The following is a 72,089-nucleotide window of genomic DNA, read 5'->3' as shown; positions in this document are numbered from 1 at the left end:
TTTATTATCCTGTTATTGTATGTTGATGACATGCTTATTGTTGGGAAAAATATTTTCATGATTGACAGGTTGAAGAAGCAATTGGGTGAGTCATTTGCCATGAAAGACATGGGAGTTGCTAAGCAGATTCTTGGTATAAGAATCATGCGTGACAGGAACAAGAAGAAACTTTGGCTGTCACAAGAACACTATGTTGAAAGAGTGTTATAGAGGTTCCAGATGGAAAATGCTAAGGCTGTAAGTACTCTTCTTGCTACTCATTTTAAATTGAGTACTAGTCAGAGTCCTTCCAATGAAGCTGAAAAATCAGATATGCAACGGGTTCCTTATGCATCTGTTGTGGGTAGTTTAATGTATGCAATGGTGTGTACAAGGCCTGATATTGCACATGTTGTTGGTACAGTTAGTAGATTTCTGTCTAATCCAGGTAGAGAGCATTGGAATGCTGTGAAATGGATTTTGAGGTATCTTCGTGGTACTACCAGTTTGAGGCTTTGTTTTGGAGGTGATAAGCCTACTCTTGTGGGATATACTGATTCTGATATGGTTGGAGACATTGATTCCAGAAAGTCTACTTCAGGCTACTTTATTAAGTTTGCAGGGGGAGCTGTGGCATGGCAATCCAGATTGCAGAGGTGTGTTGCATTGTCCACTACTGAGGCAGGAGTTCATTGCCATTATAGAAGCATGCAAGAAATTGTTATGGTTGAAGAAATTCTTGCAGGAGTTTGGTTTTGTTCAAGATAAGTACTTGCTATTTTGTGATAGTCAAGGTGCAATTCATCTTGGTAAGAATTCAACTTTTCATTCTAGGTCCAAGCACATTGATGTTAGGTATCATTGGAGACGTGATGCTTTGGATGCTGGGATGTTGGAATTGGCCAAGGTTCATACAGATGATAATGGTGTTGATATGATGACCAAGGCATTATCGAGAAACAAGTTTGAAACTTGCTGTGAGATCGCCGGTTTGGCGGTCACCTCCACATAGTTGTGAGGGGGAGATATGTTGGGTTTTGGGCTCCCTTCCTATGTGGAGAAAGGTCCAATATGTGCAAGCCCATGTGTCTCACTTAACCAAGTGGAGAGAGGTCAGATTAGGGTAAGTGAGAGAGCTGAATTCAAATAGTGAGGCAAGAGAAAAGTGAGAGAGGAAGAGCAAAACCCATTTTCGCATAAAACAGAGCAGCTGCACTAGATTCGCGATTTCTCCTTCGTTCACCGTCGGATCGGGCTGAAATTTGGACAGCAGGTTCGTGACTCGTGGTACTTCAATCTGACCGGTTGGATCGTCGATCAGAGGTCTGAGGTGGGAGAAATCGAGCTCGGACAGTAGCAGTATTTTCTGGTTTTTCTGCTGAACTTTGTTCTCAATTTCATGTTTGTTTTCTCATTGTTTTGGCTGATTGTTATGCTGGTTACCTTGCTGTTTTTGGCTGGTTACTGAGCACGAATTTGTGCCATATTTAAAACTCTCTTGTACCCATATTTTGATCATAGTGGAGCTCTATTACTGGCTTGGTCCCGTGGTTGTTTACTTCTCACATTGAGAAGGTTTTTCCACGTTAAAAATTATTGTGTCCCTTGTGGTGGTGATTTTAGTTGCCGTGATTATTTGGTGTTGTTCCTCACAGATTCTTGCAAGTTTGGGAAATTGATTATCCGCTGCATATTGCTCTGTTAGAGTTGTTATTGTTATTTGTTGTTGAATTTTCCATTCATTAAAGTCATAAACACGCTACATAATTTTTTTTCTGTGTCTAATTTCTATTGTTATATTAATTTTTTTTGGTTATAGTGATGTTTCTTTTTAATCTTTCTATCTTAGTTCTATTTAATATATGCATGATGATAAGCAACAAGTAAAGTTTTATTGCACGGATTTTGACAATGATCTTCAATACAAAAAGAAACAAGATTATACTTTCCCAATAAATATAGAAACACTCATTTTTTAAGTAAAGAGATGATACTACAAGTTTACACTTGTTTTAGGAAGAAAAAAAAACTTTTAATACACCAAAAAAACAAGATTAAATTTTTTGCTTGCATTATAGAATTTATCTTTTATCTTGTTATTTCTAACTTGAATTATATAATTTGTCTTTTATCTTTACAATTTTTATTTGAAAATATCAATATAAAAAATAATCGTTAATGTTTTTATATATTAAATTTTATTTAAATTCTATATTTCTTTTTGTCTCTTCCAGCGATATGGTTCCCAAGATGACCAAACGCATTATGCTTCAGATATTTTTACTGTATCATCATTGACAGAGTAAATTATGCTTAACCTTGCAATCATTTTTAGGTAATAATTAATTAAAATAAATTGATATAATAAATAATCAATTAAATGACCCAACTAACAATGGCTATGGGGAAAAGTTATACGTTGGCACTGTTATTGGGTCATTGTTGATAGCGTGTGGGGTTTATGGTGTGCTATGGGGAAAGAGCCAAGAAACTGATAACAATGCTGCTGATCAAGAAGATGAAGGTATTAGAAGAGATGACATGGAAGCTAATGTGATAGAATGATATGTATCATGCATGTTGTTATAGTTAATTAAATATAATATTTATATTTGATTCTTTGCCATTTAATCATAAAAACCAAAAGTTCATCTACATTTTGCACTCTTAACAGTAACTGATTTAGTTCGAATGGAAGTCTCCCTTAATTGTGATTAGTAGTTTGCATCATGACTCTACAAAATACTAACTATTAATATGTTTCACCTGTCTTTGTTAAATAAACTAAAAACGAAAACAGTACAGAAAGAAGTATTGATAAAAAATGTTTCACTTCCAAACACGAGGGGATCAATTTAGCTTCACAACATTGTTGATGGTAATCTAACTTGTCTTTGAAAAGAATTATCGTTATTTTTACATTTATAATGATGTTAATTAGTTTTTTTTATGGAAACTGAAGCTTGTAATGCAGGTACAGTACTCATGCAAGAGGGTCATCCCATTGCATTTTTTAACAAGAAATTGGGCCCTAAACTACATGATGCTTAAATGTACATTAAAAGGAAAAAGTAACTCTTAGGTCACTTCTTTGTTATCCGGACTGACCATAAGAGCATTAGGGAATTGTTGCAGCAGGTTATTTAAACACCCGGCCAGCAAGCATACATGTAAAAATTGTTGGGGTTCTAATTCTGTATTGAGCATAAGTATAGTGTTTCTAAAAAAGTCGTTGACGCCTTATCATAAGTCCCCGCATGCCAAATTCTACCACTAATGAACCAGCTATTGTTATGGCTTTGGTCTCTTCCCCCGCCTTTGGTATTGTGCACCAGTTACGGCAAGACAACTCTATTGATCCTTTCTTGCTTGCATTTCATCAATAATATTTACAAGGTACTCTCACTCCACCTAATCGCATTGTCAATGGCTTGGTCCTATGTCAGGGTCGATATGTTCCTAATCCGGCTTCACCTAATTGTCAAAAGATTATTAGGGAATTTCATGACAAGTCTAGTGGGAGACATACTAGTGTTAAGCGTACCTTGGTTAGAGTGGCTGCCAATTTTTATTAGCAAAACATATATGTGGATTTATTTGTGACTTCGTGTCTTATTTGTCAACAGATTAAATATTCTACTCAAGTTCTAGCAGGTCTCTTGCAACCATTGCCTCTTCGAGAGGAGGCGTGGGAAGATGTTACCATGGATTACATTATTGGTTTACCGCCCTCTCACTGTTCTTCTGTCATTTTGGTTGTTGTGAATAGATTTAAAGGTGGACACTCGGTCGGTCGGTGTGGGTTAAACTCAGGCCTAAAATGTCAAATTGTTAGGCCCAATTTCAACTAAGTTGTATTTCAGTTTTATCGAGTTCGGTTTTATCGGTTTAACGGTTAAGATGAATCGGTTTTTTCGGTTTAACGGTTAAGATGAATCGGTTTTTTCGGTTAGTTGAACCTTATTTTTATTATAAAAAAATAGTACATAAAAGTTAGTTTCCTACATTTTAAATTTTTTTAAATGTTTCAAACTAAATAAAAATAAACAAATGGTCATAATGCAAAGCCACAATACAACCATGTAAATATTACAACATAAATGGTCTTATAGTGCAAAGCCTGGACACAAAGGGCTTAGGAATCATTTCCACCAACTTAATAATAACACAAAGCCACCTCCATCTAACAAAATTTTATCTCATACCCCATCAATTATATCTATACACCTACGATATAACTTTTTGGACCAAAATGCCCTCATATAAATAGGTTATATTTCTGAAAATTTCCTTTTTTTACTTCACTTTCGCTTTAAGACTTCTGAAACATCACTTTTGCCGTTGTAAACCGGAACTCATAGAGTAAGTTTTCCGGTTCACAATAAACATACCAGAACTCTTAGTAAAAGACTTTTGGTTCGCTTCAGATTTGAAATGCTGAACCGGAACTCTTGTTAAAAGACTTTCGATTTTCAAACTGTTTACCGGAACTCTTCTTAAAAGACTTCCAATTTTCAAACTGTTTATCGAAACTCTTAAAAGACTTTCGGTTTTCATGTAATTCACTGAAAGTTTTATTAAAAGTGTTCCGTTGTTCAGGGTGTACCCACTGTTCAGACTCCTCCGGTTGATGCTGCCAATCCCGAGGACAACCAAAGTCAGGTCCCCATTGAAACTCCTAACGCTGAAGGTGAATACCGAGGCCCACGCCTCCACTTTCATATTCCTACCCAAGTTGCTCAACCTACGAGCACCAATCAGGCTGCTCCATTCAGTTACCCTGGGGAAACATCTGTGCCCATGTTGACCTATGCACCCACCAATCATGCACTCTAGTATGTGCAAACAGGGGCACCTCAAGTCCCCAATGCTCAGGCTGGAGGGCAGTATCCTCATGTGGTGTATGCTGCTCAAACAGTACCCCCTGGTTTCTCCTATCCACCGTAAATGTTGTTCGCTCCACAGAATGTGTCTATTCAGGCAATAGCTCCTGAAACCTCTCGACCAGCCAGTCAGGTCGCTCTTCCCGCTGTTGATCCGGCCAGACCTGCGGATTATCAGCTATTAGACGACAGAATAAGGGCTATTGAGGGTTTCTCAGCCTTTGGTATCGACACTCGAGATCTTTGCTTAGTTCCAAATGCGGTGCTCCCGCAAAAATTCAAGGTGCCAGACCTCCCAAAATACAAAGGTCTAAGCTGCCCTCGTAGTTATATCACGATGTATTGCAGGAAGATGGTGTTGTACATCGATAATGATGACTTGCTGATCCATTTCTTCCAAGATAGTCTGTTTGGAGCTTCTCTGGATTGGTACATGGGTTTGGAACGTACTAAGATCCGATCATGGAGGGACCTATCTAAGGCTTTTTTGAAACAATATAAGTATAATCTTGACATGGCTCCGACAAGGCTTCAGTTACAGAACCAAGCGCAAAGATCTAATGAAACCTTTAAAGAGTATGCTCAGCGTTGGCGCGAGATGGCGTCCAGGGTCAGACCAGCATTGTCTGATAATGAACTTGTGGATATCTTCATGGGTACGCTTCAAGGGTTGTACTATGAGAAGATGATTGGAAGTTCGTCTACAAACTTCACAGATATGGTAACTATCGATGAACGATTAGAAAATGGGGTGAAATCAAGGAAGATCACTGATACAACCGCTCCACAGACAACGAATAAGAGGTCGCATGGGGGCTTCGCAAAGAAGAAAGAGGGGGAAGCAAATGATGTGACGGCAGGTGCCCACCCCCAATATCAGTTTCCGATGGCCCCTATGTCGTACTATCCCTATCTGTATGTCGCTGCAACTCAGTATCAACAACCGTCATGTCAGTATCAATCGTAGAAAGGTAATCAACAATCAGCACCTGCTCAGAGAAATCAGAACCAGCAGTACAATCGTGGCAACAAAGGACAAGGTCGAGGTCAGAATAACAGGAATAGTTTTGGTAATTGTCCCCATATTGACAAGATTCCGGTACCATATGCAGAACTTGTGTCATATTTGATCCACATAGGGGCTATCGTACCAAAGGAAATACCTGCAGCCTCTCCTCTGTTCCGCCCTAAGCATGATCCTAATGCTTTGTGCGCTTACCACGCCGGATTTATAGGGCACTCTATAGAGGACTATTGGGCCCTCAAATACAAGGTCTAAGATTTGATTAATCAGGAGATCATGTCCTTCTCCGAGGAAAAATCCAATGTGAAGACGAATCACCTGCCCAATCATGGTAGTTCAGCAGTCAGCGCCGTAGTCGAAGAGGAAACGACTGAATCCATACTAAGAGCCGACGATGTAAAGACTCTGTTGTCAGTTGTATTGAAGAAACTTGAGCAGTTTGGGTTTCTAACAGGTATACATGATGATTGCGCAGTATGTGAGTATGATCCAGACAATTGCGATGAGTTAAAAGGTTGTGTGTAAAAGCTGATGGATCAGGGTTTGATACAGTTCTCCAAGCCCAAGGCAGTAGAAGAAGTTGCAGTAATTGAACCAATAACTATTGTGTATAGGAAGAAAAAGGTCGAAGCTCCTCCCAAGAGGATTCAGCCAATTCATTTTCGGGTTCCCAGTTCGTTTCCGTATCAGAATACCAAGGCAATGCCTTGGAATTATGCGACAACCGCGTATTTGGGTGGAAAAGAAATTCATATTCCTAACATTGAAATCGTCAACATCGCTGGAACGGGAGGCATGACTCGCAGTGGCCGTGTATTCTCTCCAAAATACACTCCTAGGGTGTCTCCATCACCCACAATTATCCCGCCTAAGGAGAAGGTCATCCCTACTCCGACTCCGCAGGCAGGGGCAACTGTAGCTGCCACTCCGAACATGACAACTGTTCCAGTGCCGACGAATGTTATTGATAACAAAGGTGCAGAATTAGAAGTGTCTAAAGGTAAATGGCCGAGGTTGAGAATGAGCAAGTTGAAGATCACAAGAAGAGCATCACTTTTGAGGAAAGCCAGGAATTTCTCAAATTGATCAAGAAGAGTGACTTCAAAATCGTCAACCAGTTGAACCAGACTCCCTCCAAAATATCCATTTTGTCTTTGATATTGAGTTCTGAGGCCCACCGCAAAGTATTACTAAAAGTTCTGAATGTCGCTCATGTGATGCAAGATATCACGGTCGATCAATTTCACGACGTGGTTGCGAACATCACAGCCAGTAGGTATTTAGGATTTAATGAAGCAGAATTACCTCATGAAGGGAATGCCCATAATAAAGCACTACACATTTCAGTTATGTGCACAAACTCTCTTCTAACTCGAGTCCTCATCGACATTGGTTCTTCACTTAATGTATTTCCAAAATCCATATCAAGTCAATTACAGTTCAAAGGGCCCGAGATGAGGACCGTCACACTGATTGTCCGAGCTTTTGATGGTTCCCGAAGATAGGTTATTGGAGAAGTTGATCTGCCCATCTGTGTTGGGTCTCACCAGTTCAGCATTACCTTCCAAGTCATGGATATTAACCCGGCTTATAGTTGTTTGGTGGGCAGGCCATGGATTCACGCCGCTGGGGCAGTCACCTCTACGTTGCACCAAAGGCTGAAGTTCTTGATTGATGATAAACGGGTAATCATGTGTGGTGAAGAGGATCTACTGGTTAGTGAACTCTCATCATTCAGATATGTTGAGACAGATGAAGGGATTGTTGAGATTCCTCTCCACTGTTTAGAATTTGAAGAAGTCAGTTCTGCTACTGTCAATCATGGCCAATCATCCGCCGCCGTTCTATCTTCAGTAAGAAGCGCCAAGCAGACATTGGAGAAAGGTCTGCTTCCCGTTTGGGGTAAAGTTGTTGACGTGGCACATAAGCGTGACAGATTTGGCATCGGTTATCACCCAACAGCATGCAAGGCAATCCCAAAGAAGAAGTAGTTCAACCCGGTCAAATTCAGCAGCGCCGGCTTTCAAAACGATCATATTGTGGCAGTCATTGGAGAATCTAGTGGAAGCAAACCAGATACGCCTAACCTCATACGCAGATGTCCTCCAGGGTTCAAGCTCCCCAACTGGACAGCTACCGTGATTCCCATAATATATTCAGAAAAAACGTAATGCATTTTGTTTTCTCGATCCCTCGTCCTCGCCCGAGAGGATAGCTTGTCAGGGCCTCCATGTTTAAAAGTATTATATGAATAAATAAAAAGTACTTTTTTGCATGCAAAACTTGTGTTCCCTTTTCTTTCAGTTATTTTCACTTTTTCACTAAAACAACGAAATGGCAAAAGATTTCTTTTCCTTTTTTTCACTTTATCAAAAAGCATACTAAAAATAAGCTCATCATATGCAGAGCAAACAAAACTGTTGATTACAATATGGCAAGAATCAACTGTAAATCTGGATTTCCAATAAACCAAGCTGAAGATGACAATGAGGAGAATTGTGAATTAACAGCTGAACTAGCACGGCTCCTTGAGCACGAAGAAAAAGAGATTCAGCCATACAAAGAACTAGTGGATGTCATTAATTTGGGTTCTGAAATCGATAAAAAAGAAATAAAAGTTGGGGCATCTCTTGCCAAGCATGTACACTCTGAGTTGGTAGAGTTATTGCACGAGTATGTTGACGTATTCGCCTGGTCGTACCAAGATATGCCAGGGTTAGACACCAGCATCGTTGAACATCACCTATCACTCAAACCTGAATGTTCTTCCGTCAAGCAAAAGCTCAGAAGGACTAGACCCGACATGGCACTCAAGATCAAGGAAGAGGTTAAGAAGCAGTTTGATGTTGGCTTTTTGGCCATTTCTGAGTATCCACAGTGGGTTGCCAACATCGTCCCAGTTCCGAAGAAGGATGGTAAAGTCAGAATGTGTGTAGATTACTGAGACCTCAATAGAGCAAGTCCGAAGGATGACTTCCCTTTGCCTCATATTGATGTTTTGGTTGATAATACAGCTCAGTTTTCCATCTTTTCTTTCATGGATGGGTTCTCCGGGTATAATCAGATAAAGATGTCACCAGAAGATATGGAGAACACAACTTTCATCACACCTTGGGGAACTTACTGTTACAAAGTAATGTCGTTCGGCCTGAAGAATGCAGGGGCAACATATCAACGTGCCATGGTAACCCTCTTTCACGATATGATTCATGAAGAGATTGAGGTTTACGTGGATGACATGATTGTCAAATCCAGAACTGAGGAAGATCATTTGGTGAACCTGAGGAAATTTTTTGTCAGACTCCGAAAGTTTAAATTGCGCCTGAATCCAGCTAAATGCACTTTTGGAGTCCGATCCGGTAAACTCTTGGGTTTCATAGTCAGTTAGAAGGGTATTGAGGTTGATCCCGACAAAGTTCGAGACATTCAAGAAATGTCATCTCCCCGAACAGAAAAAGAAGTCTGAGGTTTCCTTGGTCGACTCAACTACATCTCCAGATTCATATCACACTTAACGGCTACCTGCGAACCGATATTCAAATTGTTAAGAAAGAATCAATCGATTGTGTGGAACGATGATTGCCAAGCGGCATTCGACAAAATAAAAAAGTACTTGTAAGAACCACCAATCCTGATACCACCGATTCCTGGTAGGCCTCTCATTATGTACCTCACAGTACTCGATGAATATATGGGTTGCGTTTTGGGATAACATGATGACACAGGCAAGAAGGAACATACTATTTACTATCTCAGTAAGAAATTCACTAAATGTGAGACCAAATACTCACTTTTAGAGAAGAATTGTTATGCATTGACTTGGGTTGCTAGACGCCTGAGACAATATATGATTTGCCATACCACTTTATTGATATCCAAATGGATCCGATAAAGTATATCTTCGAAAATCTTGCTGTTACTGGTAGAATTTCCCGGTGGAAAATGTTGTTGATCGAGTATGATATTCAGTATGTGACCCAGAAAGCGATAAAGGGGAGTGTTCTGTCTGACTACCTTGCTCACCTGCCTGTCGAAGGTCACCAGCCGTTGAGGTTTGACTTTCCAGACGAAGACGTTATGTTTATCAGAGACTTCACTATGCCAGGCTCCGAGATAAGCCCTGAGGAAGGCCTCGAACCAGGATCGCGATGGACGCTCGTGTTCGACGGTGCTTCTAATGCTCGTGGTCATGGCATAGGCGCTGTTATCACTTCTCCAACCGGTTTCCACCTTCCATTTACTGCTAGATTATGTTTTAACTACACCAACAATATGGCAGAATATAAAGCATGTATCTACGGTTTGGAGGCGGCCATCGACTTAAGGATCAAGATTCTTGAGGTATACGGTGATTCAGATCTGGTAATAAGTTAGGTAAAAGGTGATTGGGAGACTCAGGATAGCAAATTGATACCTTATAAAGAGCATATCAGAAAACTAGTACCCTACTTTGATGAAATCTCCTTCCATCATATTCCTAGGGAGGAAAATCAATTAGTGAATGCTCTAGCTACGTTAGCATCCATGTTCAAAGTCAAATGGAAGAATGAAGCATCAGCCATCCATATTGACCACTTAGATGAACCTGTGCATTGTCTAGCAATCGAGGCCGATCCCGACGATAAGCCCTGGTTCTATGACATAAAGACATTCCTGGAGAAACAACAATATCCCGAGGGTATATCCATTACTGATAAGAAGGATTTAAGAAGACTCTATTCCAAATTCTTCCTAAAAGGTGATGTGTTATACAAGCGAAATTATGATTATGTACTGCTCAGATGCGTGGATAGACACGAAGCTAGTACGATCATAAAATCCATACATGAAGGTTGCGATGGTGTACATGCACAAGGTCCTGTTATGGCCAAGAATATCCTTCGGGCTGGGTATTACTGGACGACAATGGAGGTTGACTGTTACAACTTTGTTAGAAGATGTCACAAATGTCAGATATATAGTGACAAGATCTTTGTGCCACCGACTCCGTTGAATGTTTTGACTTCTCCATGGCCTTTTTCTATGTGGGGTATTCATATGATTGGGATGATAGAGCCTAAAGCTTTCAACGGTCATCGATTCATCTCGGTCATCATCGACTACTTCACGAAATGGGTCGAAGCTGTTTCATATGCCAACGTCACTCGACAAGTGGTTACCCGGTTTATCAAGAAAGAGATAATTTGCCGTTATGGGATACCTAGCAAAATCATCATTGGCAATGCCAGTAATCTCAACAACAACATTATGAAGGAGTTGCGTGAAGAATTCAAGATCGAGCACCACAACTCTTCACCATACCGGCCCAAGATGAACGGTGTCGTAGGAGCAACTAATAAGAATATCAAGAGAATCGTCCAGAAAATGGTCAAGACGTACAAGGACTGGCATGAGATGTTGCCTTTTGTTATGCACGGTTACAGAATCACGGTCCGTACATCCATTGGGGCCACGCCATACTCGTCGATATATGGGATGAAGGTTGTCCTACCAATTGAAGTAGAGATCCCTTCACTCAGAGTCATCATGGAGGCTGACCTCGATGAAGCTGAATGGATTCAATCACGGTATGACCAGCTGAATCTGATAGAAGAAAAGAGTTTGACGGTCGTTTGTCATGGTCAGTTGTACCAAAGACGTCTCAAACAAGCTTTTGATAAGAAAGTTCTTCCTCGTGAGTACCGCGCAGGAGAGCTTGTGCTCAAAAGGTATTCTGCTATTCACTCAGACCCTCGAGGCAAATGGACTCCCAACTATGAGGGATCTTTCGTCATCAAGAAGGCCTTCTCAGGTGGGGCTCTAATCCTCACAATAATGGACGGGGAAGACTTGCCATCGCCAGTGAATGCAGACATAGTCAAAAAATATTATGCCTAAAAAGAAATGGCGAAAGCCCGCTAGATTAATCTTCACGAGATTGATCTAGGCAAAAATGGTTATCTCGATGGACCAAAAAATGAATTGTCCATGCAAAAGTTAGGGAACAAATATAAAGCTCGCTAAGTCGAAAACCCGAAAGGGCGACTTAGGCAAAAAGGAGCATCCCGGTGGACAAAAAGAATAAAAAAATGTCCAGGAAAAAGTTAGGGATAAAGGCATTGACTATGATCCACGAGCCCATTATGCTACAAGCTAGATATCAGATGGTCAAAGATCAATCCAATCATCATCAGTCGAAGCAAGGTCTCGGGATTCAGATTCTACAGGAGACTAAGGCCAATGTTGTAATCAATGAAAAAGTATTGTTTCCCATTGCCATTTCATTTATTTTTCAATTTTTGGCAACACCTTCATCAAGGGTGTTTGCATCTTTGTAAGCACTATATGTACAGTTCCATATCAATAAAATTCGGTTCATTTCATCAAGTACTTTTTTCTTCTTATACGTTTTGTATGCAAATAACTAATTTCTCTTATTCACATAATGCCTTAAAATTTCGGAGAATAATTAAGGCTACACTAAAAGAAAACATTATGCATTACTGTAAAACCCCGACGCACTTAAAAGATGACTAGTAGTTCGAAAATTGTCTTACTTGAACACCTGTGACATCTAAATGACTGCCCTGTTGGTTGTTATGCACGGTGTTCTCCAGCAGATAGGTGAATCCTGGACAGTAGTGTCACTACCTGGATCCCACAATATTAACCTTCTGATCATCAATGACGAGTCGGAATTCCCACCATAATAAAGAACCATATTCCCCACAAATGACATATGTCTAACCAAACAAACATGCATGCATCATGGAAAAAAGCATACATCATGCACCACGCATATCATACTCTCTACCATGACGCCCTACATATAAAGAAGACATGTTCAACCACAGTGTGACCACCCATTCAAGCAAATTTTTGGATACGTTAGTATTTAATCCTCTTCTACCTTGAATACCTAAAAAGCTCCCGCAATTCCCGTGTTCCGGTTCAAGAAGATTAAATAGGGGCAGCTGTTGTACCCCAAAATTTGCCTCCCCACTTTTTGTCATATCTTCATCCAATCACTTAACTAGGGTTTAGTTGCATACATTAATAACTCGTGCATCAGCTAATCATACTGTGCTATCTCCATCTTGATGAGATTAGTCGAGTATCTGTTTATACTGTGCTATCAGTCTAACTCTCTTTGTGCTTGTTTTTTCAGCATAATCACACGCATGTGCATAGCATCATGATGTTTGTTTATGCATTTTGCATTTCTCAATGCTTTTCCCCGCTCTCTGGAACTTTTTTCCCCACAGAGTGTGTGCGTCCTCTCTTCAATAGAGTGTCGACCTTAAGCAAAAAAAGTTTATCCTTTCTAATTCCCCACTGAGTCTGATCCTCGTGGAAGATTTTTGCTTCAGTTTCCCTCTCCAGTTCATTATCTGAATGGAATTAATCCCCGATTCAGTTTATTTCCTCAATGATGGAAGTCCTCTTTGACCGTTTCTCTCCAGTTCATTCTTGGGTTGAACTTTGGTCCCCTTGGTTGCTTACCTTTGTTAAGCTATCACTTGGTTGATAGTAGGTAATACTTCTTTTACCTTTGGTTGGTTGTCTTTGTTAAGTTACCACTTGACTGGTAGTTGGTAATCATTCCATTTTGAGCTTATTACCTTTTGTTAAGCTATCACTTTGCTGATAGTAGGTAATACTTCTTTTACATTTGGTTGATTGCCTTTGTTAAGTTACCACTTGGTTGGTAGTTGGTAATCACTCTTTTTTTGAGCTTATTACCTTTTGTTAAGCTATCACTCAGTCGATAATAGGTAATAACCCCTCTTACCTTTGATTGGTTACCTTTGTTAAGTTACCACTTGGCTGGTAGTTGGTAATCATTCCTTTTTAGCTTATTACCTTTTGTTAAGCTATCACTTTGCTGATAGTTAGGTAATATTCCTCTGTTGTTGGAGTTTGGGTTTCCCCTTTTGATGATTTCTTTTCCCCGGCGAGGTCTTGTTTTGATGAGTCTTCCCCGTTGGATCTTTAGTTCGTTTGTTTTCTAACTGTGTATTGGTTATTCTCGAGTCTTTTCTTTTTTCCCTACAGGACTTTGTTTGTCCCCATTCGGGTCCCCCTGTGGAAATTGTTATTCCCCACAGAGATCCTGGTTTACATTCATATCATATCATAAGCATTTTGCGGTATCTTAGGGCCAAAAATTGGGTCTTTGATATTTAAGTCTCTTCAATCTTGTCGAGACAAAGATTTCAACCTTCATATCTCCAAATTGAAGAAACTTAAATATGGGCATCTGTCATACCCTAATTTTTAACCCTAAGATCCCACATATCATTTTCATCTTTTGCACACAAAAAAGGTCACATCTTGGTCCCCCCTCCCTTTATCCATCTTTGGGTTTGCTTCTTGCAAGGATCACCAAACACATATTTGTTGTTTCGTTTTTACTTTTATGTTTACATGATTAATTGTTTATCTAAACACTAATCAAAATACCAAAAATATGTTCTATTTCCTTAAGTTTATTGTGCAAGGTAGGGCTTTTCGGTCAAGAGCATCTCAAAGTTTTGTTGCTTACTTCTCAAGGAAAGTCAAAGGTTCATGTGTTTATTTCCATGCCTTCTTCAATAAGAAACTTCAATCTTTGAGCAATTTAATCAAGGGGGACTCAAGGGCACCTTATTTTGAGTTCATATGATCACCCATGTGCTTTGAAATGCTAGGAAAGTCCAAGTACACAAGCTTGTTCCAAGAGGTTTGACCAAAAAGTCAACATTTTAAAATCAAAGTTCGAAGGATCACAACTCATATAATTCTCAACATTCTTGAATGCTTCTTTCTGAATATGACTCTTCTCAACATATTCTACAACTTATCTTTACATGACAAGAGCCAATTATGCTTGGAGGATCATCAAAAGTTTGGAGATATTATAGGTCATTTGTGAACTTAGTGAAATTTGACCTATTTTCAAGTGACTTTTCCCCAACTTTCAAGATTCATAACTTCTTCAATTTTCAACATATAAGGCTGATTCTTTTTGCACACTGTCATTTTTGATGCCCTCTACAAGTTTGCTTCAAGGACCAAGGTCATAATATGCTTGGAAGGCCATGGAATTCATTGAGACATTACAGGTCATTTTCAGCCATGAAGCACTCGAAATTTTCTAAGTTATATGATCAGTTTTTCATGCCAGCTTCAACATGACATAACTTTGTGCTCAAACATGAAAATGTAACCTTTCTTGGCACATTATAATCCTTGCCATGATGTTAACACATTGCAAAAAGAATGAGCTTAAAAAGCTTCTTGAGTAGAGTGCCTCATTGGGTTAAACATGGTGACTTGTAACTAAAAAAATTGCGATTGCCGGAGTTTTGAACTTCACTAATCTCAATTCGAAGGCAAATTAACATGTGTTTTGGGCCTAAACATGTTTAACCAAGTCTCCAGAAGTTAATTGACCCTTAAAAAATATCATTTGGCTGAGTTTTGATGAGTTTCAAGTCACATTTTTCACACACTCGGATCAAATTCATTTTGCACGAATTCTGCATCATTTCACACGTATTTGGATCCAATCACATTCCCTATAAATAAAGGAAGCTATTGCATTCATTTCCAAGCTTTGGAGAGCCAAGAAATCCCTGCCGCAACTTGAAATTTTTCCAGAAAATTCAATTATCGTGTTCTGAGTTTCAGCTTATTTCGATCCAATTTCTTAATTCCATTAGCACCTTCGACATCCTCTAGAACTTTTACAACAATTCCCAAGCTCTAAGACCTTTTGAAGTGCTCTAACCAGATCGAGCTTCGTCAACTTCTGATCACCATCTGGACAAGGTAGTTTTGAGCATCATTTGAACTCAAATAAGTTACCATAATGTAGTCCTTCACTCTCTGATGCTTTCGCCTAACTTATCTGGTGTTGATTGATCGTGTTTATCATTTAATTTTATTTTTCGTGGCTTGTTTGTTTCTAAAACTTCTCTAAAATTCCCTTTGTTTAGTTCACATAAATGAATTTGGAGCATAAGGTTGAATTCAGGATGAGAAGATGATCACAATGATGGTGGTCTCGTGTCTGGAATTTACCAAACGATGAAACTCTGGTGAGAGCTCACCAGAGAAGACGATCGAGGCTTTCTTAGGTTGTTTGAGTTTGATCAGACACGTTGGCAAAATGAAATATTTTGATTGGTTGGATTTGAACTAGATCTTGTGTTTGGCTTGCAGCGTATTCCATCGTGTTCTCTAACCTTTGGAGTGTTGGATCTGCCACGTCAATTAATGAGTCGTGATCCAACGCTCCGCGTTTTTTCTGATTTTAATTATTTTTATTTTATTATTTTTAATTTCTTTTTCTTTAAAAATTCATAGTAATTTCATTTTATATCCAAAAAATCCCAAAATAATTTCTAAAATTTTCTTTTATTTTTCTTCATCTGATTTTTATTTTTTCACATTTTATTTCACTAATTTTTTATTTTTTATGAATTTCCTCTTTTCCATTTCATTTCTCTTTTAAAATTCATTTAAAAATACCTTTGATGCATATTTTATTTCATTTAATTGTATTTTTATTTGTGTGACCCTTGTGAACTTTTGTTGGTCTTGGATCATGATGGTTTGGACTTCAAATCTCATCAAACTCAATAAATCTTGGGTGTTGATGGGGTGAAAACCCTAATCCACCAAAATGGATGATTAATTTTGATGATGACTTGATCAAACTTTTGATCCAATTTGGGTGTGACTTCTCTTGTCTCCTTCTTCTTCTTCATCTCTTTCTTTTCCCTTTGATCAATTGGATGGCTTGTGTCCATCTTGTTCATGATGTGTGGATTGGTACTTGATGAACTTTCATCATTTCAAATCTACCTCCTAATTGATAATGGATCATTTAAGATACTTTGGATTGATGCATAAGTTTTTCCTAAGTGTCATGAAGTGTGGATTGAAGTAATGGACCATCCTCCTAGCATTTGTGCTTGATCATCCATTTTCTTTTTTGTGTGGCATGTATTTAGGAGAATGATTTACATTTCATCTCTCTAACATGTATTAACAAAAACATTATTATTGACCGGCCTCAGATAGTTGTGACTTCTACATAAGTTCAATTACGATTGCTTAACATAGTGTTAAATTTGTCCCAAAGAAAAGAAAGACATTTTTATAAGTCAGGTTGTAGGTCTCATATTCCTCATGGTATTGTGTGAAGATGTTGCTCCTTTTCCATTTATGAGAGCTAGTGGTATACTTGTTGATTTTATCCAAGTTGGAGCCCTTATCATAAATGATGTATAGGTTCATATTTTTATGCTTGTGAGTGGATAGTTGAGTGTTCTCCAAAAAGTGACCAAACCATCTTTCATATTTGATTACTAACATCCTTTACTAACCCTTTACTTGTATTAACTCTTATTTCAAAGTCATTTACTTTATGCTCCTTTATTTTATGCCATTTACTTTATACTTTATATTTAGCATTCCATATCATATTATTTGTGTTTTTTTCCTATTGTTCTTTGTCCATTTGGATCTTTATTTTATATCATTGTAAAAAAGACATTAATAAAGAAAACAACCTAAAAAGAAAGTTAATTATCCTGATTCATGGACTTGTGGTTACTATCCTTGGCATCATTGCGAAGTTATGGACTTAGAATTAGGATCTTGACCTTTGCTTTGAGACTTATGATTTGGGACCCTAGAATTCATCTGGTACCTTTGACTTGGGATTTCCTTTTGAAGACTTGGTTGAGTTACTCTGGTTTCATCTGATACATGGGTTATTATTTGCTTATTCTGGCTTGCTTGAAGCTTAATCCAAAATAGGGAATTCTTGCTTGATTTATGTCAAAAGGCTTGCTATTTCTTTGTTAGATCTTTCCTCCCTAGCTTTTACTTTATGCTTTAGTACAGTCTCTTCTTTTCCTCCACCTTTCTTTAATTTTCAAAATCTTCTCTCTCTTTTTAAAACCTTCTTGTTTTTTAAACTTGAACTAATTTCTCAATAAACCTTGACTTTTGTCAAGTGATTTTCAAAACCTTTTTTCTTAAATAAATGTTAATCCATCTTAATCATATACAAACCAATTTCAAAAGACTAAAAAATGCATAACTCATTTAAATCATTTTGTGCCCTTGTGCACTTTTCCTCTTAAGAACATTTCTCAAGGCATTAGACATGAGCCATTTACATAGTTGAGTTATAATTCTCTTATCTCCATAGTATTGATGATAATTCATTTTTCATCTGTGAGAGCTAGTGGCATACTTGTTGATCCTTATCCAAATTGGAGTCATTCTCATGATGGTACAAAGTTCTCATATTTGTGGGTGACTAGTTAAGTATTCTCCTTAAAATGACAAAATGTCTTTTCCCCTAAAAATGAATCAAAACAAATTCCCTTTGTTATTTTTACTACGAACTACGAGGTTTTGATCCTCCATTGCACTTTGTTGGTACGTAGGCATGAGGCTTCAAAAGTCTTGGCAAACACAAAAATAAGAAAAATATATTTCTGTTCCCATCTCTCCAATCTTTTTACAAACAACACCTGTTTTTCAAACCAAAATGCACATATTTTCAAAGAGGTTCCCATGGAGTACCATGGATGTTTACGATGCTAATACCTTCCCTTTGTATAACTAACCCCCAAACCCTTATCTCTTTTTATCAGTTTTGTTTTAAAAACTTCTTCGGGTTTTGTTCGTACTTTTACCTTTTCCTTTGGAAACAATAAAAGCGCGGTGGCGACTCTTGCTTTGCGAGTTAGGTTAATTGATAGCTTAATCTCAAAATTTTTACCGCTACAGATGCCCTATGGAAGAAAATTGATTTGATTGGTTAGAGTTGGTTTTACACTTGGAGACAAGCATCTAACCCTTGATAAAGTATGGCCAACAATATGAATACTTGGGAGTTGAGAGGACACTTGCATCATAACCACTCTTTTCATTGAAAACAAGTTTTGATTTGTGAAAGGATTTGGCAAGTTCAAACATTGGTACTTAGAGGGAGACAAGTATCTAACCATTGGCTAAGTACGACCAACAATCAGAATACTCGGGAGTTGAGAGGATATTGGCATCTTAATCATTCTTTTTCTCTCTCAGAGCATCAAATTGAACATATTTTATTGTTAGGTGTTTTGAATAGAAGTCAAGCATCAAGCCACAAGCTAGGAACGACCGACAATCCAAGTACTCGAATATTGTGTACAAGTATGTACACCCTAATTTTGTATTCTAGTTTATTGAAAAAAGATTTTGAAAAGGCACTTGATGTTGGATCAAGTGTTTGGAATTTGTTATGAAAAAAATGGGTGTGAAGAAATGAGATAGAGACAGAGATAGGTTGAGAAGAGATTGAGAATGGATGATGATGATGAGGTACTTTACGTTGAATCAAGCACTCGCGTTGCTATGAAGTGAGTTTATTTGGAAAACACTTGACGTTGGATCAAGTGTGCTTTTTGTCTTTCGAAAATTGTTTTTTATGGTTTGATTTTATCTCTTTTAGTTAGCATGCATGGAAAGCAAATAAAGAATGTAAACCCTACGCTATTACACTTGCATGTGGTGGGGGGACATGTGACCCACAATGGGGGATGGTACCAAACAATACAAGGGATAAGAATGGAAGCCATACAAGTTACAATCCAAGTACCATGCCTAAAACAATCAAGTGACATGGTATCCTCAAATAATACAAGGCATATGATGAGTAACAATGATAATAGGAAAGTAGTTTGGATTGAACTTGAAGTCACAATGGTCATGTAAACACACAAGCAAGTAGGGTTAGTATGGAATCAAGGCAAATAAAAATAATGTATCAAAGTAAACGTGTTCAATGGCATTTATCAATTCAAATGAAAAATGAATCAATATGGATAATTAATCAAAGACTAATCACATAATCATGGCAAATGAAATGACATACACAAGGCGTACATCATACAAATTGAAATTTCATTTTCAGTTTTCATAAGATGATCATAAACCAATGAATCAATTAAGTGGACCATTGAAATGGACATTAAATCGAATGATCAAAAATCATTAACATGGATTATGAACTCGAGTTAACCAAAGGAAAATTAATAATCTAAATCACATTTTAACCTAGCCTAGACATGAACATGATAATCACAATGCAATAGTCAAATTGAATGAAAATTAAACTAAAGAACAAATCATGATAAAATCAATATCTAAACATATTATCCAATCTTGAACAAAATGAAAAAAATGGATCAACAAAACCTAATGGCAAATTATACTAATCATGGCAAGATTAATCAATAATGGAATTAACTTCTGAAAAATCCAAAAGATCTAATTAAAATTATTAAACCTAAATCAAACTAATTAAACCTACTTCCTAATTTTCAATTAAACCTAACTCTCAAAAATCAACAATTACCATATAATCCACATATCTAAAATTACCTAATTCTAACAAGATTAAAAAAGGTCAGCAGCAAGATTAATAAAAAAAATATTTAAATAAATAAATAAATAAGAGGATTAAGAAATGGATTAGGTAAGAACATGATCATGAACACTGATCTAGGGGTGTGAATTAATGGAAGGGTGGATAAAGAACACAAAAAAAAGCTTGGGCCATGAAATTGCTTGGGCAACAAGCCCAATCTCAGAACACACATCCGGATCCCAGCCATATACCCAGGAACACGCTGAACCCTCAATAGTGAAATATGTGGTTATCTCATGAAGAGTACACAACCATATTCTCCCTCCGTGTAGCATAATATCAATCACGAAGTTACAAACCATCTATCCTATTTAAACAAGAAAACGCGTCAATTTTCAAGTATCAATCATTCCCATTCAAATTCCATTGGAATATTAATCTTAGAGATCAACTCTCTGTCCTCCGCATGAGAGTCCTAAACCACCGCAACAAATTATGAATTCTTCTCCAATCATAAACCAGTTTTAGTATAGAACAAAATTAATATCTTTTGTTAATAAATAATAGATTTATATTATCTTTAAAAAAACTATATCCTATAATTTGATGTCCAAGAATCTATAAAAACAATATTCAAAATATAGGTCAAATGAAAATATTAACTAAGCATAATGTTGTTAGCATTCAGTTTTATATAAGAATTACGAGTAGTACTTTTTTAAATGATAAGTAGTACAATACTCCTTATCATATAAGTTTGTTTTCTGGGACTGTGCAAGCTAAAGGTGTAATCGGTAGATAAATTTGGAAATCAAGTGTGGCTGTTAGTGCTAATGTGTGATATTAGATAATTCTGAGGTTTTTCAGTGGTCGTTTTTTAGTTGTGATGGCAACATGTGTGAAGATACTGCTTTAATATGAATTAGATGAATAGGGACTCGATCACATGATTCCCTTTGTATTGGGCAAAGGCGGAAATACGTGGTCAATCCTCAGTACAGTCAGACACAGGTTTCCACCCATAAGTGCGGGGAAAGTGTGAGTTGATCCATCTTGAAAATGGTTCAAATAAAATATTAGTAACAAATGTAATAAAAAAGTTCTGAAAATATTAGTAACAATAAATTACCGTAAGCAACATGCAACTTCCTGTCAACTTCTTTGTCTTTCAAAGATAACCTTCACCCAATTTAGAGTACAGGTAGACCAAACAGGCGGCTCTACAGTTGTACTCATGAATCTCCAATAAGTTTATGAAGTTTTAAGGTAGATCACATTGACGTAGGTTTCACTTTTGTCCATAAAAATTAACGTGTCAACCAGGAACAAGAGGTTACACCTCAATGCACACAGTCGATGATACTTAACTTGTATATCATCACCATCGCCATCCTCAGCTATCTACAAGTGGTCTTTATAAAGATCTTCCAAAAATTTAAATCTAGCATTAACACATCTGGTGTCAGCTATCTTATTTGCGACAACAGTTGGGTCAACTCCCAAATGGGTGACCATCACATCCATAACTTCTTCTCGATTGAGCCTTCTCTGGTCAAGTAATTTTCCATTGAGGGGAAGATATAGGAGATATTATACATCATCAAGGGTGATGGACATCTCACCAAGAGGAATGTAAAAATATGATGTCTCTAAATGGCATCTCTCTACAAAAGCCGCCCACATGCCATGGTTTACGGTCTTGTATGCAACACATAAATTAGCAAGTCCATAGTAGAGGATAATATTTTGGAACAAGTCTTCTTAGGGTTGTTCCCAATCCAAAATCCTCCTTATGTGGTTTACAAATTTTAAACATTGTATCTCCTGTAAAATTAAATATATCACCATCAGTCGAGATTAAATTAGGTTAAAACAAATGTAATGCAAAAGTAAATAAATATATTTTTCCTTCCCAAACAGGCCTAACAGCATGGCCTACAAAGAGATAAAGTAATGAGGTGTCATGTGGGCCTCATGGATAACTATCTACAAGGGCCTTCACATCAGCAACAGTTTCCTCCTGATTGGCTTCATAAGCTTCAAAGGCTTTGAGTGCTTCAGGGGCCCCTTCGTAAGAGGGATACACGTGACCCCGTGCAATAGATGCCTTAGAGAGGAGACTGCGAAAAGTAGATGGAGATGGTTGTGAAACTGTAGCGTCAACTCGTGTCCCTCCCACGTCGTACAAATGCGTGTTGAGATACACGACCGAGCCTAATTCAGTTAGGGTTGTTCTTAACCATTGTACCTCTAATAAAATTTAAAAATCACATCAAAATACGGTCAGGCCAAATCCATATATACATCTCCGAAAACAGTTCAAACAAAATTCAGAGATGCATCTCCAGATAAACTCGTGAGTTGTAGAAAATATCAAAAACCCCATTGCAACCCTAAACTCCAGCCAAATGGTAATGCATGTAAAAATCAACTATGTATTTCGATTGTACTACTACCTAATGCATTTTAAACGACATATGTTATCAAAAACATCATTGAGATCTCAAAAACATGAATGAAATGAGAAACTTGCCAAGTTAGAGTTATGTATGAATAAGCTTGATTGGAATGAGTGACTTTGCCATAAATGAAGTATAATGGACGGGATGACCTTGAATAAACTTGCTTAAATGGGGGTTGGAAATGAATTTGTAGCAAAAGAGCTCAAATGAAGGTTTTTGTGAGTTTGAAGCAAATGAAGAATGAAGGGTCTGACGCGGGTATATGAATAAAACACACTCAAAGATGCATCTCTGTAAACCTCTCTGAATTTTAAATTAAGAGTTTTTACGGAGCTGTATCTCCATAATCACCCTCATATGCATACGGAGATGTATCTCCATATTAAATTTTGGCAAAATAAGAGTGACTCATTAATTTGCACTCAAGAGTGTGTAAAAAATGTGTGTCCAAAATTATGTCTCCAGATTATAGGGACAATTGTGACTTTTCATCTTGGTGGAGGAGTAGAATATTGAAGAAAAAAAACTCAAATTTCAAATTGACTAAAGATTGAACCCACATAGAATTTATATAAAATGACATTTCTCATCTTACAAGCCGATTTTAAAGGATGAGTTATGGCAAACTCAAATTCTAACATGGTATCAAATGAAGGTGAGAAAAACAAGAAAGGGGGGTTTGAATTGTTTTGGAAATAAAAGTTCTTCAAATATAAGAACACACATAATTTTATACTGGTTCGCTTAGAAAAAAAAGCTACTCCAATCCACCCGGCCAATGGGATTTCGCCTTCAAAAAGGACTTAATCCACTAACCTTGAAAGATTACACAACCAATCGTCTAAGAGAATAATCTCTTAGCCCTCTCAAGTATACAGACTGTGCAGAGTCACTTGAGGAACAAAAACAATTTAAGCAAAATAAAGTTGTAATGTAAAGCGCTTCTAAGAGTAAGCGGGTATTATAGAAAAGTATTAGAACAAGAGTTTTTCACGTAAGAGCGGCAGCTCGTAAAAAAATGAGAGAATATGAATGAAGTTTCTGTGCGTCGTAGATGTGTGTCTCTCTAGTGAGGTAAACTGCCCTTTATATAGTAGTTGAGAAGGACCGTTGGAGTGATGACAAAATCTTGGTCTTTGATGAGTATTCAATGTCATTACTTTTGTGTTTCTTTCTATAACCATTTTGTCTGTCGTTTAAATTCTTTCTTAAAATACTTTCTTTCCATAGTGACAATTATTTCCGTTATGCTTGCGGTTTTCATGAACGGTCGGCCAAGAATAAGCTGAGCATCGTCATCCTCTTCCATATCAATCAAAATGAAATCAACCGGGAAGAAGAATTTGTCAACTTTGACCAATACATCTTGGGCTAACCCATGAGGATGGGTAGTCGACTTATCGGCCAATTGCAAAGTCATCCGGATGGCCTTTATTTCAATGTTGCCAAGCCTCTTCACAATAGACAATGGTATTAGATTAATGCTTGACCCCAAATCAATTAGCCCTTTTCCGACATAGACATCACCAATTGTAACCGGCAAAGTAACTCGTCTCGGGTCAACCTCTTTTCTCGGAAGCGTCCGTTGAATGATTGCACTACAACTAGCATCTAGGACAATTGTCTCCGGTTCCGTGTACCTCCGCTTTTTAGTAAGTATGTCTTTCATGAATTTCGCATACTTAGGCATTTGCTCCAATGCTTCGGCAAACGGAATGTTCACTTGAAGTTGTTTGAATATATCCATGAACCGGGCGTAATGCCGTTCATTCTCCCTCTTAGATGGAGCATGTGGATACGAAAGGTTTTGGATTGGAGTAGCGCCCACTACCTCCTTTCCTTTAGAAACTCTAGAATTCCTCACTCTTTTCTTTTTTACTCCCTTCACCTTCACTTCATCACTCTTATTTTTTTCAACTTCCACACTTTCTTTATTTTCTACTTCACCATTTTTTTCATTCTTTTCAACTTCTTCCTCACTCCACTCCCCAACTTCAACATCAATGTTATCCTCTATTTTTTTTCTCCTCATCTTTTTTCTCATCCTCTCTTTTTTCACTTTCACTAATTAACTCCCTTCCACTTCTCGTCGTTATCGCTTTACAATGCTCTTTTGGATTCGTTTGCATGTTCGCCGAAAAAGATGGTCCGGGTTGTTGTTCCGCTAGTTGTTTAGCAAGTTGACCGACTTGAGTTTCGAGATTTTTTATTGCCGCATCGTTGCTCTTTTAATTAGTCATCGACAATTGCATAAATTGTGTCAATTTCTCTTCTAACTTTGAAGTCACGATCGGCGGTTGTTGAGGTTGGTAAGGATTTTGACGGCTAGAAGTACCACCCCCATAACCTTGGTTATGGTGATAGTTAGCCCTTGGTTGGAACCCTTGATTCCCTTGAAAGTGTTGTTGTTGATTTTTAGGATGTTGTTGATACGGCTGTTGTTGTTGTTGCCTCGGTTGGTAGTCTCGTTGGTTCGCCATGTGATTCACCTCTTCGAACCCGGGAGGTGGACAAAACTTGGTGTCATGATCACCCTTGCAAAGCTCATAACAAGCTATTTGTTTAACTTTTGAAGTCTCTTTCAACTCTTTTATTTGTTGAGTTAAGAGTTCAACTTTTTGTGAAATGAGTTTATTTTGGGAAAGAATAGCATCGTTTGTCCCAAGTTCAAGCACTCCTAGTTTCTTCAAAGTGTTGCCTCTACTTTGACTTTGGAGGTCATTTAGAGCCATACGGTTAATGATATCAGTAGCTTCGGCGGCGCTTTTAGACAACAAAGAACCACCCGAGGTAACATCCAATAGAGTCTTGCAATTAGGTTGAAGGCCATTCTTGAAAATGTGGATTTGCATCAATTCGTCAAAACCATGCCCTTTGCACTTTCGAAGCATGGATTTAAATCTTTCCCATGCCTCATTCAATGATTCGTTGGCTCCTTGCGAAAACACAGAGATAGCCGTTTTGGATTCCATGAACCGGTTGTGGGAGAAAAATCTTTCAATGAACTTCTCTTCCAACACGTTCCAATCCGTCATGACTGCAGGTGTTTGATCCAAGTACCAACCTTTGGCTTTGCCGAGCAAAGCATGAGGAAATAGTCTTTTAAACAACGGTAGCTCTTGAGCTTGATCAACTCCAGCTGCCAATGCTATCTCGTAAAATTTGGTGAGAAAAGCAAAGGGGTCTTCATGGTCCATTCCGGTGAATGGACTTCCGTATACCAAGTTAAGAGTTCCCGTCTTCATCTCGGTTTGCCTTCCCGTGTGGTTGGCAAACTGAGTTGTATTCCTCGGACTGTTGACACGTGGTGTGGAAACGGGCGGTGGTGGTGGTGGATCCATGATAGGTGTGAAAGGTGGTGGGTGTGTTGTAGAAGAACCTTCTCCTTGTTCTTGTCGTTGTCTAGCTTGTTGCCTCCTTCGTCTCGTTCTGCTATTCAGTCTCCTTGCGGTTCTTTCGATCTCGGGATCAAAAAGAAGTTCTATCTCCATAATTACCTCTCTTTAAACCTCTCTGAATTTTAAATTAAGGGTTTTTACGGAGTTGTATCTCCATAATCACCCTCATATGCATACGGAGATGTATCTCCATACTAAATTTTAGCAAAATAAGAGTGAATCATTAATTTGCACTCAAGAGTGTGTAAAAAATGTGTGTCCAAAATTACGTCTCCAGATTATAGGGACAATTGTGACTTTTCATCTTGGTGGAGGAGTAGAATATTGAAAAAAAAAACTCAAATTTCAAATTGACTAAAGATTGAACCCAAATAGAATTTATCTAAAATGACATTTCTCATCTTACAAGCCGATTTTAAAGGATGAGTTATGGCAAACTCAATGTCTAACATGGTATCAAATGAAGGTGAAAAAAACAAGAAAGGGGGGTTTGAATTGTTTTGGAAATAAAAGTTTTTCAAATATAAGAACACACATAATTTTATACTGGTTCGCTTAGAAAACAAAGCTACTCCAATCCACCCGGCCAAGGGGATTTCGCCTTCAAAAAGGACTTAATCCACTAACCTTGAAAGATTACACAACCAATCGTCTAAGAGAATAATCTCTTAGCCCTCTCAAGTATACAGACTGCGCAGAGTCAGTTGAGGAACAAAAACAATTTAAGCAAAATAGAGTTGTAATGTAAAGCGCTTCTAAGAGTAAGCGGGTATTACAGAAAAGTATTAGAACAAGAGTTTTTCACGTAAGAGCAGCAGCTCGTGAAAAAATGAGAGAATATGAATGAAGTTTTTGTGCGTCGCAGATGTGTGTCTCTCTAGTAAGGTAAACTGTCCTTTATATAGTAGTTGAGAAGGACCGTTGGAGTGATGACAGAATCTTGGTCTTTGATGAGTATTCAATGTCATTACTTCTGTGTTTCTTTTTATAACCATTTTGTCTGTCGTTTAAATTCTTTCTTAAAATACTTTCTTTCCATAGTGACAATTATTTCCGTTATGCTTTCTGGACTTGTGAATCTTCATCAGAGTCTTAATGTACCAGAGTTGTTCTTCAGAGGCAATCACGTCTGACTTCGTCAGAGCTTCTCAGAGTACTAGTCTTCTTAAGTATCAGAGTCTGAGACCAGTAGTTTGTTGGAGCTTCTGGTTCTTTTTATTGTCTTTCTTTGATCAGAATCAGAACTTCTTGGATGTACTCCTTTCTCAACGGCGTCTGATCCTTTAATACTTTGTATCTGACATACGTTTGTATCTGGTATATGATCAGAGTCCTTCATGTCTGTTCAGAGTCCTGCGTGAATGTTAGAACAAGGATAAAGTATCGGTATTTTTTATCGTCTCCACAGGGATTATGTGATATTGCCGCCGTTCGACAGTTGTTAAATTCTTAACTTATAGTAACAAGGGGGTTTTAGTTTTCGGTTACGGTAGCTTGCATAAAAAGTAAGAAATTGCGGTAAAAGTTTTAGTTTTACGATTTGAGAAAGATTGTCAAAGTTAGGGTTCGACGATCACTTTGCATGCATATGTTCGATCAAACAAAACTCGTAAACTCCATTAGATGATAAACACATTCACAAAATCCTCCCAATGTGTTTATTTCTAACACACATTGTGGGTTTTTCCCATTTTGATCCATTGTTGATTTCTCACACAATCTATCAAAATGACAACTTTTAGGTTTAACTTTTTAGTGAACAAACTCATTCAAAACTATCTCTAGCTAAAGAACAAGGATGGATGAAAACCTAGGTCAAGAGTTGGAAAACACCTTTCAATGATAAACCAACACAAAGAGTTATCAATAAAACAAGGTTTTCACCATACATTCATCATCAAAGAGTTTACAAATGAAGATCAACCCATATACATACAAAGCTTATGATCATCTACATCTAACCTTGACAAAATGAAAGACTTAGCTACTCATTTTCATGGTAGCTTGAATAACAAGTTTCTGAAGAAGGTTGATCAACATCCGAGTCGAAGAATCGAAATTGGATGGGAATCCACCTTCTTTTTGTAAAATATTGTCAAGAGAAGAAGAAGAATGAGAAATGGGGTTTTTAGGGCACCAAAATCACCTCCCAGCAAAAAACAAGTAAAAAGATGATAAAAAAAAGATATGTTCCAAAAAGTAGCCCATACTACTTATAGAAATGGTTGCTGAGCTGTCATGCTCGCTAGGCGAGCAGAATGGTTCGCCTAGCGAGCCCCAAAATAAGTCACCAGAAGAGCCTGCATCCAGAGGAATCATCCCAGACAAGTTTGCATCTGTTCGCTAGGCGAACAATCCTTCGCTAGGAAAAGCCCTCGCTTCTCTCATTCGCTCCAGCGAGTCTTGATGTTTTTGCTACTGGAAGTGTTCGCTACTTGCTCGCTGGATGCTCGCCTAGCGAATACTTCGCTACTTCCCTCGCCAAAGCGAGTTTTGATCTTTTTGGTTCTGTCCAAGTCTGGGAGTGTTCGCTGGCATCTCGCTGCGTGCTTGCCTAGCGAATACTTCGCTACCTCACTCGCCTAGCGAGCTTGCTTATGTTTGCTTTCTTTCTTGGTTCCTTTGCCATCTTTCTTGTGCCTTAGTTTTCTACTCTTTCATGCCTAATTCCTGCACAATAACACACAAATTAAAGGTACCAAGATCATTTCACATAGTATTGCAAATCAACAAAAGCAAGGGAGGTTTCGAACACTTTTTCGACAAAAAGGAGTGAAAGATGCCCACATTTGATAGCTCAAATAAGCAAACTTGGGCATCTAATAGTGAATGTTCAGAGTCCTGCATACTTAGAAAAAATCTCGTTAGAGTGCCATTTTTGGTTTCATCCTTTGTTATCATCAAAATCTTAGAAATCTATTGTAGAACCAGTTTTGTTCATACAATCTCCCCCTTTTTGATGATGACAAAACAGTTTAATTTAGAGATGAAACATTTTCAGAAAAGAGTCTTAGATCAGATTTGAAGTGAGCTCCCCCTGAGTTAGATCCGGGAGTTCAGAAGTTCTTACTGATCTCAGCGTCTCTGATGAAGTCATTATGGACTTATTCAGAGAGGCCTTTCAGCTTGAAGGCTTCAGAAGTCATCCAACTTATCACTCTGTTCCAGTGAGTCCTTACAGCGGAGGGATCATCACTGATGCCAAAGTTGATGGTCAGAGACTTGACCTTGTCAACTGAAGCTTCTACAAACACCTTAATTACTTCCTCAAGGGTCAGAAGGGTGGTTTCTGGTTCAGAGGCTTGTGATGGAGAAGTGGGGGGGCTTAAGTTAAGTGTGGGAGTTGGTGGGTCAGCGGAGGTAGTTGGTTGGGGTATTTTAGAGTGTTGTGGTTGGGATGGTTGTGATTCAGAGTGGATTGGTTCGGATGGTGCAGGGTCAGAGGTGGTTGTGTTTGGGTTTTCTGGGGGTGGAGAGGTAACTTCTGGTTCAGGGTTAGAGTGTGTTGGTTGTTGAGAGGCCAGAGCACGGTTTTGAAGTTGAGCTAGAGTTGGGGAGTGAGGGTCAGAGGGTTCAGTGTCAGATGAGAGGGTGTAGTAAGATGAGGATTGTGGAGATGGTGGTGAGGAGGGTGAAGTGGTTTCGTTCAGCATTTCTGCTTCTGAAACAGGTAGAGATGTAGTGGCAAGATTGAATTTTTGAGAAGGTTGGTTAGAGGGTCTTGAGGTTAAGGGAGGAGTTTCAGAGGTTATGTATATGGGCGAAGGTTGAGGGAGTAAGGAAGCAACTGGTTTAATTTTTACAGAAGGAGGGAGAGGTACAGACTTACCAAGTGATCCAACCAGAGGTACTGGAGGTCTTGATCCAGATGGTTCTCCCAGCTTTTCTCTCTTCGCCTTCTCAGATGGTTCTCGTGTCCTCTTCATGAAATCTGGAGGAAATTCGGGCAGTCAGTCTAAGGAGAAATCTGAGATGTCTACTCCTTGTTTGCACAATTCATCTAAATAGTACATGACTACCTCTGGAGGGTCGATCTTTGAGAACAGATAGAGTCCATTTGGGATCTCCCTCTGATCTTTAAGTGCTTCCCAAGAGGTGTCCAGAGTTGGTTTGACCCTTACTTGATTAATAATTCCCATGCTCTTCAGATTGTGAGCGTTCAGAGGTCTTCCAGTATCTATCATCACGTCTTCCATGAGTCTGAGTTGTATTAGATGGTCCACGAGGACACTTTCAATCAGCACATCAGATATAAGTCTCCCCAGAGGAATGTAATTTCTTGTCTTCATGTTGTTTATGGTATCTTTCACGAAGTCTCTGAGATATTTGAAGAGGAGTGCAGGAAGGCAGAGCTTCAGACCCTTGTGAATGCAGTACATAATGCATTTTTGGTATGTGTTGATGTAATCTAAGGAGTTGGAGGTTGGGCGATGATGGATGGTGCCTAAGATGATCTTCAGCCATACCCGGAGGTTCTGATGCAGTTCCTTGTTCTTGGAATGCTTGCCTTCAGCACTTTGTTGAAAAATTGTAGGGTTTATCTCATGGGACAGATACTTTGCCCTAGGATTGATGTTGTATATGTGTCTTCCTCCAGTCTTCTCCATGTCCAGAAGAGCAACAATCTTGACTCCTAGAACGTAGGAGACAATGTAGTGATCGTCAATGTCAACGAACCTCCAGAATTATTTTACCATATTTGTGTGGACTGTGCCATAGAGACGTTGAAAGTAGTTTTCCCACCCTTGCTTCTTCAGTTCATCAGAGAGGTCGACACCATTTCTTCGCATGTTGTCAAAATCCACCAAGGTTTCACACAACACTTCCAGCTTTTCAAACGGTGTTGTAAGATGGATATGAGGCTCACGATCAAGAATGTGAGGTTCTTTGTAAATGGGAGTGGAAACGATGTCGGTGACTATTGGGTTTTGATGGCTAGAACTTGAAGGTGGCTCAGTTGAGTTCATCTGTTGAGAGAAGTTGTACACAGACTGTTGTTGAGAATCCATGAAGAGCGTTGATGAACTTGAGGTGAAGGTTGAAGAACTTGAGTAACACTGCAGAAATGCCTTTGAGGGAGAGGGATACTGAAGGAGAAGGCTAGGTGTGTTTGTGAGTGAAAAGTGTGCACTTGTGAAATGAAACATTTAAATACCCAAATTAGGGCGCATGCAAAATGACACAGAAGTTTGAGTTTAGCACATAAACCAAGTATGCACGTTAGAGGGAGAATGGTTACATCTCATAAATGATGTCTAATCCCAAAATCAGCACATTGCTCGAGGAGATCTCAAGAGACTGTTTCTTGATTACTACTAGACAGCTGTCTAGAAGTTCCAAGGTCAGACGCATGATGCTCCACGTGTTACTTTATCTGATCTTCAGGAATACCAAGGGGTTGGTTCCTGGAGATTTCTAACTCAGATGACTTCTAACTGGTAGTAGCATCGGAGTCAGATACAGAATCCAACTATTTACTTCAGAGTCTTATTTTGCTAATTCAAAGGCACATTTTATTCATGACAATTTTGAATGTTTAGATTTTTTAAGATAAAAGAGAATATATCTTCAGCAAGGGGTTTGGTAAAGATGTCAGCCCATTGATGGTCTGTATCAATAAATTTTAACATTACTACCCCTTTCTGAACATAGTCTCTAATGAAACAATGTTTTATTTCTATGTGCTTAGCTCTGGAGTGCAAAATAGGATTCTTACTTAAACAGATGGCAACAGTATTGTCACAAAAGATAGGAATGTTACTCTCAAAGATTTGAAGATCCTCTAGTTGATTCTTCATCCAGAGCATCTGAGTAGTGCATAATGATGCTGAAATATATTCTGCTTTTGCAGTGGACAAGGCTATGGTTGATTGTCTTTTGCTAGCCCAGGATATCAGATTCTTTCCTAGGAGCTGACAATTTCCAGATGTACTTTTACGTTCCATTCTGTCCCCTGCGTAATCTGCATCACAATAACCAGAAAGTCTATACTCTGATGTTTTCTCATACATCAGGCCCATGTTAGGAGTTCCTTTCAGATATCTGAGTATTCTTTTAACAACTGTTAAATGAGATTCTCTAGGATCTGATTGGAATCTGGCACAAAGACAAACACTAAACAGAATATCAGGACTTGTAGCAGTCAGATAGATAAGAGAGCTTATCATACCACGATAGAGCTACTGACAAACCTTTTGACTAACTTCTTCTTTTTCCAGAATGCAAGTTGGATGCATGGGTGTCTTAGCAAGTTTGCATTCCGCCATTTCGAATTTCTTCAGAATGTCTTTTATGTATTTACTTTGATGAACATAGGTGGCTTCTGAAGCTTGATTGATTTGAATTCCTAGAAAGAACTTTAGTTCTTGCATTAAGCTCATTTCAAATTCTGCCTGCATTAGCTCAGAGAATTCTTGACACACAGAGGGGTTAGATGAACCAAAGATGATGTCATCAACATATATCTGGCATATCATGAGGTCATTATTAATGTTTTTACAGAAGAGTGTAAAGTCAACTTTCCCTCTGATAAAATCATGTTCTAGAAGAAAATTACTTAGCCTTTCATACCAAGCTCTAGGAGCTTGTTTTAGTCCGTATAAAGATTTCTTAAGTTTAAAAACATGTTATGGACACTTTGAATTTTCAAAAACTGGAGGTTGATTGACATACACTTCTTCTGATATATAGCCACTAAGAAATATGCTCTTGACATCCATTTGATATAGTTTGATAGAATGATTTACAGCGAAAGAAACAAGTAAACGAATAGATTCTAACCTGGCGACTGGGGCAAAGGTTTCATTGTAGTCAATGCCTTCTTGTTGACTATACCCTTTAGCCACCAGTTGAGCTTTATTTTTGACGACTTCGCCTTTCTCATTTAGCTTGTTTCTGAACATCCATTTGGTTCCAATAATGTGAGTGCCTTTGGGTTTAGGAACAAGATCCCAGACGTCATTCTTTGAGAATTGATCTAGCTCTTCTTGCATGGCTAGAACCCAATCGTCATCTTGAAGTGCCTCATCATAGGAAGTATGCTCGATCAGAGATACTAGTCCCAGAGGGGTTTCTTCAGGTACCTTGAAGGTTGACCTAGTTCGGATAGGTTCATCCTTGTTTCCCAGAGTCAACTCTTCAAATATGTTGGGGCGACTTTTTGATTTCTTTTGGATCGCTGGGGCTTTAGTTCCTTCTGAACTTTGTATATCAGATACTTCTGGTGTTTTGATCTTCTCGTCAGAACCTGCAAGAGTAATCTCCAAATCTACAAGTTTCTCAACTAGCTTTGACTTTTCAGGGTCAAGCTTATCATCAAATCTGACGTGAATAGATTTTTCCACAATTTTGGTTTCTGTATTATATACTCTGTAGCCTTTAGAGCGTTCTGAGTATCCTAACATAATACCTTTTTGTGCTTTTGAATCAAACTTGTTCAGATGTTCTTTAGTATTCAGAATAAAGCAAGAGCATCCAAAGGGATGAAAATAAGAAATGTTGGGTTTTCTTCCTTTACACAATTCATAGGGAGTCTTCTCCAGAATAGGTCTTACGGAGATTCTATTCTGAATATAACATGTTGTATTTACTACTTCAGCCCAAAAGTGCTTAGCCACATTTGTTTCATTGATCATGGTTCTGGCCATCTCTTGGAGTGTCTTATTCTTCCTTTCTACAACTCCATTTTGTTGTGGAGTTCTAAGACAAGAGAAATCATGGGATATTCCATTAGAGCCAAACAATTCTTCAAAAAATTTATTTTCAAATTCTCCACCATGATCACTTCTGACTCTGATGATTTTAGAGTCAAATTCGTTTTGCACTTTGGAACATAAGCTAGTGAATACAGAGTGAGACTCACTCTTGTGCTTTAAGAATTTTACCCATGCCCAGCGACTAAAATCATCAACCACTACGCCAAAAACTGGAATAGACAGCGCCCCTTAGAGGGCGCTTTATTACAAAAGCGCACTCTAAAGTGAAGAGAAAAAATAAGGAGCATACTATTGGAATAGACAGCGCACTTTAGAGGGCGCTTTTGTAACAAAGCGCACTCTAAAGTGAAGCGAAAAAATAATGAGGAAATGGAGGGACACCAATAGAGGACGCTTTATTGAAAGCGCCCTCTAAGGGTAACCTTAGAGGGCGCTTTTAAAAAAGCGCTCTCTATGTCCATGTACATTTCCAGTTTATAAGGCGCTTTTGGAAAGCCTTAGAGAGCGCTTTTAGAAGCGCCCTCTTAGGCCCCCTTTAGAGGGCGCTTTTGTAACAAAGCGCCCTCTAAAGTGAAGCCAAAAAAAAAATAATGAGGAAATGGAGGGACAACAATAGAGGGCGCTTTAGTGAAAGCGCCCTCTAAGGTTACCCTTAGAGGGCGCTTTTAAAAAAGCGCTCTCTAAGTCCATGTACATTTCCAGTTTAGAAGGCGCTTTTGGAAAGCCTTAGAGAGCGCTTTCAAAAGCGCCCTCTTAGGCCCCCTTTAGAGGGCGCTTTTTTTACAAAAGCGCCCTTTAAGGTCCCCTTTAGTAAACATTAAAATTATAACATATACTGCATGTCTCTTTATTTTCCCTCTCTATAAGCTATTTCGTTTACGTAACTGGGTTTTCTCTCTACTGCGATTACTCTCTACTGCGATTACTCTCGTCCTCCGTTCGTTCTCCCTCCCTCACCGTCATCGTCGCCGTCGCCTTTTTCTGCTGCTGCGTTCACGTTCACTGAGTTATCTGCGTCCACCGTCACTGTTCACTTTCTTCTCCATCGTTACCGTCACCTTGAAGGTATTTCTCTTCTCCATCGTTACCGTTCACTTTCTTCATGTGTTTGATTAGGGCATTTTCTAAACTTAGTTTTACATTTTGTATTATGTTGATTAATGTTGTTTAGGGCAAACTGAGTTTTTTATTTCTGATTGAAAACTGATATCATTTGAAGTGTGTTTGAGCTTGTGCTTGGAAGTTTGATGATTATGGATGCAAGTTTGTTCATGTTCCAAACACCATAAGTTTGCATTGGTCTTTTGCATGCAGTAGGTGTGTGTGAGTTTGTATTCAATAATGATAAAAAAAAAAGAGTTTAGATTGTTGTAACATGAGAGAAATGGAAGGTATATGAATGTGTTCACATATTGAATCATTGTCTTACTTGGGTCTTATTGAATCATTTCTATATTACAGATAAAATGGCTAACCAAGACGATACCCATGACGCGAATGGATCACGTAACAATGTTGAAAAAGAAATCAAACGAGGATTGACTGTTATGAAGTCAATCATTCGTGCAAGAGACAAGGGTGTAAAATTTGAAGTACATTGGAGTGCTGAAGACCAACTAATTGAGCCTAACGGTTCAATGTTGGCAAGTTACATTGGTTTCCTTGTTCGACAACATATTCTGATTACATGTGATAATTGGAGAAGTCCGGACTTGAAGGTTGGCAAAGAAAAAATATGGTCCGAGATACAGGTACTTACCATATATTGTTATATGTTTTTTTTGTTGACTATTTGTTGACCATATATTGTTATAATATTACTTTATAATAACACACTCCATGTGTATGTTTTTTAGAGATCCTTTCACATCGATGAAAGCCGGCAAAAATATTGTATTCAATTGGCCGGAAAAAGACTCCGAGGATTTCGATCCTTTTTGTCCAACAAATTTCTCAAGGATGAGGAAGGAAAATTTGTTGAAGCAGAACGGCCAATGAAGTATGCCGAGATTATTTCAGCCGATGAATGGGATAATTTTGTCGCCAAACGAAGAAACGAAAAATTCCATGTAATGTCTATTAATTATGGTATTATAAAATTGTTAAGTTACTTGGTTCTAATATGCCTTAAACTTTTTTATCCAGGAAGTAAGCGACAAAAATCGGAAAAGGGCATCAAAACCCGCGTATCCGTACAAAAAAGGGCGTACGGGATATGCACGGTTACAACAAAGAATTGTGAGTATATTCAAATGCTATGAGCTTATACATTGTCACAATATGTTATAATTGATGATCTTATAATCTAATTCAATGTGTAGCTAGCCGAGGAGAAAAGTGACGCAACATCTCTTCCGGAGCACGTATTATGGAAGGCTGCTCGGGTTGGGAAGGATGGGGCTGTCGTTGAAGCGGTCCAAAATGTTTATGACGAATGTGTAAGTATATGTAACATTATTTCTTTAATTATATCGAAAATTTTGTTAGACATATAATTCATTTTTAATCTCCTCTAATAATATTTTAGGAGACTTTATCCCAAACCTTACCTTCAACCGAGGTCCAGGATTGCAGGAGCGTACTTAGTCGAGTACTAAATGTTCCTGAGTATTCCGGTCGTGTGAGGGGTAAGGGTTTTGGTGTGACTCTGTCGTCATTTTATAAAAAACCAAAAACCAAAAATCCTACCAACAAAGAGGTGATGGAGACCTTGGCGGAGTTAAGGGCACAAGTACTCCAACTGCAAAACGAGAATGCAAGGTATAGAGAGGAAAGGTGCGCCTCCGAGGCAAAAGATACTAGTGACCGAGCTAGTATCAATTGTCAACCGAAATTTCCCGAGGTAATTATATATGTTATTATGAAATTAAAATAGCACTTTTTTACTTGACACATATACACGTTAACAATAACATTTATTATTGGTTTAGGGCATTTCACCTTTTCAGCTGTATCTATCGTCACCAACTTATCGCATGGTTGGCAAGGGAAAAGTGCACAACACTTCGGGTGAATTACTTCACCATAATCCCCTCCCGGTGGGATATATGAAAGTTTCGGTTGACCTTGTATTAGATACCGACGCGCTTCTACCATTACCTGACGTTGTTTCAGAGACAACGTTGATGCGAGAAGCAGTCGGATCCTTTGTTGGATGGCCGTCAGATCTAATTTTCCCAGATGCCGAGGTATATATGTTCTAAATGATTATGAATCTTTAGTATTCACATTTCAATTCAGCTACAATTATGATATTTAATCAATCCTTATTACATGGTAATGTTAGACTCCTACAAGACCCACGCATAAAGCTGGTAAAGGGATTTCAAGACGCATCGAGTCGGTTGCATCTCAAAAAGAGGTACAAATATATATACCTATTGAATTATATACGCAACGATTCTGTTGCATCACAAAAAGTCATGATTTAATTTATATGAATTTTTAGGTTCCCGGTCGAAAGTTGAAAAAAGCTGGTAACGATATTCCTCCAACGACGTCCGGGACAAAATCTCAAATTATGATGCGTCTTGAGAAAATGGTGGAAGAGTCCGATATTATACATGGCGCCATCCGTAGTGTAGATTTTGATGAAGGTGTTTTCAGATTTGCTCATTCCGAAATAATTGCAAAGGAGGACATGCAACAACTTTTTGAACACGAAGAATTGGGCATCACTGTCATTCATACATACATATGGTACTCCGATCAATCTATTATTTACTTAGTTGAACAATTTATTTACACATTTCAATGAGTAGTCTAATGTTTATTATGTTTCTATTTAAGGTATATGTATGTAACATTGATGCGGGGAACTGAATTGTGTAACCGATTCAATTTTATTGCTGCTTCCCGTATCAACACAACGCTTATAACGAAAAATCCAACATCCGTAAAGAATGAACTAGTCGATAGATTCATGGCGGCCGGCGATAATACTACACCCAGTTTGTATTTTTTACCGTTTAATTCTGGCAACGGGTTAGATTTTCTTTCTAATAATTTCATTCTAATCTATGTATATCTTTTACGTAGAAAATTTTCATGCATCTAAATTTTTGTTTTATTTTATAGTGGTCACTAGGTGTTGGTTGCTATGGATCTTTCGAGACTAATTGTATATTATCTCGATTCATTATCGGGTGATTGGAGTAAATATCCGAGTATGAAGAAGACGGTTGACGCGTAAGTGAAATTCCCCTAAATATTCGTGTGTATTTGTATATTTAATTATGTCTGTCAGATTGATCTCAATATACGTTTTTATTTTGTTAGGGCAATACTAAAATTTAGATCGAAAAAGAATTACCGCAATAGGAAGGATATTACCTGGGTCAGAGTTCAGGTATATATTAAGTATCTTATTTTTGCTTATAATAGTGTTTGTTTTTTTGCTTATAATAGTGTTTGTAAGAAATTAACTATATATATATATATATTGTTTGTTTTTCTGTGTAGTGTCCTCAGCAAAATAATTCGGTCGATTGCGGATTTTTTGTATTGAGATTTATGAGAGATATCATTGCGTTGAATCGTATAGACATCCCAAAAATGGTATGGAATAATAACTTAGGGTTTTTTTAATATTATCGGATATTTCATCTAATTTGTTACTAAATCATGAATATGTTTTATTCTCTTAATTGTAGTACTTTGAGGAATACAAATCTTACTCAAGAGCTCATTTGGATGAAATGAAGGATGAATTGTGTCAATTCATTGTTGATCAAAGAATCATATAGCTAGGTTGTATATTGTTGTACATATATGTATGGAATGTTGTTGTTGTATGCTGTTGTTGTATATATGTTGTATATTGTTGTTGTACTTTTACTAAATCATGAATATGTTGTTGTATATTGTTGATCAAAGAATCATATATTAATGTTGTATATATGGAGGATTAATGTTGTATATAAATGGATTCATGTTGTATATATCAATGGATTAATGGTGTATAACATTGGATTAAAGGATGAAATCAATATGAATTTTACACTTTTGCAGCATGCGAACAGGTTACCAATTAAATATCCACTGTTTTTCAAACAATTTTTTTTAAAATAACTAACACTTTAGAGGGCGCTTTCTGTAGGAAGCGCCCTCTAAACACTTTACATTGACAACTTTAGAGGGCGCTTTGTCCAGAAAGCGCCCTCTAAACACTTTACATTGACAACTTTAGAGGGCGTTTTTTCCTGAAAGCGCCCTCTAAACACTTTACATTGACAACTTTAGAGGGCGCTTTTTCCAGAAAGCGCCCTCTAAGGTGTCCCTTTATGGACCACTCCAGAGGGCGCTTTTTTCTGAAAGCACACTATAATGTGGCCCTTAAAGGGCCACTTTAGACAGCGCTTTCTCCAGGAAAACAAAGCGTTGTCTTTACCTATGCCAGCGCCACTTTAGAGGGCGCTTAAAAGCGCTGTTATAGGCCAAAATAAGCGTCCTCTTTTCCCTTATTTGGCGTAGTGAACAATAACTAGTCCATATTTCTTCCCATTGACTGATGTTGTTTTCACAGGACCAAACAAATCAATGTGAAGAAGTTCCAGAGGCTTAGAGGTAGAAACAATATTTTTCTTTTTAAAAGATGATTTTGAAAATTTTCCTTTCTGACATGCTTCACATAGAGCATCTGAAGAAAACTTTAGCTTGGGTAGACCTCTGACTAACTCGAGTTTATTTAGCTGAGATAGCTTTCTCATGCTAATGTGGCCCAAGCGTCTATGCCATACCCATTTCTCTTCATGAACAAACATTAAACATTTTACATTTTGTTCTTTTAAGTCTGAAAGATTTATTTTATAAATATTGTTTTTCCTCTTGCCAGTGAATAGGACTGTTCCATTATTCTGATTAATTGCTTTATATGTTTTTTGATTGAAGATTACGTCATACCCGTTATCACTTAATTGACTTATTGATAACAGATTATGCATTAATCCTTCTACATAGAGAACATCAGATATAGAGGGAAAAGTACCATTACCAATAGTTCCGGAGCCTCTGATCCTTCCTTTTTGATTTCCTCCGAAACCTACGAAGCCTGCATCTTTAAGTTCCAGGTTTTGGAACATATACTTTCTTCCAGTCATGTGTCGCGAGCATCCAGAGTCCAGGTAGCATGACTGGTGTCTTAACTCTGCTGCATAAGATATCTGCAACATAAACAATCTTATCCTTTGGTACCCAGAATCTTTTGGGTCATTTGTGATTAGTTTTCCCAGAGTTTCTTAATACTTTGGGTTTTCTAGCATTATCAAAGCATTGTGCTTGTGTATGTGTATAGTGATAGGAAAAAGGAGATTTATGTTTGTCATTAGTAGAAGTTTTATCCTCACTAGGATCATACCCAATTCCTCTTCTATTGTTCTGACTGACCCCATAAATCATGGATGCCATTCGGCTTCTCTCTATCCCATTCTTCAGAAACTTTTGAAAAGATTTTTCATATTCATAAATTACTGTGTTTGAAGTTTGTGGAGCTTGAGATAACGCGTCTTCAAGTTTCGAGCATTGTTTATTTGTGGAATCTATTTCTAATGTCAAAATTCGGTTTTCATCTTTTAGATCTGAAACTGTTATCTCAAGTTTACCACATTCTTCGAGGGTTTCTTCAAGCACCTCTTTTACAACTTTAAATTTTTGTTTAAGTTTCTGATATGAGTTTAGAGTTTCAGATAGGCATGATTCAAGGTCAGAACGAGAAAGATCAGAAAATACCTCTTCGGATTCAGATTCTCCGTCGGAATTATTCCTGGAGGTGATAGCCATGAGTGCCACATTTGCCTGTTCATCAGAGTCTGATTCTGATGAGTCAGATCCACTGTCATCCCAGGTAGCCATCAGTCCCTTTTTGGTTCTAAAGGAGTTTTTCTTGAAGTTCTCTTTTCTGGAGCTTTCTTTCTTCAACTTGGGACATTCGTTTCTATAATGACATGTTTCCTTACATTCATAATAAGTTATATCTTTGTTAGATTTACCTTTTGAAGTTGGTTCTGATCGATCTCCTTTGGATCTTGGTCTTCTGAAGTTATTATTTCTTTTTCTCCAGAGTTGTTTTACTCTTCTGGTTAAAAGGGATCATTCTTCCTCATCGTCAGAGTCTTCCTTTTCAGAGTCATCAATGTCTTCTTCCTCAGCCTGGAAGGCTTTGTTTCTATCAGACTTGCGTCTTTCTGATCTGGACTTTAGTGCTACATGCTTGATCTTCTTCTGAGGCTCATCTTCCTCCAATTCTATCTCGTGACTTCTGAGTGAGCTGACGAGTTCTTCAAGGCTGATGCTGTTAAGATCCTTTGATAGTTTTAAGAATGTGACCATAGGTCTCCACTTCTTTGGCAAGATTCTGATGATCTTCTTGACATGGTCCGCAGTTGTATATCCTTTATCTAGCACTTTGAGTCCTGCAACTAAAGTTTGGAATTTAGAAAACATTACCTCTGCAGCTTCATCGTCCTCCATTTTAAAGGCTTCATATTTCTGGATTAGAGCCAGAGCCTTTGTTTCTTTGACTTGAGAGTTTCCTTCGTGAGTCATCCTCAGGGAGTCAAGTATCTCTTTAGTTGTTTCCTTGTTGGTGATTTTTTCATACTCATTGTAGGAAATGGCATTGAGAAGTATCGTTATGGCTTTGTGATGGTTCTTGAATTCATGCTTCTGATCATCTGACATTTTGCTTCTGGGAATAACAACTCCAACATCTATTACAGGTGGTGTGTGGCCAATTGTGACAATATCCCAGAGATCAGCGTCGTAGCCTAGAAAGAAACTTTCAATTCTGTCTTTCCAATAATCAAATTTCTCTCCATCAAAGACTGGAGGTTTAGCGTTGTAACTATCTCTTTCATTAGTGTTGGCCATAGTTTCTCACTCTGGATCTCTCTACACTATTAAGTGTTTGATTAAAAAAATCAATAATAGAGCCGAAGCTCTGATACCAACTTAAGGTGAGAAAAACAAGAAAGGGGGGTTTGAATTGTTTTGGAAATAAAAGCTTTTTCAAATATAAGAACACGCAGAATTTTATACTGGTTCGCTTAGAAAACAAAGCTACTCTAGTCCACCCGGCCAAGGTGATTTCGCCTTCAAAAAGGACTTAATCCACTAATCTTGAAAGATTACACAACCAATCGTCTAAGAAAATAATCTCTTAGCCCTCTCAAGTATACAGACTGCGCATAGTCACTTGAGGAACAAAAACAATTTAAGCAAAATAGAGTTGTAATGTAAAGCGCTTCTAAGAGTAAGCGGGTATTACAAAAAAGTATTAGAACAAGAGTTTTTCACATAAGAGTAACAGCTCGTGAAAAAATGAGAGAATATGAATGAAGTTTTTGTGCATCGCAGATGTGTGTCTCTCTAGTGAGGTAAACTGTCCTTTATATAGTAGTTGAGAAGGACCGTTGGAGTGATGACAAAATCTTGGTCTTTGATGAGTATTCAATGTCATTACTTCTGTGTTTCTTTCTATAACCATTTTGTCTGTCGTTTAAATTCTTTCTTAAAATACTTTCTTTCCATAGTGACAATTATTTCTGTTATGCTTTCTGGACTTGTGAATCTTCATCAGAGTCTTAATGTACCAGAGTTGTTCTTCAGAGGATAATCACGTCTGACTTCTTCAGAGCTTCTCAGAGTACTAGTCTTCTTAAGTATCAGAGTCTGAGACCAGTAGTTTGTTGGAGCTTCTGGTTCTTTTTGCTGTCTTTCTTTGATCAGAATCAAAACTTCTTGGACGTACTCCTTTCTCAACGGCGTCTGATCCTTTAATACTTTGTATCTGACATACGTTTGTATCTAGTATATGATCAGAGTCCTTTATGACTGTTCAGAGTCTTGCGTGAATGTTCAGATTCCTGTATGAATGTTCAGAGTCCTGCATACTTAGAAAAAATCTCGTTAGAGTGCCATTTTTGATTTCATCCTTTGTTATCATCAAAATCTTAGAAATCTATTGTAGAACCAGTTTTATTCTTACATCAAAGTCCGCCGATAATTCGGACCATCCACGATTTATATCCAAACACCAAACTTAATAGTGTTGGACATAACTCGGAAAAAAAAATTTGAATCCAAAGATACCGCTCACAAAGTTAAGGGTGTAAAAAAAGTAATATTCCATTACTTATGCTTTGTCGTGAAATTTATTCCGTATATATTCTTTTGCCTTTAAAAAAAGAAATAGTAGAATGTGCATGGGAAAAAGAACAACTTTGTTCCTTATTACTCTTGGAAACAGAGCAACTTTTATTATTGTCCCCCGAAACTTTTCAATTTCCATGTTGGTGTGGGGTTATCGATGGCCAATCTTTTTCCGAAGTAGATTGGAAACTACATTTCACTTTTCAAAAGCTTCACCGTAGGTGTTTATAAAAGGTGTTATCAAATCGTTTCGTTTGCATGGCTAGCTGATAATTCCAACAATGGAAACCGAAAACGAAAGCACAATAGGGCCAAACTGGCTTGACCTTCCGAGAGATCTGACAGCAAACATCCTTCACAGACTTGGTACTGATGAAATTCTGTCAAGTGCATGCCAAGTGTGCTCGCTATGGTGGAACATTAGCAAGGATCCTCTCATGTGGCGCACCATTAAAATGGGTAATCGTCATACATCTTATGATGATGCATATTTGGAGAAGATTTGTTACAACGCTGTGAACCGAAGTTGCGATCATCTTGAAGAAATTGATATTGAGTGTTTTGGCACCGATAGTCTCCTTGAATGCATAGCAAACAAGTAAGTAATACCAAAATTTTATTGGTTTCATCTACCAATCTGTTTATAATTTTTACTTCAAATTTTACAGCGGCAGTCACCTACATTCCATGCGGTTGATAGATTGCTGGAGTATTTCAGATGAAGGATTTAGTGAAGCTGTGAGAAAGCTTCCGCAGTTAGAGACGGTTGATATTTCACTTACCAACTTACATGAAGACTCTCTCGAAGTCCTTGGTCGATCTTGCCCTCTTTTGAAGTCACTTCAATATTGTATAACAGGGCCGTTAACATATCGAAAGTCTAATGCTATAGCTTTTGTTATCGCGGAAACTATGTCTGGATTATGCGATCTTGACATAGAAGGACACGGGATCTCTGATGTTGGGTTGATTGCCATTCTTGATAAATGTCCTCTTCTTAAATATCTTGACACTCGGAGATGTCTAAATCTCATATTGAGCGAAAGTTTGGAGAAAAGGTGCATTGATCAGTTCGATACGATGGTTCTTCCAGCTCCAGTTGATTATTATCTCAATCCTTATTGGTACGAATATGCAACATCAGATGATGAGTATTAAGATACTTATTGGGTCTATACAACATCAGATTTTAATGATCCTTAAAGATAACTATCATCCTTATTATATACCGTTGATTTTCTGGCAATGTACCTTCAATTGGAAGTTCTAATTGTGATCTAGAGCAACTTAATGTCATGGTTTTGCTTTAACTAGTTTACTTGTATTTCCCTGATAATTTTAGAGTCATTCTCCGAAATTGTATAAGACTGAACGTTGTCTTCTGCCTGGGTTGTCATGGAATTCCTATCATAAGTCATAGATAGAATAATTGATACTTCTTTTATGCAAATCTTCTATTATTATTATTATTATAATAATAATAATAATAATAATAATAATAATAATAATAATAATAATAATAATAATAATAATAATAATAGTATTGGAAAAAATAGATAAAAGATTTTATGTATTATTTCTAGACATATCTATATAGTGAAGATACAATCATTAATTCAATGGAAAATGAATGAAAATAAAGAAAAATAAATGTAGTATTAAAAGAAATAATAAAATCGGAAATAAAATATTTTTCAACACTCTCTCAAGTTGGTGCATAGATATCTATCATGCACATGTTGTCTTGCCAAGGTTTTGGTTAGGATACATGTAGTTTGAAGTCACGAAGAGTAGACATATGATTCTAGCATCTAAATTCTCTTTAGTGAAGTGTTGATCAATCTTGATATGCTTGGTTATGTCATATTGAACTGAATTATGAGATGTGCTAATAGTAGCTCTTCTCCTTGCTACAACTCCTTGTTTCTTGCCCCTTCATGTCATAAGATTACCCCAAACACAAGTACAATATCTAGAGGTTGATTTTCTATTTGAGACCGAACCTGTCTAATCAACATCTGTGAAGATAGACACATTTTTGTCACTAGTCTTAAAAAATAATAATTTTCCAAGATTTCCCTTCAAACATCTTAGTATCTTATAGAGTTCCTCGAAAGGAGAATGCATAAATTGACTCACGACACTAATTGGGAAAGCAATATCAGGTCGGGCGTGTGACAAATAAATCAGTTTCCCAATCAATCTCTGATATTTTCAAGTATCAACAGGAACATTACCTTCTCTCCAAAGTTTAACATTAGGATCCATAGGGGTATCTGTAGGACGACATCCACTCATTCCTGTTTCTTTCAACAAGTCTAGAATGTATTTCTGCTATGAAACCACAATATCATTATTTGACTGAGCAACCTCCATACCTAGAAAATATCTCATGAATTCCAAAGTCCTTGATTTCAAAGTCTACTGCCAATTTCTCTTTTACTCTTGTCATTTCCACTGTATCGTCTCCAGTAAGGACAATATCATCAACATAAACAATCAGAGCAACAATTTTTCCATCGTGGGAGAACCTTGTGAACAAGGTGTGGTTAGCCTGTCCTTGAATGTACCCTTGTTTCTTCATGGACCGAGTGAATTTTTCAAACCAAGCTCTAGGAGACTGCTTTAATCCATATAAAGACTTATTTAGTTTACACACATTTGATCCAAATTTATTTTCAAAACCAGGTGGAATATCCATATATACTTCTTCTAGATCATCATTAAGGGAGGCATTCTTAACATCTAACTGATGTAGGGGTCAATCCAGGTTAACAACAAGAGATAAAAGAAGTATGACATTGTTCAATTTTGCAACAGGAGCAAATGTCTATGAGTAATCTATATCATAGATCTTAGTAAAGTCTTTAGCCACCAAGAGAGTCTTGTACCTTTCAATTAACCCATATGAATTATAGTTCACAGTAAACACTCATTTGCATCTAACTGTCTTCTTGTTGTCTGGTAGTGACTTAACACTCCAAGTTTTGTTCTTTTCGAGAACTTTAATCTCCTCAAGTATAAATTCCCTCCCCTTTGGAATTTCTAGAGCAACCTGTACACTTTCTGGAATTTCTACACTAGATAATTTTGAGGCGAATGCAGTCATAGATGAAGACAAATTTGAATATGATTTAAAATTAGACATGGGGTGTTTAGTGCAAGATATGACAGGTTTTCTATTTGCAACAAGATCATTTATATCAGGATACAAAATACAACTCTCAGAAACAGAGATGGTCTTACATTTCCTTTTGTTAGGAGGTTGATCATTCACCGGTTCAGATTTCTGGCAGTGTTGAGATGTGGACTCGTCCCTTCCTTTATGATGTTTTTCACAAAAACCTTTCCTTTCCAAGTCCTGTTTCCTAGTTCAAATATTTTTTCTTGAAGTGACTCATTATTTTGTGACATTTCAATTAGATCATCATTATCACCATTTTCAAGATTCTCATTGTTTTCTACAAAAGAAATTGTAGGCTCAGATTCACAAGGTTCCTTACTCATCAAAGGAGTAGGATCAGATAAAGAATCATAATCATTTTTAGTTGGTGCATGTGTAAAACTCTCAGAATTTTTTTGTGATACTGCAAAGATAAGTTATTTAAAAAACTCATGTCCTCAATTTGAAACGAATCTTCGTTTATCTTCCCCCGTGAAGATGAGTGTCATTAAAAAAGGTTTATTTTCAAAGAATGTAACATCCATAATGACAAACATTTTCTTATTTTTTGGATCAAAATATTTATGTCCTTTTTGGGTTGGGGAGTATCCAACAAAGACACATTTTATAGATAGTGGCTCAAGATTTCCAATATTTTTATGTTCATGAACAAAGGCTAAGCAACCAAAGGTTTTTAAAGTCAAATTAGTTAAAACACGAGTACTAGGAAAACATTCTTTGAAGACATTAATTGGAGTTTGAAAATTGAGAATTTTTTAGGATATTCTGTTAATTAAATACGTAGCTATTAAAACAGTTTTACCCCACAAATAATTTGGTACTTTATTCAAAAAAAGTAGAGCTTTGGAAACCTCTAGTAAATATCTATTTTTCCTTTCGGCCACTTCATTTTGTTGAGGAGTATTAGGAAATGAACTTTGATGTACAATCCCATTTTTTAGAAAAAATCATCTAGGATAGTGTTAAAATATTCTTTTTCATTATCACTTCTAAAGACTTGGATATTTGTTTGGAAGTGGTTCTGCACCATTAAAAAAAATTATTTACAGCCTAACAAACATCTGATTTCTCCTTTGAAAATGCACCCAACATACTCTTGTATGGTCATCTATAAATGTGATAAACCATTTTTTTGAGAGAGAGTGTACTTGTCGGTTAGGACCCTAAACATCACTGTGAATAATAAAAAAACAGTTTTGATGGTTTAAAAGGTTGTATTGAAAATTGGGAACGATGATGCTTTGTAAACTCGTATGCTTCACATTTAAACGAAGAAAAGTTTTTATTGTGAAATAATTTAGGAAATAAGTGTTTTAAGTAACGAAAACTAGGATGACCTAATCTTAAATGTCATACCATAATGTTGTCATATTTATTATTCAAAATTGAAAAAGACTCAAAGCATAAACTTATTGTTTTTGAAGGTAGTTGTGATGCATATCCAATGTCAAGGTAAGAGTCCTTCACTCTCCTTAGCACTTCCAATCATCTTCCACGAGTTCAACTCCTGAAAGACACGGTGAGATTGAAAAAAAATAGTTTGACAATTTATATTTTGGACTAATTTACTGACACATATTAAACTACACGATAGGTTTGGAACATGAAGGACATTTTTAAGAGTTAACATTGGAGACAACACAATTGACCATTTACCTACAATGGCTGAAAAATAGCCATCTGCGATTTTTGTTTTTTGATTACCTGCACATGGACTATATGAAGAATAAAGTAGATTCACTTGTCATGTGATCAGAGGCACCTGAATCTACTATCCAAGTATGACTGAGACTGACACTAAGAAATTTATAATTGCCTTTTGTTGCTAAAGAGCAAGAAGGGATTGGAGACTCGAGGAGTTTGTATAGTCTGTCTAGTTGTTCCGTAGTGAGTGGAAGCTGCGTTGGAGGGGATTGTTGCCCTTGATCAGAATTACTATACTGAAAGGCACGACCACCTTTATTTTTCTTGTTAGGAGGTTTTCCTTTGAGCTTCCAACAATTTTCATGTGTATGCCATTCACGCTTGCAATGATCACACCAAGGAACTTTGTCTGGATTTTTTCCCTCGCCAATGTTCCTAGTAGTCAGAGTTGAGCCTTCAAATTCAGAGCTTTGTGGTGTCTTACCCATCATAATTCCTTGTCTTGTCTCATCCCTTCTTATTTCTGCAAAAGTTTCACGCAGAGTTGGCAATGATGTTTTTCTTAAAACTCTACCTCTTACCTCATCAAGGTCTTTATTGAGCCCAACGAGAAAGATGAATACACATTCATTTTCTTGCCTCTTGAGAAACAAAACAATGTCTTCTGTACACCTCTAATTGTCATAATAACAGAGATCAAACTATTGCCACAATGTCAACATCTCATTGTAATAAGCAGTTACACTCCTGTCACCTTGTTTCGCATGCCATAACTTTGATTTTAAACCAAAAATTTGGGAGGAGCTTTGAATATCATAGTATGTTTCCTTAATAACCTCCCACATATCCTTTGCGGAAGCTAAAAACATGTAAGCTTACCTATTCCAGTTTTCATAGAGCTTACCAGACACGCAATAATTAAGGAGTTTTCAGACTTCCATTGTTTGTAACTAGGGTCTCCTGTTGCCGGTCTAACTACTGCTCATGTTAAGAAACCAAGTTTCCCTTTGCTATCCAATACCAACCGAACGGTTTGAGCTCATTCATTATAGTTATTCCCATTAATTTTAGGGATATTGACCTTGAGGAAGTATGAGGAACCCTCTTGATCATTACGACCTATGTTGGAATAATTGTCACGAAAAATAATGTTCTTATTTTCATTGTTGTCGTCATTACTGCCAAAAACATGTTGTTATTGTTTTCATTGTTGCCGTCATTACTATCACTATTTGTGACCATCGACGATTCCTCTCCCACGACATCTCCGTGACCACCGCTGTTTCCGTGGCCACCGTCCGACTTAGGTTGCGGTTGTTTGTCATGGTTGGATTTGGTGTAGGCCTGTGCTGGGGAAGATCACATATTGTTGTTATTCGCCATAGGAGGCTAAACAGGTATGTGAAGCGGGTCAGGTAAGAAAGCGGGTTGAACAAACTTTTTTCCGAGGGCTATGCCCCGAACCCTACTAGTTTTGGAAAGCTTTACAGTAACCCCTAACCCAGTGCACTTGATATCATATTGACAAAAAAAAGGTTGTTATGTATTATTCCTCATTCTTAAGCTGAATTATATAGTAAAGATACAATTATTACACTTAATGGAGAATAAAGGAAAATAAAAATAATAAAAATAGTATTAAAAAAAATAATAAAACCAAAACTAAAATATTTTCAAAAAAAATATAAAAGTTTAATCTCATAAATATATTATAATTTAGAACATTGTTAATTTATGGTCCACTAAATAATCAATCAATTATAGGATCAATCAAACCAACAAATCTACGAAATTTTCTGGTAGAAATCAAAGACGGCTTCTAAAAACACAAAGAAAATCAAAATCTTGATATGACATGCAAATTCAAATGCCCATAAATTTAGATTAACATGAATAACACTTTAAACCAAAGCAGCATATAGAAAAAGGCGACAATAAGATTTAACTATGAAAAGATATAAAGCAAAACAGGATGAACTTGCCTCGATTATCAGTAGCTTTACATGCTCTTCCCATTCAGTAACCCACCTTGATGAAGAACCAGTATATAATGCACCTGATTTGAGAACCTTCAAAGAATCACATGCAATGGGAAATTCTTTGAAGAGTGTCTAAGTAGATTTAGCTAGAAAACAAATTATTATGCTCATGATTAGCGGTCCTTGTTATGAATAAATAGTTTAAAGAAGAGTTGGATGTCTTTATGTATCACAAGGATGCAAAATCTGAATGCACACAAATAGATTGCGTATTATCTAGAGAATACCGTACATGCAATGATAAACAAACTACCAAAAGTTCATTAGCTAACTCTAAACATGAAGAGAAGAGAAAACCATTTTTGTCAACACTAACCAACTATTCTTCAAAAAAGTAAAAGACTTTACCAATAAACTAAACAAACATAATGTAACGTAGAAACATCACAAGCAGGCAGAATTAACGACCTATATGATTAATCAAACCAACAAATCTACCGGTATCATGCAGGCATAACAACATCAAAACTACAAGATTATGTTGAAATATTTTTATATAATATTATTTAATATCTCAATTATAACTATATGAAAATATATATTTTAATTTTATTAGTTATTTTATCAATTAAATTTCTTAAATAATTAAGTGATCAAATAGAGTTAAAAAATTGATTAGATTTCATTTCAAAATTATTTAATTAATTAAATAATTGAATATGAATTCAAACATGAGTGGATGTCGCGATGACCCATTTGAGAATAATGAAAACCTTAATTGACAATCATACTATATATAAGCTATGGTCCTCAATATACCGTACACAAACAAATTATTTTTTCTCCCCATCTAAAGAGAATTTGAGACATAAGGAGTACCGGTTGAGGAAGAATCACAAAAGCCATCAACTTCTGAGTTTTAGGATTACCATCTAAGAGAATTTTCTCAATGGATTCAGGTATTCTATAATCAATTTATCGATCCTTTATTTTTATATATGTTTGATTTCCGCGCCTAAATTATATATTATAATTGCTTGAGCATGTATGTTTTGATTAATCGTTATTAATCTTATTCCAACAAATGGTGTCAGAGTCTTTTAAAAATTGTCATAATTAATATTGCAGGAACAAAAGGCTTCATGTTCACATATTGGAAGTCAGATAACTTGGAGATCACTGGGTATGCTGACTTAGATTTTACAGGATGCCCGGATAGCAGACGTTCCACATCTGGTTATATCTTTCTCTTGGCTGGAGGAGCCGTCTCCTGGAAGTCTTCCAAACAGACTTTAGTGGCTTCCTCCACCATGACAGCCGAGTTTGTGGCTTGCTTTGAGGCATCAATGAAGGTAGAGAAAAACAAGAAAAGGGGGGTTTAAATTATTTTCACAGGAATTAAAAACTTTTTGCAACACCACACACACAAAATATAAACTAACAATATAAAGGATTTATCCTGGTTCATTTGAAATTCAAAGTTATTCCAATCCACCTGGCCAAGGTGATTTCGTCTTAAATAAGGACTTAATCCACTAATCTCAACAGATTACAAAATTCGTCTAAGAGTCTAACAACCTCTTAGCCCTATCAAGTCTACAGACCTAAAAAGTCACTTGAGGAATTACAAACAATTTCAAGAAATACAAGTATTTCACTAGATGCTTCTAGATAAGTAGTATAAACACACTTTAAGAACAAATAAAGACAACCACATAATATTGAGCAACAACTCTTGTATGGAACCTATTTCTTACAACGATGATGGTGAAAAAAATATTTCGAGTATGAGAATGTTGTTGTGTCAAAGTTGTATCTTCAGCAAGTTGTAAGGAGTCCTTTATATAGCACTTGAGATGATACCATTGGGGGGAAATCAATAGAGATTTCGTGCCATCTGTGGGAGTTAAAGGTAGTAAATTTCTTGTCCTTTCCATAGCAGTCTTGGATATAATATATTGTTTCCTTAAAAAGAATTATACTACAATTTGAATGCTTCCAGCTTAAGTTTTTGATCAGGTGGTATCTCATGGCGTGTTTCTGAGCAAGTGTCAAAGTGAGCATGATCAGAGTCTTCAGAGTTAGAGTCTCCAGATATCTTCTTGCAGAGTCTTCAGATATCTCTTCCAGACTCTTCAGATATCTCTTGCAGAGTCTTCAGATATCTCTTGTAGAGTCTTTAGAATCAGAGCTTGAACTACAAAGTCAGATTCTTTAGTTGATTGCTCTTCAGATGTATTCTCTTCAGAGTCAAATCTGATTTCTCTTTGTGTTGGGTCAACGTTTCTGGACTAATGAAGATGCCAGATATTCATTTCATCAGAGTCATTTTAACTTAGAATCCTGCACACTTAAGAAAATTATTAGGGTACCAAATTGTTTTATTCTATGTTATCATTAAAACTTAAGAGATATATTGCAGAATCAAAATTTTGTTCTAACAATCTCCCCCTTTTTGATGATGACAAAACTTAGAATTTTGATGAAACAATAAGTACTTTCAGAGATACTAAATTGAAAAAGATCAGAGTCAGATAGAGAGTGACTCCCCCTAAGATTAGCAATCTCCCCCTAAGTCTGATACTTAAAACATTTTTAACGGTATTTAGTATCAGATATGGGTTTCTGGGATAGATAATTTCTTACCAGATTTTCTTAGGTTGCTTGACTTGATTTAGTAGTTTCTCAAATAAGGATTCAGTCTCCCTTGGTTCAGATAGATCCTAAAAAATGACTTAGTCTGTGTAATAATTTTATGTCAGAATCTAAGCAGTGCATTTCTGAGAGTTAGATAAATTACTTCATCAAAAGACTTCTATTTAATTCTCCCCCTTTTTGTCAGACTCAAAAAGTAAGTAACTCAGAATTTCATTAATAAGAGAAAAACTTTACATAGTACAGAAAGAAAAGAAGCAAGAGAACCAAAACATTAGAGCCAAAAACACTTAGAAAAATACAAAGAAATCCTAGAGTGTCTAAGGGTTTGGTGGATAAGGCATCCTCTAATGTAGCTCAGCTAGCAGATTCTGAATGCTGGAGTTGACTTGATCCTGTTTGTTGAGTCTGGCTCTAACCAGTTGTTGTTCCTTCTGCAACTCTTCCAGAGTCTTAATGACTAGAGGAGCAAGGTCAGTTGTTGATGACTATCCTTGAGTCAGAGCAACCTCAGTGGTCTTCTCAGTATCTTCAACGACTTTTTGAGCAGCTTGAGCGGCCAATGCTGCTTCAACTTCAGCTTTCTCTCTGGCTGCAGCTTCTGCAGGGGCTGTCTCAGTTGCCTCCCTGGCAGCAGCTTCTGCATCTGATTTCTCCGTAGCTTGCCTTTCTGCCTTCTCAACAACTTCTTTCACCAGACGAGCCTCTAGCCCCTCCTTAGCTTCTTTGATAAAGTCATTTCTAACATGTTCGGATAGGCCCTTCAGGTTGAAGACTTCAGAAGTCATCCATCTGATGAATCTGTTCCAGTTGGTCCTTACTTCAGAATGATTGTCGCTTGTGCTAGATTCGTCAGAGAGCTTCTTGAATCTGGAAGTTGATCTCTCCGAGAACTTGGCTAATGCCTCATCAAAGGTAGGTATAGTGAGGTCAGGTTCAGAGGGTTCGGAAATGGGTTTAGAGGGTTTTGTAATGAGTTCAGAGGGTTTAGGTACAGAATGTTTAAGTACAGAGGGAGTCTTTTCAGAGTCAGCCGTGGCATGAAGTTCTTCATGGTTTGGGGAGGTTGGGTCAGGGTTATTTGAACCAGAGTGTTCAAAGTTAGAAGTGGGGTCAGAATAAGGAGGGGAACTGAGGTTAGATGAGAGGGATGGTGATAAGGGTTCGTTGAACATGATGACTTCAGAGTGGGGAATGGATGTTGTTTGAAGGTTGAAGAGAGGTAAGGGAGATGAAGATGTGATGGGGTCAGAGGTAGCGGGTTATGATGGGTTGATTCAGAAAGGATTGGTATAGAAGGTGTTTGTTCAGATGAGGAAGGGAGTGAGGTTGTTGGTTGTTTAGATTTGGAATTTGCTTTGGTAGCTATAGTATGTGTGAAAGGTGAAGTGGAGGATGTTGTAAAATTGGTTGAGAGTGTGAGGGTGGTAGAGGGAGTGATGAGGCAAGTTGCCTTGAACTAGAAGGATGTTGAGCTTCTGAGATAGGTGACTTACTTGAAGGTGTTGAAGAGGTCAGAGGCACTGGCTTCTTCTGGGTCGCTGAAGACTCTCCCAGCTTGAGAATCTTCTTCTTCGTCTTCTGAGAAGGTTCCCTCTTTATCTTCAGGAAATTAAGAGGCTGATCAAGGAGCTAGTCCAAGCTGAAGCCAGAGATGTCGAAGCCTCGAGCTTCCAGATCTTGTAGATAACAAGCTATAACTTCTAGAGGGTTGATCTTTTAGAAGAGATACATCTCATTAGGTTTCTCTTTGTGGTTCTTTAGTGTTTCCCAAGAGGTGTTTCTGGTGGGTTTTGTCATACCCCAAAATTTTCCCTACCCTTCACATCGATCATATAGGTCACTAACCCCAAACATTTACATATCATCCTCATCCATTCATTTCATTGAACAAGCATGATTCGACAAGAGGTGACACGTGACTTGACTTCATATGTTTCTTGGTGCATTGATGCTTCTGTTCAGTCATTTCATTCAATCATGGTTCAATCTGATTTACAAGTAGTGTTAGTTGAATTCATCAGTTCATTTTTTAGTTGATTTTAGCTTCAAGTTGATTCCAGCCTCAAATTATTTTTTTTAAAGTTTAGATTGATTTTAGAAATCATTTCATCTTTTTTTAAATTAGTTCTAGGAATTGCATTACTTTTAGGGGTGTTCAAATCCAAACCAACCCAATAGAAAACCGCAAATCAAACCAAACCAAACCGAAACCGCAAAAAACCGCATTTGGTTCGGATTCGTTTGGGTCATTTTTTAACAAAACCGCACGGTTTGGTTTGGTTTGCGGTTTGTATTTTGCAAACCGAACTAAACCAAACCAAACCGCATTATGTTACAACTCAAATTTTACTTATCCCACATCCAACCAAAACATCAAACCTAGTATGCCTTAACCTTACAATTACAAACGATTTTCTCTTACTCACGCTTAGGGTTTCAATTTCAACCTTCTTAAATCTCTCATAGTAGTATCACACATTCTTCTCGTCTTCTTTTCCATGTAGGTTTCGCCTATTCTACTCTAATAAGTCATCTCTTATGTTCTTTATTTTTCATCTTTTATGTTACTATTTTCTCTTTTAATTACATTTTTATTGCACCTTTCTTCTCAATCTCGCATCTCTTATGTTCTTTTTTTCATCTTCTCTAATCTCTCATATCATGTGTTTTTTATGTTTTATTATAATATCTTCGATATTATTTTATGCTACTATTTATATATGTTTTTTATTCCATTTTTGTCGAATCTAATTTTTTGTATGTTGAATGAAATATTTTTGTCTAAATATGATGAGTTTTGATGTTATTTAGTCATGAATGAATGACTAAATACAAAGTTATGTTGTTCTCTATAGGTGTATGTATGGCACAATAAAAATATTATAAAAAACCGAACCAACCAAACCAACCCAAACCGCAATGGTTTGGTTTGGTTTGGTTTGGTTTTATTTCTAAAAGCCAACCGAACCAAACCAAACCGCATGCTTTTTTCTCTTGCGGTTCGGATGATTTTTATCGCTAAAACCGCCCAAACCGCACCGCGAACACCCCTAATTACTTTGAAGTTCAATTTGATTTTAATGCCAAAATTAATTTTTTTGACGTTAAAATTCATTTGTGAATTCTGAGTTAATTTTAGAAGTATTGTGTCATTTCAAAATCAAGATTTCGGTTTCGATTTATGGTAGAAGCTTAATCATTGTAGAATTTTCCTTTTTTTTTACTAATGGTCCATGAGAGTCTCATTTAAAATTAAGCCCATTCATTTCATTCACCCATTAACCCATCACACATCCAAATCCATAACATTGTCCAATTTATGTCCATTGTTACAATTATCCATTAAACCTTTTTTTTCCATTTTCAAATTCATTAACCAAAATGTAATCCAATTTAATTTTTCTAATCCAATTATCCATAACCCACTTTCTTCCACATAGCCATTTTTTAGTTAGTTCAATCCAAAACAAGTACGTGTGATAAAAAACTGCATATGGAAACGCAACTATTGTGCAAACGTGTGCCAAAGTAAAGTCAGTTGCGCGCAGTATGATTCAAAGCTGTAAAAACTGCAACAAGCAACAAGCTACAAATTCAAGCTAACACCAATCCAAAACGGCAAGGAAGCTAAACCAAAGCAAAAGTGCATCTGCAAGTCAAAAGTCATACACCAAAGGCATATGTGAAACAGCAAAACAACTTAAACGCGAGCCTGCGTAAACAACTTAATCCAAAACAGCATGAACAGTGCAAAAACGAAAACCAGCTGCTAACACTTCCAAACGCTTCCAATCTGCAAAAAGGCATACAAGCCAAGTACGAAAAGCTGCAATAATAAAATCCATGATAAGCTATAAGCGCGAGCGAAATGCTAAGCCAACAAGCTGCTACAGCTGCATAAAGCAGCAAATAGCAATGAAACGCTAAGCCTGCTACAAAAACCCAAACATAGTACTCACAAGTAGGGGTGGCAAAATGGATGGATTGGATGGATATGAATTGGATCGTTAATGGATGGATCAAAACAATCCATTATCCATTAACAATCCACTAAAAGTTTTTTAAAAATATCCAATTCAATCCATCCATTAAGAATAAAAATCCATCCAATCCATCCATTATCATATTTTTAGTGGATGGATATCCATCCATCCATTTCTTTTTCCATTAAAATTTTTCTTTTTTGAAAAAAATCACTTATTTTTTTTTATTTTTTTTAATAAAACAATATCAATTTTTTTCGAGAAAAATCATTTTTTTTCAAAAAAAAATATATTTTTGTATTTTTGAAAAAAATAATTTAAAATTTGTTTTTTTTTTCGAAAAAAGTATTTTTTTTATATTCGTAAAAAAATAAAATTTTCGAAAATAAAATCAAAATTTGGTATTTTTCAAAATTATTTTTAAATTTTTGGAAAAAAAACGATTTTTTGTATTTTCAAAAAAAAAAATTATTTTTATTTTTCAAAAAAAAAGATTTTTTTTCGAAAAAAAATAATTATTTTTTATTTTTCAAAAATAAATAAATTAATATTTGAATTTTTTTTTAAAAATTAGATAAAAAAATCCATTGGATCATTAAAATGTGTTGGATGGATTGGATCAATCCATTAACTTAATTTTTTATGTAGGGATGGATTGGATGGATCAATCCATTAACTTCATTTTTTATGTAGGGATGGATTGTATGGATTTTTTGATGGATGGATTGGATGGATTTTCTCTGAATGGATCCAATTGCCACCCCTACTCACAAGCCAGCCTGCAAAATGAAAAAGAGAAAATGCAGTGAGAAAAAATCCAAGCCAAGCCTCTAGCCAAACGCACAGTGCAAGCGCCAAACCACGCCACGAACCAAGAGCTTACAAAGCGTAAGCGCGAAGCACATCCAAAAATGCAAGCTAGTCCAGAACAACGACATACAAGCATTGAAACGCAATCAAAACGCAACAGAGATTTCAGATATCCTAAGGCTATAAAGGCAAGGGCTCACCATTGAAGAGGGGGATGGAACTTTTTCTCCGAATCTTCTTCCTCTCTCTCAAAATTTCTTCCGAAATCCTTTTCGCTCGTAACCGTCCAACCATCGTCCGCCATCGCCGCCGTCCAACTTCCCACCGCCATCTGCATCCTCTCATATTCTGCAAATCAAGGTGCAACATAACAACGAACTACTTCGATTCATGCGTGTTGATACGATACATCACAACTCGAGTAACCAATCGCAACAGAACCAAGGAAGAAGATTTCAGAAGCGAATTGTGCTCCGAATCACCTTCATTGTGAATCTGACGTTATCGACGAATCAGATTCCACCGTCGCCGGTAGGCTCTCTCTCCTTTTCATGTTGTCGTTTATGTTGTTGTACGAAGCTTCATTCGGTTTGTCATTCGTTCATTCTGTCGGAGAACGTAGCGGTTAGCATCTTTTTTATTAGGTGGAAGGTTGTGTTCCGTTGTGGTTAGGAAAGTTGGACGTAGAGTATGGTGTGAGATGTTTCATCAGAGTGAATCACTGTCGCCTGTGACAAATCCGGCGCGACAAGGTGCATCGTCAGAACATACTTTCTCCCTTAGAGTCGTTCATGCGAGTCGGTGAAGGAGGCTGAGGCCTCCGTCCATTTTTCTTTCTCTCTGTTTTTATCTACTGCTATTGGGCCCTTTGGTGGAAATCCCAAACTGTTTTTTCTTCACACCACCTCATGGCCAATGCACTCCCCCTTCGCTGGGCGCCTAAATTCCAATTTCAGGCTCAATCAGCTATCGTTAACATTAGTCCTAATTAACCTTTAGGTAATTAGGATTAGGTTTAAGTTAGGTTAATAGTTTAGGTAATTTAGATTAATTCTAGGGATTAGGTTAGTATAATTAGGATTTTACAATTTAATTTTGATAATGACTTAGAATATGATTATTAGATAATTAGGAATTTTCTAGATAATTTTAGGATTTTAATAGATTAATATTAGTGTTAATATTAGGATATTAATTAGGTTGTTAGATTAATATTTTCTAATTGTGTAGAAGGTAATTTCGATAATTGTCGTAGAATTGATTGATAATTTTGTTTTGGAATTTTTATTGTTTATTTCTAGAATTTAGTTTTTGTTATTTGTTTTCTTTAGATATTTGTTTAGATTTAATATTTTATTGTAATTCTCTTTTTATTTCTCTTTTGATCTTGATTAACATCTAACATCTAATTCCTTTTAATTCCACATCTAACAATTAACTTTTAATTTTCGTTTCTAACTTTTAATTCTCACATCTAACTTCTAACAATTTATCTCTTTTCATTTACTTACTTTATTTTACTTTTATTTGACTTTATATCATATCATGATTCTTCACTTACTTCATCTTAAAATCAACCTAAAAATGGCAAAGACTTAAAAAATACAAAAATACAATAATTCCTATGCATGGAAGGGACAATGGACATAGGGACTTCATGCTAGGACCCTTGCAAAAGGCCTTGGACAAACATTCAACCCGAACATGGAAAAGAGCATTCAAGACTCAAGAACTTGTAATCTTTTATGTGCTTTCTAGTTTATGACATTATGCACACACACGTCTTTCTCTTGGGCTACCTAACAATGAGACCTTTTATTTCCTGCACTCCCTTGTACTTTACATGTACCCCCTTTCCCTTTCCGATGTACGCTTTTACTCGCTTTCTTTTATTGCTCTATAGCTACTCTTTAGGCATTATGAGCGATCACTCTTTCACCGCCAATAATCAAAGCCTTGATCCAACGTCAAGCGGTCTTTTTCAAATCAAGCTCAATAAGCAAACCCTTGATCCAACGTCAAGCGGTCTTTTCTAAATCAAATTCAAAAACACAATAAATTATGATTAGGATCGTACGTCACGAGCCTTAAGCGGTAAAGAAGGGATGAGACTGGAGCTTTCCTACACTCATTCTGAATGCTTCGAACACAAGACGTTTGGCTTGGTAGTTTAGGGTATTCACCTTTATCCATAGTCTTTAGTGAAATCCGAAATCAATAACACTTTCTTCAAAAAACCTAAAAGTAATTCAACGCATTCAAACCTTTTGTTTGAGCCTTAGGGCGACACAATCGAAAACCCTTCTTCAAGGTGATAAAATCAACAAAACAAATAAACATTTTAAACCCACGAACTACAGGACTCTGATTTCTCACTTCAACAAGTGGGCATACGTAGGCACGAGGACCCAATCCTTGGCGAGCACACAGAATAAATAAAAACTGATGGTGACTCTGTATTTTTCGCGTAGAGACAATTGTTGACTTTGTTGGGGACATATCCATAAGCAAGTCAAGCTTAATATAGGTTGTTTCCTCGCGTGTGTGGGTGCTTATCCTTTTGATATTGCTTGCCTTATTTATTGCCTTTCGCTTTAAATTTCGTAATTTGTTACATGGTTCCATGGTTCTATGATACCGAATGGATACAACTTTGATTGCAAGAATCCGTGTGGAAAAGACTCTCTACCCGAGTCTAGAGTGAAACTTGAGATAGGAGAGGTTAAGTAGTATGGGCCACCGAGACACATTTCTCGTAAGGGTCGATACGAGAACCTCGCTTAGAGTAGATTCTTTTAGAGATGTTGACGACCGTCAAGCTTTTGGCATGAGCGATCAATATTTTCATTAGGATCCATGACTCTAAGGACCTTTGTAAAACATTTAACTCTTGACCTTATTAAGATTTATGGTCATGTAGTACGGGTCCCCGAGAAGCTTTTCTCGCGTGGGTCGGTACGAAGATCTCACTCAAAGTAGATTTTCTTGTTGGAGTTATCGACCGGCAAGCTTTTGCCGTAAGCGGCGAATAGTCAAGGGGGTCCATGACTTTGAGACCCCTGTCCAGAACCCGATGTCGATGGTCGCGTAGTGCGGGTTCCGAGAAGCTTTTCTCGCATGGGTCGGTACGAAGATCTCACCCAAAAGAGGCTCATTTGAGGGAGTTGACGACCGACAAGCTTTTGCCGTAAGCGCCAAACATCCAAATGAATCTATGACTCTGGGGTTCCTATCTAACCCTAGACTACGACTAGTGAGATCCCCATTATGGAAAGCAGTCAGTGTTATCCTCCATCCGTATCTCGAACCCGTGATGTTATGTCAACTCGTGAGAACCATGCTTGTGTATCGTCCATTCACTCTTTCGTGCATTCATGCATCATAAAAGAAAAAAATCTTCAAATGTAATATTCATGCATCATTATGCATATCATCAGACAAAAGCCAGAAAACTTACCATTTGGCCCTTCTATCCAGAATCATCCATAGTCAAGCTGACTTCCCGACATTCCCACTACACGCGCAGTAACCAGAAGTTGCTCATGGATCAGTTGGAACATAACTAAGCTGTTATGATGGAGGATATGCCCACTATGAAGGCTCAGATGGGTCAGCTTGTTGAAGCCCTGCAAGCTTTAGCTAGGGGGCAAGAGGAAATGCATCAGGCTAATATGAGAGTCGCTATTGCCAACCCCGTTGTTGTGACGATACCAGTAAATCCGCTAGGAGGAGCTGGTACACCTGTTGTAGCTCAACCACCTCCCGAAAGAGGTCCAGGATATCAAAATACTGCTCATCCATTCAATATCCTTGTCAATGGGAGAGTTCAACCTGAGATTGACGATCATCAGGATGCCTTCTTCACTACAAAGGTTGACTCAGTATATGATGCTTTTGGCCCTTCTCCTGCTGACCTCGAAAGGAGATTCTGTATGGTGGAGGATAGATTCAAGGCGATGGAAGGTCCCGATACCTTTGGATTAGATGCTACCTACATGTGCTTAGTGTCAGGCGTGAAAATTCCTCCTAAGTTCAAAGTTCCGAGCTTTGAAAAATATCAAGGGGTCACCTGTCCAAAGACTCGCATTCGAGCTTTTTGCAGAAAGATGGCTACTCATTCTGATGACGAGAAACTCTTAATGCACTTTTTCCATGACATCCTTAGTGGAGGTTCTCTGGAATGGTATATGCTGCTCGAGCGCACGCATATATGAACCTGGAGGAAACTTGCTAAAGCCTTCTTGAAGCATTATCTGTACAATTCAGACATGGCTCCCAATCAGACTCGGCTCCAAAGCCTTGCTCAGAAGCCGGATGAATCATTCAAAGAATATGCTCAACGATGGAGAGATCTAGTTGCCAGGGTTGAACCCCCGCTTCTTGAAAGACAACTGATAGACATGTTCGTGGACACCCTTTAAGGGTCATATTTTGAAATAATTATTGGAAGCACCACCTCGGGATTCTCAGACTTGGTCATTGCTGGCGAGCGAATCGAGAATGGCTTGAAGATCGGCAAGATACAAGACAATAGTTATGGCTAGTGGAGCAAAGAAGTCTCATTCTGGATTCCCAAAGAAGAAGGAAGGGGAGACCAATGCTACTACAATTGCTAAAGAGGGAGATGGAGTTTACCAAATGCCATACTATTCGGTGGCAGCAGTAACACCTAACTCGTATCTGCAGCCAGCGTATGCTATCCCAATTGGTCCTCCAGCAATGCAATATCAGTAACCCTATGCTCTTCAGCAACCTTTTGCTCCGCAACTACAGAACTATTATCAGCAGGGTAGACAAGGACCAAGGAGGCCTCCCAGAAGGTTTGATCCAATTCCCATGTCGTATGGTCTTCTGCTAGCTCATTTGCTCAAGGACTCGTTGGTTCAGCTGAGAGAAGCTAAGGCTCCTCCAGTACCTCTTCCTTCCGAGTATGACATGAACGTCAGCTGCGAGTACTGTTGAGACAGTTTTTAAGTGTCGGGTTTTGTTATCGTATCCACAGAGATTGTAAGATATCACTGCCGTTCAATGGTTGAATTAATCTTAACTTAATGTAACACTAGGGTTTTGGTTTTAATCAAGTTATCTTGCATACAAAGTAATTAATTGCGGTAAAAGTTACATTTTGATTAATATGAGAAATATTGTCAAAGTTAGGTTTCAATGATTACATTTGCTTTGCATGTATTTGCTCGGTCAACAATCTTATAAACTCCTTTAGATGATAAATAATTTCACAAAGTCCTCTCAATGCGTTTCTCTCGAACACCCATTGTGAGTTTTGTCATTTTGGTCCATTGTTTCTCTCGAACACAATCTATCAAAAAGACAACGTTTTGGTTCAACCTTATGGTGAACAAAATCATTCGTTACTATCTCTAGCTAACAAACAAGTTTGGATGAAAACCTAGGTCAAGAGTCGGTAAACATCTCTCGATCAAATACCAACACAAAGAGTTTTAAATAGAAACAAAGTTTTCATCATATATTTACCGTTAAAGAGTTTACATATGAGGATCCTTACATTTACACACAAAGCTAGCAATCACCTACATCTAACCTTGACAAATGGAAGACTTAGCTACTCATTTTCATGGTAGCTTGGTCGGCAAGTAAGGAAAGAGGGTTGATCAACATCCAAGTCGAATAATCGAAGTTGGATGGGAATCCACCTTCTTTTTGTGGAAGATGGTTGCTAGATGAAGAGAAATGAAATTAGGGCATAAAATCTCCCACAAAGCAATGCTGTAAAATATCTAGGAGAAAGTACAAAAAATGGAAAAGTTGGTAAAAATGAGGTATGGTGCCCAAAAGTGGCACCTGCTACTTATAGACAAGTGCAGAACTGTCATGTTCGCTAGGCGAGCAGAATGGCTCGCCTAGCGAAGGTCCAAAATGAGCACAGAAGGCTCCTGCGCCCAGAGAAAACAGGGCGTTGGTGAACTGTCATGTTCGCCTAGCGAACATACCTTCGCCTAGCGAAGGAAACGCCTCAAGCTCGCCCCCAGCGAGGTTGAGAGGTTTTGCTACTGGAATGCTCGCTGGGGACTCGCTAGAGCCTCGCCTAGCGAGTGAGTGCTGGCTGCACTTTTTCACCAAAACAGAATGAATTCGCTGCAGACTTCGCCATGAGCTCGCCTAGCGAATTAATTTGCTAATTTACTGGAGCTGTTCGCCAGGAGCTCGCCTAGCGAACCCATTCTTCGCCACAGCCTCGCCTAGCGAGCAGGCAGATGAAATGCTCCTTTGCTTTGGTTCCTTTGCCAATTATCTTGTGTCTTTATTATCAATTAATTCATGCCTTTCCTGCACAATAACAAACACATCAAAGGCACCAAGCTTGTTTATCAATGTACGCATTCCATGTAAAATAAATGTGATTTTGACAATTTTAGCAAGGCAAAAGAGTGAAAGATGCCCACATATGATAGCTCAAATAAGCACTTTTGGGCATCTAACAACTCTCCCCAACTAGATTCTTGCTTGTCCTCAAGCAAAGTATGCCTCTTGAAAGACAAGAGGATTTGCATAAAGAAACAGTTTCTCCGAAGTTGGATAAACGGCTCAAACACAAGCGAAATTCGCATATACAAGTTCCCAACGGTTTGAATAAAATAATACCTAGGAACTTAAACTTAAATAGCAATGCAAAATATTTATCTATCTACAACAATACTCTTCTGAATGAATCATCCTATCTCTCCTCTTCGAATAAGGAATGAAGTTTTTGCGCGTTTGCAACCGCGGGACTAATCTCGCTCTCTAACAAATAATGAAGAAATCAAACAGATTCATACAATGTCTAATCAATTAAAATGGTACTGTGGAAGCATAAAGATCACTAAGGGCTTTTCGGTTGAAGCTTGGTCAGGTTAACAAACAAGGGTCATTTCTAAGGCCATTGAAACGAAAGTGCCGAAGCAAAAGAGACATTCACAGTATTATTCACACTACTCGACTTGTTTCATCTGTTTCTTATTTGTAACCTTCACAACACATATTCCACAACTCAACTCTTATTTTTCACTATTTTTCTTCCAAGCAAGCATTCATTTTCATTCTTTATATTTTTGTTCTTTTCTTTCACATCAAATGTACAAAACAGATGTTTCTTTTCTATATTTTCTATACATATATTTTTCTTATGCTTGCTCGGTTTTTCTTTTCTTTTTCAAGAGTTGTGGTGCTTACCAATTCTTTTTCGTTCTCCCCAACTTATTTCTTCCACACCCTAAGTGAATGCTCTTACCTTTTTACGGCAAAAGAACAATAATCAATATTTTCCGGGTTGTAAAAAAAAGATTTTTGAGATCTCGCTTTATTTCAAGCCGAGATTCAACTGTTTAGGCTCAAAGGGGTTAACAAATACTCTCTCTGCTCACAGGTAAGTTGTTTTTGGATGTAGTTGTGCTCGAAAGAAAACAAGTGCCTTGATCATTTCTAATTGCTTCCACAATTTCACAATAATAACAGACAAATAATGAATCACATGAATCAACAAAACTTATTAGAATCCAGCATTTAAGTGAACAATGGAGGTTTCCTCACACTTTGTGGTTTTAGGTTCTAGATGAAACATTCATTCAATTATGTTGCACAAAGACAATATTCAATTTACCAAAAAGAGTAAAGTTCCTAATGCATTCTAAAATTCTAGCCGACGGTAACCATGTACCTTAGCTTCATTCACTTGTTATTCTTATCATTGCCATCCAAGCTCGGATGCACCTTCATTGGGTACTTCTTGAGGAGCAACCAATCTAGAAGGGTTTGCCACTCATTCAACCAAAAATTTATTAAACACACAAAATTAACAACAAACATAAATAACATTAACTGAAAAATAAATTTTGTTCGTGGGGGACAAAACACCCCAATAGTACAACCCATGGTCAAAATACAAAATTCGAAAGTACAAATAAAAATGACATAATAAAAACTGAAATACAAATACTCAAAAACTTAACCCACAAAGGGCTCAAGACTTCTCTTCACTACCGGCTTCAGAACCGGTAGCCTCATCATCAATATCCTCATCATTAGCTTCAGCTCCCTCCCCCTCACCATAGACTGGCCTGTCCACAGGCCAATTAGCGTTGAGCATAAACTGCTCACGCGCTAACAATGCACGAGCACCGGAGGGGTCATTACCTTGCAGCTCTAACCTCTGCATACTGTTGTGCATGTCAATCATAGCTCTTTGGGATGCTGCCATCCACTCAAAACTGTAGTCACAAACAACCCTCAGGTACGGATCAAGTCCGGGAGAAGAAGCACTAGGACCATCAGCAGCCCGAGTACTTCCCGAGGCCGTACTGCCAGCGGTAGCCTTAGCTCTACAATACTTAGCTACATACCGATCATCAATTGGAGCCGGGATCCTAACCTGTCCACGAGACGGAAGTCTCACCCTAGCCTGTATACATAAGCTCATAATCAAACACGGGAAGGCCAGTGGGCAATTCACACGAGCCCCCGATTTCAGCCCACTCTCAACCACAGTCTTCAGCTCATTGGCGATTATCCTCGCCACATCAATCTCAACATTAGTGAGGATGGAATGGACTAAATGTGCCACTGGGATCGGCACAGTAGAGGTGTGTGATTTGGGTTGGATGTTGGTTAAAACCAGAAGTAGAATCAGCTGAGCCATGGGAGTCATGTCCTCCCGGTGATATCTCACAGGAACCCCAGATGGTTTGGCTCAACCGATCTCCCAGCCAAAAGCAGGTCGGTGGTAATGGCAGCGACGTCTCGATGAAGTCTGAGGTCGGTGTGGTACTGGTCTCTCTGATCAGCTCCCAGCTGGAGCGGTTCCCCTAGGATTCTGTTGATCGCATCCCGGTCAAAAGGAATAGTACGCCCGGCAACTCTAGAAACCCAAGTGAAGGGCTCGTCGTCGTCGGGCAGTGCGTTAGCATAAAACTCCCGCACTGTACCAATGTCATAATGCTCCAAGGGACTTATCAACCTGTCCCACTTCTTGGCGTCTATCAACCCGAAAAAGTTCGGTAAGTGCCCTGCGGGTTGATCAGAAACCGCCTCTCAGGAAGGATTTTTCGCTTCTCCAAAGCGATGTAACGTGCCGCTTGTTTCGGGCCTACGAACTTGTCGTTGTCGAATTGAATTGGCACGGTCCTGGAAGTAGTTGCATCTCCTTTTCTCTTCTTACCAGCTCCAGATCTAGACTCCATTCTGCAAAATATACAAAGACACAATACACACCAACAAACAGATTAGCCATTTAAAACAAATTCAAAATACTGTCATGCTCGCTGCTGCTGCTTCGCCTAGCGAAGCTGCAGCGAACGTTCGCCCCAGGTCGCCTAGCGAGCTGCTAGCGAACCTTACGGGTTTTGGGATTTTCTGCATTTTCAAAGATGTTTCCCCCAATACCCGTACACACAAGGTTCCCACAGCAAAACCCAATGATCTCTCATGATAATGAATTGTTCAATGCTATTGGGGATGCCTAATTTCATGGAAAACCTAAAGTAAAATTGAATTAATCTAATTTGAAACCTAAGTGTACAACATTGCAAACTCCCAAAATTACATGCAACCTCCAAGTTTCCCATACCAAATTGATCCTATTTGCTATGCATGTTTGGAATTTAAGAGTAAACAAAAAAAGAAAAAGAAGTGGGGCAAACCTTTGGTAAACGGATTTGGAAAAGAGAAGTGGGGAGAGTTTGCAATTGGCGAAAGAGCACGTGTCGGTGATAAAGATGCAACAGAGGGAGTTTGAGAAACCACACACGAAATCCTCAGCAGAGCAGTTCAGACGATTTTTTTAGGGTAAGGGCAAAACTGCTCTGCTGAGGTATTTAAATAGAACAGTACTGGTGCGCTCGCTACTGCCTCGCCTAGCGAGCAGTCAGCGAGCGCGCTCGCTGCAGACTCGCCTAGCGAGCTGCAAGCGAACATGACAGCAAGTGCAAAGGCAAATGCAGCACTTGCAAGTCATCCAGCTTGGGTACAGCACATTGTACTCAATACAACATAAACATAAAACAGAATACTTACAATGTTGGGGTGCCTCCCAACTAGCGCTTGTTTAACGTCGGCTAAGCTCGACGGTGTGATGCTCACAGGGGAGCATCGAGCGGCTGAGCACAACTCTCGCGATCCACATGACCGCCGAGATACACTTTCAATCGTTGGCCGTTCACGGTCCAACTGTCTTTCTCGTCCATGTCTTCAATGATAATGGCCCCGTATTCTTTTACTTCTTTCACCCGAAATGGCCCGGACCATTTTGATTTCAACTTCCCGGAAACAACTTCAACCGGGAGTTGAACAATAAGACCAATTGTCCGGGCACGAATTCTTTGGTTCGGATCTTCTTGTCATGATATTTCTTTGCTTTTTCCTTGTACAACCAACTTGAGTGGTATGCGGCATTGCGCATCTCCTCCAACTCAAGTAGTTGTACTTTCCTTTTGTTACCGGCCAACTCATGTTCAAAATTTAGAAATTTTAGGGCCCACAAGGCCTTGTGCTCCAATTCAACCGGCAAATGGCAAGTTTTACCAAATACTAATTGAAACGGAGTTAGGCCAATTGGAGCTTTAAAGGCCGTACGGTAGGCCCATAATGCTTCGTCCAATTTTTGGGACCACTCTTTTTTAGAATTAGACACGGTTTTTTCTAGGATTCTCTTAATCTCTCGATTAGAGACCTCCGCTTGCCCGTTAGCCTGAGGGTGGTACGGAGTTGTCACCCTATGCGACACACCATAATGTTTTAGAATTGTTTCCAAAGGTGCATTGCAAAAGTGTGACCCTCCGTCACTTATCAACACTCGGGGTGTTCCAAAACGGGAAAAGATGTTTTTCTTTAAAAATTTTATCACCGTTTTGGCATCCGCCCGAGGTGAGGCAATCGCCTCAACCCACTTAGAGACATAATCAACAACTACAAGCATGTACTCATTCCCGTAAGAGGGTGGGAAAGGTCCAACAAAATCTATGCCCCAACAATCGAACACTTCCACTTCTTGGATATTTTGGAGAGGCATCTCATCTCTCTTACCTATCCCACCACTTCTTTGGCAACTGTCACAACTTTGCGCATGGGTATGTGCGTCTTTGAAAATAGTTGGCCAATAAAATCCCGATTGAAGAATTTTTGTGGCCGTTCTAACCCCATTATAATGTCCGCCATAAGGCGAGTTGTGACAATGCCAAAGGATGCTCTGGGCTTCATCACCAGTTACGCATCTCCTTAACAGGTTATCGCTACCCAACTTAAACAAGTATGGGTCATCCCAAACATAATACTTCGCATCCGAAAGGAACTTCCTCTTTTGGTTCGAAGTTAGATCGGCCGGCACATAACCACTAGCCTTGTGGTTTGCAAAGTCTGCAAACCACGGCCTAACTTGAACCTTAAACAATTTTTCATCAGGAAATTCTTCCCGGATTTCCTTTTCAGATGCGGTAACCTCGACATTCACCAAGCGGGATAAATGATCCGCTACCAAGTTTTCCGACCCCTTCTTGTCTTTAATTTCGACATCGAATTCTTGTAACAAGAGGATCCAACGGATGAGCCTTTGCTTTGAATCCGGCTTGGTCAGCAGATATTTAATCGCCGCGTGGTCGGTGTACACCACGACTTTAGACCCTATAAGATAGGACCTAAACTTTTCTAGCGCATACACTATTGCGAGTAGTTCTTTTTCCGTTGTGGCATAATTTATTTGAGCCTCGTTAAGAACCTTGCTCGCATAATGTATAGCATGAAAAGTTTTGTCCTTTCTTTGGCCAAGTACCGCTCCAACGGCATAGTCACTCGCGTCACACATTAGTTCAAAATTTTCATTCCAATCGGGAGCGACTATTATTGGAGCGGTAACCAATTTTTCTTTTAAAACCTCGAAAGCTTGCAAACAATCGTCGGTGAAGAGAAATACCTGATCTTTGGCGAGTAAATTGCTCAAAGGTTTAGCCACCTTTGAGAAGTCCTTGATGAAGCGCCGGTAGAACCCCGCGTGCCCCAAAAAACTACGGATGCCCTTCACATTGACCGGAGGGGGTAATTTTTCAATTACATCAACCTTAGCTCTATCCACTTCAAGCCCCCTTTTAGAGACTTTGTGGCCTAGCACAATCCCCTCGGTCACCATAAAGTGACACTTTTCCCAATTTAGCACCAAATTAGTCTTCACACACCTTTCCAACACCGTCTTCAAATTTGCCAAGCATAGACTAAACGCCCCACCAAACACCGAGAAGTCATCCATGAAGACTTCCATTGTTTTCTCTATTAGATCGGCAAAAATAGCTTGGACACATCGTTGGAATGTCGCCGGCGCATTGCAAAGCCCAAAAGGCATTTTTCTGTATGCGAACACTCCAAACGGACACGTGAAAGCCGTCTTCTCATGATCAACCGGGTCAACCGCAATTTGGTTGTACCCGGAGTAGCCGTCTAAAAAACAGTAGTATTGTTGGCCCGATAGTCTTTCAAGCATTTGATCCATAAATGGGAGTGGAAAATGGTCCTTACGAGTCGCGGTATTCAACCGTCTATAATCTATACACATTCTCCATCCCGTGGCAACTTTAGTCGGGATCAATTCGTCTTTGTCATTACGGATTACGGTCATTCCACCCTTCTTCGGAACCACGTGCACGGGACTAACCCACGGACTATCCGAGATCGGGTAAATCATTCCCGCATCCAAAAGCTTCACCACCTCCTTTCTTACAACCTCTTTCATTGTAGGATTTAAGCGGCGTTGTGGTTGAGCCACCGGCTTGAAATCCTCCTCCATCAAAATCTTGTGCATACAATAGGATGGACTAATTCCTTTAAGATCGGAAAGAGTCCAACCCATAGCTTCTTGATTGGTTTTGAGCACAATGATTAGACGGGCTTCTTCTTCTTTTGTCAAGAGGTTGCTTATGATGACCGGCTTTGCCTCGGTCTCATCTAAAAACACATATTTCAAAGTCGAAGGTAACTCTTTTAATTCAATTGGCGCTTTCTCATCAATTACCTCCTTCTTCAAATTTTCTTCCTCTATTTCCCACGGTTGTAGGTCTTCCAAGCTATCAAGTTCCTTCAAACATTCCTCAAGAGCTAGCTCCTCCTCAACAGTGAAAACCTCCAATGAGTCGTCGAGAGCTAACTCCATAGGAGATATCTCGTGGATATGCTTTGAAACTTCCATAATAGCGTCTTCGATCACATCGATGCGAAAGCTATCATTTCGATCCTTGGAATGCTTCATCGCCTCGAATAGATCAAATGTGACCTCCTCATTTTGAACACGCACCTTCATTAAACCGTCATCAACATCAATCATCATTCTTGCGGTCTTCATGAATGGTCGGCCCAATATGAGCGGAGCATCATCATCTTCCTCCATATCAATTACAATAAAATCCACCGGAAAAAGAATTTGTCGACCTTCACCAACACATCTTGGGCTACGCCATGAGGATGGGTCGTCGACTTATCCGCCAATTGTAATGTCATTCGGATGGACTTAATCTCGATGTTGCCAAGCCTCTTGATAATTGACAAAGGTATAAGATTTATGCTCGACCCCAAGTCAATAAGTCCCTTTCCGACATACACATCACCAATTTTAACCGGCAATGTAACTCTTCCCGGATCAACCTCTTTCTTAGGAAGCGTCCTTTGAATGATGGCACTACAGCTCACATCAAGGACGATGGTCTCCGGTTCCGTATACCTCCGCTTTTTGGTTAGTATGTCCTTCATGAACTTGGCATACTTTGGCATTTGTTCCAAAGCTTCAGCAAACGGAATGTTTATTTGTAATTGCTTAAAAATATCCATGAACCGGGCGTAATGCCGTTCATTTTCCCTTTTGGAAGGGGCATGAGGGTAAGGAAGATTTTGGACCGGAGTAGCGCTCACTACCTCCTTTCCCTTTGCAATTCTAGCACTTTTCCATCTAGGCTTCTTCACTACCTCCCTTAGCACCTCATCATTATTATTTTCCTCAATCTCCACACCTTTTTCTTGTTCAACTTCACCATTATTTTTATTATTTTCAACTACTTCCTCATCACTCCACACTCCTACTTCACCGTCAACATTTTCATCCACTATTTTCTCCTCAATCTCCTTCTCTTTCTCTCTTTTTTCACTCTCCACTCTTTTTTCATTTTCACTACCCAACTCCCTTCCACTTCTCGTCACAATCGCCTTACAATGCTCCTTAGGATTTGTTTGCGTATTGGCCGAGAAAGAAGGACCGGTTTGTTGTTCAGCTAGTTGCTTGGCAAGTTGCCCAACTTGAGTTTCAAGATTTTTTATGGCCGCGTCATTACTCTTTTGATTGGCCATTGACATTTGCATGAATTGCGTCAATGTCTCTTCCAATTTAGAATTGACTACCGGCGGTTGTTGAGATTGATACGGATTTTGGGGAGGATTTTGACGGCTAGAAGAACCACCTCCATAACCTTGGTTATGATAATAGTTGCTTCTAGGTTGGAACCCTTGGTTCCCTTGGAATTGTTGTTGTTGTTGTTGTTGTTGAGGGTGCGGTTGATAAGGTTGTTGTTGTCTTGGTTGATAGTCCCGTTGATTGGCCATGTAATTTACTTCGTCAAAACCGGGAGGTGGACAAAATCCGGTGTCATGTTCACCTTTACAAAGTTCACAACAAGCTATTTGTTTAGCTTTTGACGGTTCTCTTAACTCTTTGATTTGTTGCGTTAAAAGTTCCACTTGTTGTGAGATGAGCTTGTTTTGGGCAAGTATGGCATCATTCGTCCCTAACTCAAGCACTCCCGCCTTCTTCAAAGAATTTCCACGACTTTGACTTTGAAGATCATTCA

General features: G+C 38.1%; 3 protein-coding genes across 3 annotated transcripts; all 3 read left to right on the top strand.

The window, feature by feature from the left end:
• Positions 1–4,926: 4,926 nt before the first annotated feature.
• On the top strand, positions 4,927–5,829 carry LOC127129610 (uncharacterized). Its single transcript, XM_051058763.1, has one exon. It carries the CDS (start codon positions 4,927–4,929, stop codon positions 5,827–5,829), a length of 903 nt encoding a protein of 300 aa, XP_050914720.1.
• A 3,936-nt stretch (positions 5,830–9,765) lies between these two features.
• LOC127129609 (uncharacterized) lies at positions 9,766–10,260 on the top strand. Its single transcript, XM_051058762.1, has one exon. It carries the CDS (start codon positions 9,766–9,768, stop codon positions 10,258–10,260), a length of 495 nt encoding a protein of 164 aa, XP_050914719.1.
• Positions 10,261–43,255: 32,995 nt separating this feature from the next.
• LOC127128912 (F-box protein SKIP19) lies at positions 43,256–44,450 on the top strand. The gene is made up of 2 exons (XM_051058270.1): positions 43,256–43,604; positions 43,675–44,450. The coding sequence occupies exons 1-2, from the start codon at positions 43,288–43,290 to the stop codon at positions 44,162–44,164; spliced, it is 807 nt and encodes a 268-aa protein (XP_050914227.1). The 5' UTR covers positions 43,256–43,287; the 3' UTR covers positions 44,165–44,450.
• The last annotated feature ends 27,639 nt before the right edge of the window (positions 44,451–72,089 follow it).

This window comes from Lathyrus oleraceus, chromosome 3, assembly GCF_024323335.1.
Source record: "Lathyrus oleraceus cultivar Zhongwan6 chromosome 3, CAAS_Psat_ZW6_1.0, whole genome shotgun sequence".
Classification (NCBI taxonomy): domain Eukaryota; kingdom Viridiplantae; phylum Streptophyta; class Magnoliopsida; order Fabales; family Fabaceae; genus Lathyrus; species Lathyrus oleraceus.
The sequence above is the reverse complement of the archived record's forward strand: the minus strand, read 5'-3'. Positions and strand labels throughout refer to the sequence as shown.

Bases quoted from the DNA above. Each gene is read 5' to 3' on its own strand.
- LOC127128912 (XM_051058270.1), top strand. From the start codon at position 43,288: ATGGAAACCGAAAACGAAAGCACAATAGGGCCAAACTGGCTTGACCTT. The intron at 43,605-43,674 runs GTAAGTAATACC...CAAATTTTACAG, and splicing joins CTTGAATGCATAGCAAACAA to CGGCAGTCACCTACATTCCA.
- LOC127129610 (XM_051058763.1), top strand. From the start codon at position 4,927: ATGTTGTTCGCTCCACAGAATGTGTCTATTCAGGCAATAGCTCCTGAA.
- LOC127129609 (XM_051058762.1), top strand. From the start codon at position 9,766: ATGGATCCGATAAAGTATATCTTCGAAAATCTTGCTGTTACTGGTAGA.